Below are 72,089 nucleotides of genomic sequence, written 5' to 3' on the forward strand. Positions count from 1 at the left end.
ATTCTGACATCGCTGAGACCACCCATCCCCACCTCTGTTTGCCACAGCAGGAAACAGCAGGAGAGCCCCACCCCTGCGATGTCTCTCCAGGGCTACCCACTGAGACGAGTTGCTATCATGCTCACTGTGAAGGAGAGAAGCCTAAAGGAATCCCCTGTTATCACATGGCATATAGTGAAGGGGAAGTTTGGAGCTGAGAGGCAGTAAATTAACAACGGCACAGACAAATAGCTCAAAAAATAACACTTTGTGATTGTTTTTGTGCACAGGCCAATTAACACGTACAAACATACTTCCCAGTTTGGACACAATGCAACCTCCAGAGAACTATCTCCCAGAGTAAGCATCTCTCGAGCTTACCTCAAAGTGAACTCACCAATTGGAGGCAGATCTAAACTTACAGTCAAATCAAGTTTAGGAACATATTTCTTCCGAAATATATCCAGACAGATGCCTAGAATAACCAACTGTCCCAAATAACAACACGACCTTTCCAATAGTGTGATGATTACAATTATCACAGAGAATCAATCCATTCCCATTCACCCAATTCTGACACCTATGCCCACCCTCAAAGTGTCAAGGAGGCTTTTTTTTTTTTTCTCACTTCATTACCTAAAATTACACAGTATTTCAATAACTTGATTTTGGTCCTCACCAATGACACTCTCACATATATCAGACCAAACTACTTGCTACACTCACTGCAGTAAAAAAAGCCACCCTTCATCATTTTGAGCCATCGGTCAAACGACCCTTTGGCTATTAGGCATGTAGGAAGTGTATATACGCAGCTCCAACAACAAAAAGCATTACAATTCGTTAAGTCTTGGAAAACTCTCCAGGGAGTTTCTGTATATCTGAAATTATAAGGAAAAGAAACCAAACAGTTTTATTTCTAGAAATTCTGCTCATCTCCTGATCTTGGAAATAGGCTTTTCAGGAAGTCAGTTCAATCTTTCATGTACAGCTTTTGACTTTCTGGAAAATGACAATTCCTGACAATTGCAAGACTACTCCAAAACTTGAAGCATGGAAGAGGAAAATAAGAGGGGTCAATGTTTACTTTTTAAGATAACCCCGGTCTAGAGTTTGTATATCTATCCATCTTTTCCCAAAAGAAGTAAATAAAAAAGGAACCTCTCAGGTTACTTTGTGACTCTAGGCCTATGGGAGGACTCAGAAGACCAAAGTCATAAAACCTATTAAATATTCTTCTATGACATGACCCGAGGAAAGAACTCCAATAAAACCAATAAAATTTATGGAAATATTAGAGTGTAAAGTGAAATGTTTCTCCCTTAAGAATGAATAGCATTTTGAAAGAAAATAATTAGTTAATAAAAAGTAGGCTCTCATCTCGAATTTTCTGAGCTAATCCTGATTATGTCAAGCTCCTTCAAGTATCCCCTAAGCGCATTTCTAAACGTATTTGTTTTAAAACAATTTTCACTTAGATTAGCCAGGCATGGTTTGTGGAGGAAAAGTTGAATTTCTATTGAAAAGAGGTTTGATAAATTGCTTTTTACTGCCTAGGGAAGGTCTGGAAAAACCTTTTGAAAGTTAATAAATAAACCTGGTGAAAGTTAATAAATTATGTTCTCAATTTGTATATTTTCAACTGTTAATTTATTAAACACTTCTCAGAACCTCAATTTTCTTACAGCCCCCGGAACCCACCTTATGCAAATGCCTGCAACATGAAGCAATTAATGAAGCACTAAAAGCAAAGAACATATGTGTTGATCAGTTATGCCATATATACAGCTCAAATTCCAACCATGTAGCTGGAAAAAGGTATGCTATTTAGACGTCTAACCTACAGGTGTGTTACTGTCTACTATTCAAACTCTAGGTTCTTTTTAACAAACTGACCAAAAAACCCACCGCGCTTATTAGTTTCTAATTATCTGTCACGTGGTTTATGACCAGAACAAGTGAGTGTTCATTTCTTGAGAATCAGATAATGGTTATAACTGCACAGGTCTGCTGGAGGATTGGGCCATATCCACGTTTAAGAATTCAACAGTATTACTTAAATAAAATTTCCATTAAGTAACCACATACTATGTATCTGTAGGTAAACGTAATAGATGTTCAATATGACTTTTCCTGTTTCTCAGAGTTTCTGCAGAATAATCAGTGAAATATCATTTATGGAGGTCATGCTACAATTTCGAGGGTTTCAGGAAGTGGTTTTGAAACCCTTGGCTGCCACCGACTGTAAGTCTCCCACCTTCTAATAGCAGAGGAGAAGGGGCCATTGGCCATGCCTGAAACTAAGGAAGGCAGCTTCTGAGAACCACACAGACAACTGGAGTTTGGGGTACACGAAGCCTTGTGACTAACTCTCACCTGGAAAATTCTATAGTCAGGAAGATGAAAGCGAATGGCAGCTTGCCTGAAGATAGGAGGAGGAGGAGGGCCAGGGTGGGAATGGGAGTGAGCTGCACTTCCGCTGATGGCAAGTGGATGCGATTGTTTCTGATGGACCAGACGTGGGATTCCCACAAAGCACACCTGGAGGAGCAAGGTGTCCCCAAGGAGAATCTGGTGGGATGGATCTCTAGGGAGGAGTTTCAAGCAAAAGGGACATTATCTACAGCAGAGATCTACAAGTAGAACAACCTAGAAAAAGACTCACTCCACAAGAGAAAGTCAGCATTTGGACACCTGCCAGACTTGAGAGCACTTTAACAGCCAAGAGAAACTTGAAATCACTCCAGCTGTATACAACATTTTTCCTTCCTTTACTTGTCTCATCCCTTCTCTGTACACCCCAATCCCAGAAGAGCTAGAAGCAGTGAATGGGGGAAGAAGAAAAGTACAAGAAATAGTAATGAAAAAGACAGACTACACTCCTCAGCCCACTGCAGACCTTGGAACCTGAGTTAAGCCTGACCTGGAGTGGAGAAGAAGGTGGATTGCATGTGATCATGAAGTTTTAATATTATACAGGACTAGACTTTTCAACTCCTGAAAAAAAAAGAGATCGTTCTATTTATCAATACCTGAAAGTAACTGGGAAAGAGAGCCAAACAAAGACAGAAGACCAAAGGGGACAAAGTACCAGCTTTGTCAACAGCTTGATGAAAGCCATGAAGCACCTCAGAGGAATGGTCTAATGAAAGCTGGACAGAGGCCATAACTTACACTGGAATCCTGAAATAAAGTTTCTTACTTCCTCCCTACCTCTGCAATGAGTCTGTGGGCACATCACCCCTTGATCTGAGCGTGAGACCTTACTGCTGCAATCTAAGGAAAGTTCAACATAAAGCATGCACACCAGTGCAAGAACAAAAGAAAGAAGAGAGGCTGCAAGAAAGACTGTGTTTTTCCCTGGCGTCCAGCAGTGTATGGCATGTGTTGTCTGGTCCACGTCTGGGAAATAGCCGAACACAAGCTGCCATATGGACGAGGAGGATGCTGAGGATCTTTCTGTAGGAGAGGTAAAGATCCTGAGTTAAAGGGCAGGGAGCAAAAGAGCACTCAAGGGACTGGTGGAGGCCAGCGGTCGTGAGAAGCCAAGTCCTATTTCAGGCTCCTTGGGAGGTGGAAGGAGTGCCTACTCAGGAACACACTTCACCCTTTAATGTGGTGACACTTCACCACATTCCCTCAGTAGAACAACAGGGTCTTGTGAATGTCTGTGTCCGGCCAATCTGAGTGTATTCCTTCCTCCTGTAAGGGCAAGACTTGGAAAGAAGCAGAAGGTGGAAAAACATTTTCTCCTCTGAAGGGCAGAAAGAGCTCCTACAACCTGATTTGATGGCTTTTTGGAGAACTGCTTTAAGAACAGACGCAGCCCCTTTGAGAGGACTGTACTTTGACTAGAGTGATGATTTGTCTGAAGCCACCTGATTTACAGCTGTATTCCCTACTTCCCTTTTGCACTGAACACCTAATGTTAGCTAATGATGCGATTCCATTACCCGTTACAGCAGCCAAGTTCTGACAATCTAGACCACTTCATGTCTTACTCTGACCTACTCTAAGATGTCTCAAACAGTAAGACAGTTCCTCCCAAATACCTATTCCACAGTGAAAGCTCACAGAAGAAAATAAGTGTATCCCAATTTGTGGTGATACCAAACTAAATTGTATTAACACCTGTGTGAAATGTGCAATCTTAATTTCTCTGGACCAAAATGACACAAATCAAAGTGAAAGTCTTCAACTTTTCAGATTCTTCACATATATGTATCAGTGATAGTGACAATGAGAGCACAACTTTATTGAGTACTTATCATGAGCCAGGCACTGAGCTAAGCAGTTTATATGCTCTATATTCTACACATACTTTATTCATTCACAATAACCATAGAATCCATTCTTTTCTTATTTCCAGGAGATGAAACATTTTAGCAATTATAAATGACATATCAAAGAACATGCAGCTAACAAGAAGTAGAGAAAATATTCCAATCCAGGTCTGTAAGCTTTATACCAAAGTGCCTCTCATTAGACTGCAGGGTATCCTGAGTTTTGATTCTGAGATTACTAAGAAACCTTAAAGAAAACAGCTTTTATATTTCCAATATAAAAAGTTAAACATGCCTGTCCAAGCTGTTTTCTTACTGGCAATTTCTGCCTACATATGAAGAGTCATTTTGAGATATATTAGAGTGTGGAATAAAGGAAAATGACTGTGTAAATGGTCCTGTATCAGTCTTCAAGGAACCTTTGGTGAATAACACTATTTTTAAGCCAGTAGCTTAAAATATTGATTTTATTTATTATACAATATATGTGCTTCCATGTGGGCAATACAGTTTTATTTTGTTTTATATTTACGATAGCAATTTTACTTTAATTAGAAAAATGAAGGAAGGATTTTAGGAGGTGGTATTTTTGTGTGTATGCTGCCTTGCTCTATTTTGCAAACTTATATCAAATGGCAGCAGAATGCCTTTTCCATTTTGTAGTATATAGTTTTGCACTGCATAACACTGCTTCTGCCAATGATGAACTGCATATGTGATGGTGGTCCCATAGACTATAATGGAGCTTAAAAATTCCTATTGCTTTGTGATGTCGTAGCCATCATAACGTCACGGCACAACACGTCACATTACTCACTTGTTTGCGGTGATGCTGATGTAAACAAACCTACTGCACTACGAGTCATATAGAAGTATAGCACATACAATTATAGACAGTACATAATACTTTATAATGAGAATAAGTGACAATGTCACTGCTTTAGGTATTTATTATACTACACTTTTTACTGTTATTTTAGGGAGTATTCTTTCTACTTACAAAAAAATAAAAGGTTACTGTAAAACAGTATGCTACGTTATACCAGGAGCTGCCTCATACATCTTGTGCTTACTGCATCTCTTGATTGCATCATTTTCTCTTGTGCTTGACCTAATCTCATGTTGTTTTGTCCATCATGTACCCTAAGCATATAAAATCCACTGCTAATATTGCCAGTGAGAGGTAACATCAAGTGATTGAACTGGAAATGAAATTAAAAGTGATTGAGGACTTACAAAGGTGGAAAATCAATGATTGCTATTGCTCATCAGTCAGGCATGTCCCAATTCACCATGTCTTGAAGAACAAGAAAAAAGTGATGAAAGCTATTAAAGGATCTGCTTCATCGAAGGTGACAAGACTAACAAAATTCAAGAAGGGCTATATCATACATGGGAAACTTTTAATGACCTGCATTGAAGACCAGACAGAAGCATATCCCTCTCAGCACCATGACAATCATGACCAAAGCAAAAATTTTGTTTGTGACGTTGAAAGAAAAGGCTGGACCTGACTATGAGGTTGAATTTACTGCTAACTCTGGATAGTTTAAACAATTCAAGAATAACTATTTATTACATAATGTGAAAGTGAGTGGTGAGTCTGCTAGTACTGATAGGAAGGCAGCTGAAGAATTTTTGGAAACTCTTGTGGAGGAAAATTCCTTGCCAGCGCAAATATTCAACATAGGTGAAACCTCCCTAATCTAGAGATGCATGCCGGAAAGGACTTTCATCCATAAGGAGCCCAAGTCAATGCCAGGCTTCAAGGCTTTTAAAACAGGATAACAGTCTTTCTTGGAGACAATGTTGCAGGCTGCAAATCGGAACCCTTTGTGATCTGGCACAGTAGAACCCCAGGGCCTTCAAGTATATCAGTAAGCACACATTGCTAGTTTACTACAGGAGCAATAAGAAGTCATGGATGACCTAGCTCCTCTTTCAAGATGTCCTCCTGAATAGCTACGCCAGCAAAATGGAGAAGTACTGTTTGGAGAATAACATACCTTTCTTTCAAGATTTTGCTTATTGTTGATAATGTTCCCCCTGTTATTGGTTCTCTTCATTCCAATATCAAAGCAGTGTTTCTCACTCCAAACACTACCTCTTTGATACAACTAATGGATCAAGAGTTATAGCAGCTATTAAGACCCACTGCCTTTGCCAAGGTAGGACCTTTGCACAGGCCATGGGCACAACTGAGGAAGACAATGATGCAATTCTGGAAGGTTTACAACATTTATGACTGCATCAAGAAGCTTGCTTGGACTTGGGGAGATGTTACCAAGGAGTGTATGAATGGCACCTGGAAGAAGACACTCAAGATTCAGCCATGACTTCAAAGAATTTGCCAAAGATGAAGAGGCTGCAAAAATCAGCAAGGCTGTGGTTGAGATGGCAAACAACTTTAACCTGGGTGTGGATGAGGACGACACTGAGGAGCAACTAGAGGTGGTTCCTGAGGAAGTGACTAATGAGGAGTCGTTGGAACTGGAACAGGAATGCATAACTAAAGAACAGTCAAGAGAAAAGGAAACTGCAGGAGAAGAAAAAGAAGAAGAACTGCCAAGAAAATTCGCAGTGAAGTGTTTGGCAGAAGCTTTTGCAGACCTCAACAAGCTGCTTAAAAAGTTTGAAAACATGGACCCCAACAGTGACAGATTTTCATTAATAGAGAGGAATGTTGATGATGCATTATTTACTTACAAACCAAGCAAACAACCATGGACATATTTCTCAAAAGAGTGACACTTCCTCAAGCAGAGCCTCAGGCAGGTCCTTCAGGAGGTGTTCCAGAAGGAAGCATTGTTATCACGGGGGATGACAGGTCTACGCAGGATTTTGTGCCTGAAGACCTTCCAGAGGGACGAGATGTGGAGTTGGAAGACAGCGATATTGATGATCCTGACTCTATGTAGGCCTAGGCTAATGTGTATGTTTGTGTCTTAGTTTTTAACAAAAAAGTTTACAGTAAAAACAACATAAAAATTTTTTAAAATAGAAAAAAGTTTATAGAAAAAAGATATAACGAAAAAATTTTTTGTACAGCTGTACAATGTGTTTGTGTTTTAAGCTAAGTGTTATAAAGGTTCAAAAAGTTAGAAAAGTTTAAAAGTTTATAAAGTAAAAAGTTACAGTAAGCTAAGGTTAATTTATTATTGAAGAAAGAAGATTTTTTTAATAAATTTAGTGTAGCCTAAGTGTCCAGTGTTTATAAAGTCTACAGTAGTGCCCAGTAATGCCCTAGGGCTTCACGTTCACTCACTGACTTACCCAGAATAACTTCCAGTCCTGCAAGCTCTATTCACGGTAAGTGCCTTATATATGTGTACCATTTGTTACCTTTTATAATATTTTTACTGTACCTTTTCTATGTTTAGATACACAAATACTTACCATTGTGTTACAAGTGCCTACAGTATTTAGTACAGTAACATGCTGTACAGGTTTGCATCCTAGGAGCAAAAGACTATACCATGTAGCCTAGGTGTGTAGTAAGCTATGCTATCTAGGTTTGTGTAAGTACACTCTATGATGTTTGTACAATGATGAAAGCACTTAATGACACATTTCTCAGAATATATCCCCGTCATTAGGCATGTCTGTATATGTATATATCCTGTATTCCCATCAAGACTCTAAGAACAAGAACTTTGTACTTACCTTCCATGGAGGCTAACATGGAGAAATTTTAGAGTGTTAAATAAAGAATTTTTGATTGTTTTATCTCATTTGTAAGGATTCAGAACAGGAGTAATATGACCAACAAAAAGTAAAAGTATATTAGGAATGACTAGAAATGTTTCAGTTGGTACCTCTTATGGCTAAAGTGTCCATAGCTCAGCTCTCACTCTTGATTTCTTTAAAATCAGAGCGTTCTATAGATACGTACACCATAGTAATGGCACAAATAAGAAGTCGCATTCCAGGTTGTCATTTTTACTCCAATAAATGAGGGCCAAAGCCCTCTTGCTGCCAATGCTTTGTCTCAAACAGCTTTGGTATTACTGAGCATGTCCTAGGGTCATCATCTGAAGACCTATTTGGGCCACTGGCATCCCAGAGTGCAAGCCCTGGAGAGGGTCAGCATAACCAGAGGACCCCAAAGGATGGGATACCAAGGAGGGCTGGCCCATGAGTTCACATGCTCCTTCCCTACTCCCTCTCTTTCCTCTCATCCTCCATTCAGCTTCAGAGAAGACACTGAAACTCAGAGCTGCACTGTGCTCCACCAGACACAAACACCTCTGAGGACTTGTATCAGAACTGACGTAAGTCTCTCAGTAGCATAGCCTGGAGCTCAGAGTGGCTCTGGAGTCATCCTCAGATGACCTGCAACAATCCCTTCCTCCACTCCCAAGCCCTGAACAAGAATAGTACCCTCGAGGCAAAAATAGGGGAGGGTTTCCTTGGCAGGATATTCCCTGGGTCCCTACAATGCGTCTGTCCACTGATGCTACAGTAACATCAGCAGGATTGGGGGCTCTGCCTGGTTACTGATTCCCCAGGGGGTTTCCAAGATGACTTTCCTTCTACGTTGGGGAACACACTAGAAATTTTCTTCCTTGGCTTACTTATTAGGCAACTAAATGTGATTCAGTAAGTACAAGACCTGAAGCAGCACACCGGACTCCCATGCATTTTCCTGAGGCACTCTCCTGTGCATATCTAAGTGGATGGGATGAGCTGACATGTCACATTTGGTGATATCACTGTAGCTCAAGGCATCAGCCCATCCCACAGAGCCCTAGAACCTTCCTGTTGCTGTCGGACTGTTTGCCTCTTCCTGGCACATGAGTATGAAGCACACAATCACATATAAAGGCTGAGTCCTGGAGAGGTGAGAAAATGTCAAGTTACATTTCGAGGGTGTTTTTATCTATTTCAGGAAGACATATCCTCTGCTCATTAAACATCCAGCTACAATCAGCTCTGATGCAGAGTGGACCTTGATCCACCTCTCACAGATTTGCCTGAGAGTGTTAAACCCTCCTAATCTCAGGCTGGTTCACATTTGATGGCTAAGATGTTTAGCTGTGTATTCAGCAGCAATCACTGCTTCATTTGATCATTTACATAGAGGAATGCATCTTTTCTTTTCTCTTGACTCCTTTAATCTTTTCCTTATTAACAAAAAAGGCCTTAGGTCAGAAGGTGGGCAGGGATATGAAGCAAACTACTGATCTTTTTGGACAAAAGCTCTGTGCAAACAAGGCATTATTGCATCTGAGCCTTCTAATGTTTTGGTCTTTTGTTTGTTTGTTTGTTTTTTGAGGAAGATTAGCCCTGAGCGAACTACTGCCAGTCCTCCTCTTTTTTGCTGAGGAAGCCTGGCCCTGAGCTAACATGCATGCCCATCTTCCTCTACTTTATATGTGGGATGCCTACCACAGCATGGCGTGCCAAGCAGTGCCATATCTGCACCCGGGCACCCAACCAGCGAACCCCGGGCCACCCAGAAGGGGAACATGTGCACTTAATCAGTGCACCACTGGGCTGGCCCCACATCTGAGCCTTCTAAAATGGAGCTTCCTGCCCTTTACAAAACTTTCGCCTCCTTTAGGACTTTACAAATAACTGAAAACACCCATGTGTGTGTCTACTTAACTACTTTCTACATTTTTTAAAATATATTTAATAAGCAATATATGCTTATTTGTACAATGGTCATGTAATAGTGATTCTCTAAGATTGTTGTGCAGAATGAGTTAATAGATATAAAGCATTAGAACAACACTGGCACAAAGTTTGGGTTCTATAACATTAGCCATGATTTCTCAAAATGATCTGTCTAAAATGACATATTTTAAAAATCCAAAATTAAGTCAAACTGAATTTTTGCTCAAGTTATCCATCATCAGGATGCATCTACCTCAGCAGTAAGTTTCAAGTGTGTCACCATGAGGAAACCCTCTAATTTTGTCTTTGGTTTCCTAGTCAGTAAAAATGGAGATAATAGTGATGCTTGCCTCATAGGACTGTTGTCTAGCAAATGAAACAAAGAACGGAACCCTGTGTGGTGAGGGTCTGAGGCCCATCACCTAGCCTAAGGCAGGAAGAATAACACCTGGCAAGTGAGCTCAGGCAATGCGGACAGGGTTGCTCTGCGTGAGGCCACAGTATTAATAATAAGGTGAGCAAGGTCTAGATTGGGGTCTCCAAAAGGCAGTCATAGGAATGGCTAGGAAATCAAAGTCAATACAGGTCAGAGAGGAACAGAACACAAAAGTAAAAATAATTAATGTATTGGAGTGAACAGGAGAATTTTCCCAATTTTTTTTGTCCCCAAACCAAAGTCCCTCCAGCATACAATATCCCCTAATCTTCTCAATTACGTTAAACAAATGTGTGACAAGCTGAATCGTTGAAGGCTGTCTTAAGAAGAGTCAGGTGCTCTAGTAGAGGAAGAAACAAGATTGAAACAATAAGGTTTCCACAGGGGAGAGACAGAGAGGAGGGTTTGGCCACAGTGCAAGATGTCTATCCACAGTGCCCCATCGAATCCTCATCCACTCCTCCTTGGAAGGGAAACACATTCACGAACCAGTCCAAGGGCCCCACCAAAATTGAGCACTAGACACAGCAATTAGTCAAACTGGTCTAATATGTATTACCACAGAATTAGTTAAGTCCTGACAGAACACAGATGGGGCTGGCTGCTGACAGGCATTATTCGAATTCACAGGAGGCTGCTCTGGCCAGGAGAGCTTCTGGTAGACATCTTCTAGTCCAGCAGGTCTCAGTCCTACTCTCCACCTGAATCACCTGGGGATCTTGCTAAAATACAGATTACTGTTCAGTGGATCTGGGTGGGCCCAAGATGGTGTACTTCAACAAGCACCCAGGTGACGACGCTGTTGCTGCTCCGAGGATCGCGTTTTGTGGAGCAAGGGTCTAGTCTTCTGGGAAAGTCTCTCAGAGAGAAAAGGTTTTGACAGTGAGTGACCTCAATCTGAGAGCTTTAATAAGAGGTACAAGCTCATTTATTGCCTTGCTAGATCTCTTTGGAACTCTCGAAAGGTTGAACAGTTTCGCCCAGGTTCACTCTCTAGGGAGTGGGTAAATTATTCTCATTCTTTCAAGAAGTTGTTGGAAAATAAGATGTTAGGCTTCCCTGCAGTTTTTTTCCGAGTGCCTTGCCCACTAAAGACCCCAACAGCTCTTTAAGGCATGTCTTCCAGGCACGTTAGAGCTCTCCCTGTGGAATTCTGTCACTGTTTTTACAGGTCAGAAGTGTCAGATCCACCCCAGTGGTCAGATGGAACACCGGACTGGAGCCAGAATAAGTGGCTATGACACAATGGGTGTGATTAAACAGTCTCCAAGACTCATTCTGCTCTAAAGTGACATGAATCTAGGTTCTGGTTTCTCTCATCAAAGTATGGGGGAATTTGTGTTTAGTAACTGCTTGTTTTAATCAGAGTTAATGCAGGCTGCTCAGAACAAAAGGGGGCATGTCAATATAACATGCTCATAAGTAATGGAGGAGATGGTGCCCCATCCTGTGACATCTGATTATGATAAGTAATTTAATTCAGGCATTCAGTTAACCAAGGGGAAAACAACCTCTTGCAAAGTCAGCTTTAAAAAATTCTGCACAAGTAGTCATATGAATTCATCCATTTTCCATGGCGTAGACAAAGGTAACTTTTCCTCTGTGTCTTGAATGCTAGTGTATAATCATTTTGAACAAAAAGGTGTCTATCTAATCATCCAAACAGTTGATGTTCACCTCCTTCAAGTCCTTGCTTTCCTTTTTCTTTTTCCAGTAGCCTCCATTGTTTTCTAGTAGACTATATGCTTTAGATATTTCTCATATTTATAGTTTATTGCCTAACACTGTGCTAGAGTCGGCCTCCACCACACAAAGGCAAGGATCTTTCTTTCTTGTTGTTTACTGAATAACTTAGAATAGTGTTTGGTATACAGAAAGCATTCAAAAACACTTAAATCTTCTAAATCCAAACCCCTAATTCTAATCTCATGGGAAGAAAGTAAGATGGATAAGAATAGGAAAGGAGAGACACATTTGTTCATATAGGTTAAATTTTTACATTATGCATTACACCTGCTGGATGATTAAAAGGCTTCAGAATTTTGGAATAAGCTTTACTAGAAATAGTCATGTTAACTAATGTCAATTATTTAATTGGAAAGATATTTAGAATTCAAATAGAAGAAATAGCAATATTTGTAGTAAAGCAGTTTTATAACTGATTTAATGACAGAAGAGCAGAGGGAGATGAGGGCAAGCTTTTTATTTTTTTCCATATTAACTACAGACGTCTGCCTTATGTTTCATTTGTCAGTGTTTCTCCATCTCTAAAGACAACAGAATCTTGATAATCTTTCAAATACCAACAAAGCAAAGCCCAGGAGCATCAAGGGCTCTCACAGATCCACAAAGAGGCTATGGTGGAGAGAAAAGCGCAAGTGAGCTCTTAGCAGCAGACGAAGCTCATGTCACCTGCACCACGAGTGACCGCGCAGGGCCATCGATGTCTCTGTGGGTTTCTCCAGTCGACGAAGCCTAAGCACACGGCCTCCCTGTCCCAGGCTTGTTTCAATTTCCCACTACAAAGCCCTTCCTTCAATCTTCTTCCATGTACTATGCCTCAGGAAAGTTCTCTTTTGTACAGAATGTACCAGTTTAGGTAGCTGGACAAATGTTCTTTTTATTACTGCAGTCATCCCCCAGTAATCCATCTAATAATAACAACTATAATAAACATCTTGAATTTAAACACTGCCTTTAGAACTACTTTCTCATAAGTCAATTGCTATCTCTTTGATAGTTTTCCTTTCAATGCTTACATATAAAATGGAGAGACATAGAGGACAGACTTCTTGAACTATAAATATCACTTTACAGGATCATTTAGTCAAGTATGGTAATGCCCAGAACAAATTACTGCAGACTGTTTTGTGATTTATGGTTTATCTGCCAAATTGCTCATAAAATCCAGGCTCAATAAAAGCCAGAAGGCCTTTGAGAAGGGATCATCTGCTACCACCACAGGCCATTAAGATAAAGCAGGGCACACATTCTCCATGTGGCAGAATGGCAAAGGAAAGAGCATTGACTTCAGAGTCAGAAAGACTGACAGTGAAATTGAAATTCTGGCTCTGTGCTTATTAGCTGCATAAACTGGAGCAAGTTAGACTCCTCTGCAGGAAGTTAGAGTGCAGATTAAATCACTTAATAGAAACATACCGTAGTACTCAATAAACAGTAGTTGGCATTTTCACTATTCTCTAAATCTTGAAGATATCAGCTTTACAGCTTCTATGGTATGTTACTATTAAGAAAAAATAATCATTATCATGAATAAATATATATTATATTTATTGAGCATTTAATATGTGATATGTTGTTATATGAGTATAGAATACAAGATAGAATATATACTGATTATCTTATAGAAAAGGAGACTGAGCAAGCTACAACCTTTCAGTGTCCTGCCTAAAAGCCTCCAGAGGTTTCCCATGGCACTTGGAACGAAATCCAGACCACTTGCCCTGGCTCTCCAAGTCCTACAGGAGCTGGCTGTTTCCTCCCTCGTGACTCATCCCTACCACCGCACCCTCACCCTTCACCAGCGTCCCAACCCCAGGTTTCCCAAACTCAACAAGCTTGTTCTATGTAGGGTCCCTGCACTGAAGGCCCTCACCCCATACTCCTACCCCCATTTTTGCCTGGCTATCTTCTTGTCCTTCAGATCTTGGAACAAATGCCATTTCCAGAGAGTCCTTTCTCAAGCAGCCAATTGATAGTAGCCGCGTGTCATTTTCTGTGACATTACCTGATGTTATTCTTCTGCATAGTTCTTACTACTCTCTGATTATTGCTCATTTAGTTGTGAATCTTTTTGTTGCTTACACTCACAAATGTCAGCCCCAAGACCCTCAGGAAACTTGACAGCTGTGTTCACTTCTGCATCCCCGTTCTTAGAACACTTTCTGGCACATACTGGGTGCTCATAAATATTGCTGACTGACTAAATGAGTAAATGAGTGAGTAACCTCATCACTTTGATGTTCAGAAGACTTTCCTTGTGTCTAGACAAAATTTAAATTTAAAGTCACTTCCCTAGTTTGCTTGTCTATAGACACAGAGAACAAACAACACAATTCATGCATAAAATATCCTTTATTTGCTAAGACATAGTAAATTAGCTCACCCCTTAGACTTTCAATGCAAACATTGACAGTATTACCTCACATACGCATATCCACCTCATTCTCCTCTCCTGTGACTAAGCGCGTTGTAGTATGCTGATTTCTGTTACATCTTTTCCAGTCTTGGTTTATGCCAAGAGTCTTTTTTAATTCCCCAGCCCAAATCACAGCCATTGCCCCTCTGCCCCATTGAGACCTGCACCAGGAGGAATCCAGCACTGACAGTGACCAAGGCCTCATCTCAGACTCTTTGTACTGTTCCTGAACTTCCTTCCCAGTTCTGGGTCAGCAAGGTTCATGACCAGCTGGTAACTTCTCTGTAATGTTCCCTCCTGAGATAAGATTGTCTATGCTACTGGATTAAATGAGATAATGCATGCAAAGTACCTGTGGACTCTAAAAATTGTGCCTAATTGTGAATATATATCTGGGGAAGAGATGAATGTCAAGAAAAAGAAAAATATAAGACAGTTCTCTAAGTTCCAAACATGCAAACAGTTCTCTGGTAGATGGATTTTCCCTGCCTAGGGTGTTTTAATAAATAATTAACCTTATGGCTATTTGTTTATAACTCAGGGAGGAATGCTGTCAAATAGTAATAAATTATTCTTGTAATACAAGGAACAAAGCAGAACAAAGTTTATGTTTTTAAAAGGTTTATATTTCAGATTTTTCCCCAAAACAATCCAGATGACTTGAGAAGAGACTGTCTTAAGTACATCCGCACACACCATGAGAATTCAGAACTCACTGCTGAATGCAGCTAAGCTGCACAAGCCCTGGAAGCAAATGAGGTAGGGGAGTGGGCGGGATTGGGGTGGGGGAGAGGGCAGGATTGGGGTGGGGGAGAGGGCAGCATTGGGGTGGGGGAGAGGGCAGGATTGGGGCGATGACACGGACGGCGATGGGATTCTCTTCAACGGAGTTGCACAGTTGCCCAGAGTCAGAGGCTTTTGTTTTAATTATAAACATTATCAGTTCTGAATCAATCAAAATGATCAAGATGTAGAACTGTTTTCAACATACAAAACTGAGAGCATCCAAGAAACAAAACAATAGAAAACAAGTCTCTTGATTTGTTTCCATATGCTCTCATGAGAGAAATTAAAAGTAGGTCAACACAGAAATTAGGCAATTGACAAAAACCAGAGATAAACGAACATACACGTAATATCTCTGAAAAATCATCCAAATACTTTTTTTCAACTCAGTTCAGTTAATGCTTATTTAGTCCCTTCTGTATGCAATACCATACCTGCCTCTCCATTACGTACCTTGTGGTTCCCAAGACATCACCCAGTTTAAACTTTCACAAGTTTTTCTAAGCTTTCAATTTTGGCTTAATAATTTTCACTCATTGATTTTGGATCTGAACTTCAATATTTAGATAAATAACGAAAGTTGAAAGACAACTCAACCAACCTTGCTAAAAATAATGCTCTCTCTTAGACTTTTCCCTTTCTAAAGCTGTAATTTGCTTCTCTTGGTTGAAAAGTTCTATGATATTCCCACAAAAATCCTACCCCTACCGCTATTATAATATCTTCATGCACAATACTTTTAAAACTCACTCTAGGAGCTGGTCCAGTGGTGGAGCGATTGAATTCACACGTTCCACTTCAGCGGCCCAGGGTTTGCGATTCAGATCCCAGGCGTGGACCTACACACCACTCATCAAGCTGCACTGTGGCAGCATCCCACATACAAAATAGAGGAAGATTCACATAGATGTTAGCTCAGTGACAATCCTCCTCACCCAGAAAATAAATAAATAAAAATTTAAAATTAAAAAAATTTATTCTAACCTGTACAAAAAAGTAAAAGAACAACAATGAGGATCTAATATTCACATCGAAGACCACTTTACAAAAGCATTCTTCACAGGGTTCTATTAAACACAGCACTTCTTTCATACAGTTATCATATTATTTAATTTGCAAAAAGTGAATTTTTGCACTTTTCAGGAATGCATCTACTGTCCAAAGTGCAGTCCAAACCATAATCTGTGAAAATCACTACATTTCATGACAGATCAAATGAAGTATGCCACACAGATTTCTATTAAAAACACACACACACTTAGTTTGGAGGTGTTTTGCTTGTTTTTATGGAAATTGAAGAGTTCCTAGCTCCATTTACACATCACAAAATGCTCTGCAAACCATGAGAAGTGCCATCAAAGTAATGCTAATCCCCTAAGGAGACATATGGGGGGAAGAGAAAGAATTAAATGAGGGAAACAAGGAAAGGAATAAACTCCTGGGTAATGTCAGGATTCAGTGCTCCACAAATCTTATGTGTGTGCATGGTCAGGGCTTTCTGAGCAAAGATTGCTAGCAACCTAGGCTAAAAGATAACTAAATAGCAACCCTAATAATAGAGACCACCAGAGAGATAGAAAATCTTAGCTCTCGTTGAAGCCATTTATTTTCCTTCTAGGGTGTGAAATAGAGATCCTCACCTCCTCTCTCCAGAGAGGAGTTGTTTACATTCCGGACCAAAGGTCTCTCTCTACCTTCTGAAGGGAGGATGAGCACCAGCCATGCTACGTAAGCTCCAAGATTCATAATTGTGGGTTCCTCTCTGCATCAATCTGTGAAGAAGCGAGGCCTCGGGAACTGGCACTAAGATGCTCTGTGATGAATAATTTGTCTATTTTCTGATTGAGAAAACTTGAGTTCCCTGTCAAGATAAATAAATGTATATTAAAAATTAAAAAAAAAAAAAGGAGGGGCTGGCATGATGGTGTAGTGATTAAATTTGCATGCTCTGCTTCAGCATCCCGGGGTTCACAGGTTCAGATCCAGTGTGCGGACCTAGCACTGCTCATCAAGCCATGCTGTGGCAGCATCTCACATAAAACAGAGGAAGATTGGCGCAGATGTTAGCTCAGCAACAATCTTCCTCAAGCAAAAAGAGGAAGATTGGCAACAGATGTTAGCTCAGGGCCACTCTTCCTCACAAAAAAAAAGAAGAAGAAGAAGAAAGAAAAGAAAAGAATAACACATACTGAAAAAAAAAAAGATAAAAAGAGAATTTGTGGGTAAAAAAAAGGGAAATAAATTGGTGGTGGGGGAAGAGCTGTTTTATACAGGCCAGGATTTCTCAATCTGGGCACTATTGACACTTTGGACCAGATAATTCTCTGTTGTGGGAGGCCACCCTGTGCATTGTAAGATGTTGAGTGGCACCCCTGGCCTCTGCCCACTAGATGTCAATAGTACCTACTCTAGTCAAGACAACTAAAAATATCTCTGACATTGCCAAATGCCTCCTGGGGTGCAAAATTGCTCCTGGTTGAGAACCACTCATATAAACAGGTTGAATGTCACCAACTACGGCCTCAAATATGTCCTATTTAGTGGCCCCAGTGCAACTGGTTTTCTCCTTTTGCTTTTGCAGACATTATCTCAGTTCTAGTTTAGGTCATTAGTAAAGACACCATGTCCCAAAGCAATACTTTAGGGGATTATCCTGTTTAAAATGGTAGCTCTCCTGGAATAAGCATATGATTTACTCGAGAGAATAGCCCAATTAATTGGAACATAGTAGTCCAATGAAAAAACCCACAAATTTACGAAGGTGTTCACCATCTACAGAGTGTCAAGGTTAGAAGGAATCTAACTCGTCATCACCTCTGATCACACGTCTAATGCTTTAATACTCTCCACAATGTCCCTGGTTAGTGACCGTCCATCCAGTGCCTGAGTCTCTACCGATGGGAAGCTCCCTCCTCTTGAAGAGGCCCACTGATTTCTAGATAGTTTGAAATTGTAGAATTTTCTCCCTTAAATTGAAGAAAAACTAACTCCCTTTCACTTCCAACCATTGATCCAGTGGGTCTTTCAAACAAATCTAAATCCCTTCCTACGTGACAGAACATAATATATTTGTATTCAATATTATATTTCTCTAATATCTACCCTTTTCTGAATTAAATACTTAGAATTTCTTCCACTATCTTTTGTAGGGCAGGATTTTAAGTCCTTTCATCTTCCTGGTCATCCTCTGAAGTATTTACAGTTTGTTCATGTAGCTTTTATAATCTGGTTTCCAAAATTGAGTGGCATGCTCCAAGTGCGGTCTGAACATTATATTATAAGAGCAGACAGCAGAGGGACTATTGCCTCTTCATTCTAGGCATCACGTTTCTTTTAATGTAGCCTAAGATGACTGTTCAGCAATAAAGCAAACCGAGAGGGAACAGAGGGACTTCTTGAAGTCAGTTGTATAATTCTGATGAATAATAAAGAAAACAAAGATTCTGTTATGCTTCTGTCTTCTCTAACAAAGAAAATTATTTCCAGAAAGAAAATTTTAAAAGAGAAAATGTCTTCATCTCTTTTGTTGGACAAACGATATCGTTAACTAATCTTGAACTTGCGCTCACTGTCAACTAGAAAATTTTCCCTTCACATGAGATGCTGCCGAATCCCCTCCTATCTTTATTCGTGAAGTTAGTATTTGGAACCAAGTTTAGCATCTTACATTTAATTTCATACCAGTGAGTCTCTGTAATAATATTTTCTAGATTTTTATTTAAGATTAACATTGAACAAACAAGTCTACAGTTACGAACTCAGCATTTTCAAGCTTTTAGAAAAATGTCACAGTTTTCCTGTCCCTCTCCTCGAGCACCTCCTACTGTTGTTTACATTTTTGTACATGGTCTACCTCATTGATGGCCACTTTCTGCAATATTTTTTCTACTAAGATGAATGAACCACTTCAACAGGAAGTGATCTTGCCATCAATGGACTTGTTCAAACATAGCCTAGATATCAGTTATTAAGACTTCTTTTTCAGAAAATAATTCATCTTGGCAGAAAAGACAGAAGCTCAGTATGTACTGTCTTTATCATTAATCAAGATTATACCATCGACGTCAAGCAGCCTATCTGTTCTTCCTCTGTTTGTTCTATTGCCAACATGAGAAATTAAAGTCTCTTTTGATGTTCTTCCCATTTTTTCTGAGTCTGAGTTTCTGAATTCCAGTCAAGGTCGTGTTTGACTCAAGACGTTTTGGGAGATGTGAATATGGATGAACCCTGAACTTGGGATACTCTGAGCTCAAAATAAAGAAGTTGTCCAAGAAACTAAACAGGATGTAGGCTTCTGGGTTGCACAGATATACTGAAAAACTGACTTTGTCTTCACTTACTATAATATATAAACTTAAAGTTTTGCACTACTTTACCAGAAATTCTTTAGAAGCCCTAAGGCAAGAAATAAGAATTAAGAGCTTTATCAATAGGAAAAATTTAAATATCCTGAAATCTTTGAATTCCTCAAAAAGATTATGGCTTTCTCTCCCCACTCCCATCCTCACACATGCCCACAAATATCAGACATCTATTACAAAAATGCATCATGACTCTGATATGCAGTTGCCATGTACTTTCTGTTTATCTCTTTCCCATACTTTTAAAAGGCAACCTAACACCCATCAATAGTATGAGAGTTTTCTTGAACAACCCTATCATTCCTATAATGTCTTTCTTTAAGTTAACTTCTTAACACTCTATCTCCCCAGTAAACTGTAAATTTATTGCAGACAGCAATGACATCTGATCTTCCATACATACCCCCAAGCAACTAAAAAAAAACAGGTAAATTTGCTGAACTAAGCCCTGCACCAAAAGCTATACCTAGAATACATGTTTGAAAGATAAAGTTATTTTATGCACCACTATTTTTGCTTTGTAGTAATAACCTGTTTGTCAACTTTTGTAAACAGTGTTTTTTCTGATTCATTGCTGTTCCATTTGCTGTCCCTGATAGCCTTTTAATTAGGTTGTTTGTTTGTCAAACGTCAGTTTACTATGCTTGTTCTCCTTCATGGATTCCAAAGTAATCAGGGCAGGTGTTGTATAAATTGTATAGGATGACACGCTGTCATGATCAATTGCTAATTAATTTCAGATTCTTTCTGCTTCTGTGATGTGGGTGCACTCTCTCGAATGAAAAACAATAAACAATCATTATACATTTTGTGTTTGTTAAAGCACTACATAATTAACAGGAGAGATGGGATTAATTTCTGAGCAAGTGTTTTCATCCAAGTGTTAGGAAAGACTCTGTTGTCTGGAAACAATTGTTGATTTTATTTTTTATTCTGAGAAGCCAGTGATTGTTTCTAAGCAACATATGAATATATGGGGACAAAAAAATCTACCTTGGACAGAACTCCCACGTACTATTAAAGGTGAAACATTTTAAAGGGGAGTCAATAAACTTAAAGGGCCCTTCACATTTTTAATAACAAAAATATCACCCAACAACTATTGAGTTCTTTCTACGGACCAAGTACTTAGCATGTATTATACCATTTAACCTTTATAACAACCAAATGCTGTTGGTACTACCGTGATACAGAGGAGGAATCGGTTGTTCCACGTAGATCACTTTAATGTACAAGGCTTTGAGATGAGTTCTGCAAAATCACACAGCATCAGCTAAGCAGTAGGCTTTATTATGGAAAGAGAAAAATGCAAAAGGCCAGAGCCAGCACACAGAGAGCATGGGTTTCCAGCTTGCTACCTCATTGTGAGGCAGGCAAGGCAGGTACTCTGCTGAACTCTTGAGGTGATTCCATATTCTTTTACCTTTAACAGTGTAAGGCATAGGAGTTGTGTCAGGAGGAAATAATCAAACTGTGTTCTGGGTGCAATCTGGTTTTGAGTGTCAGCAATTTACAGAAGTTGTCTGGAAGGCCATCTCACAGGCCCTAGAAACCTTGAAGCCCACAAGACATCCCAGCCTCTCCTATCCTAGAAATAGACACAGCCCCAAGAGTAGCTGCTCCCACTGATAGAAAGGGAGACCTGGGTGTCAGCACTCTTTAGCCAGGTGACCCAGAGTGAACAGCCCATGGTTACAGTTGGGTTATTTTGTTGATTGAACCACAGAAATTGTCTTAGAGAGACTAAGTTACTTACTCAGGATCAGGAGACAGTTGAATGATGTCAGTGGAATGTCAAGAGAAATAGTCAACCTAGAATTGTGAACCTGCAATACTATTTTTTGAAATAAGATAGTCAAAAACTGAGAGTTTGCTATCAATGGATATACAAAGACCTACCAAGATGCACTCCAGGTAGAAGTAAATGAAAGCAAAAAGAACTATGAGATGCAAGAGAAAATGATGAGCAAAATAATTGGCAAATGTAGGTAATTTTCAATAAACACTGTCTGAATTAAGAAACAATATCTAATTTGTGGGATTAAAAAAAGACTAAACAAATAATAGACAATCATATCACATAAATCAGGAGAGGATGATTAGAGTCTATACAATCTATGGTCCATGTTTCTTTAGGACAGGGATTTTGATATAATATTTAGACTCAGATACATATGATAATATTTCAAGAATAACTATTTAGAATGAGAAACATATATAATTATGAAACAGAAGAAAGACAGTGGATTAAGAAAACAAAGAGAGCCTATTTAAAGGTTAAAAAGACAAGAAAGAAAAAAAGAGAAACATAAGTGGAATAAAATGGAAAGCACTAAGTAAGATGACAGAAACATGTACAAATATGTGAGTACCCAAAATAATTGGGGAAAAAAAACACCTTGACAAGTAAAATACAGAGAATTTCAAACATTTTTTTTAATCTTCATTTTTTTCACATGTACATCATATTTCGAATTCTGCATACAATACATCATGTTCACCACCCGAACACTAATTATAGTGCATCCCCTCACATGTGAGTCTAATCATCCCTTTTGTCCTCCCTCCTTCCCCCTTCCCCAATGGTAACCACCAGTCCAATCTCCAATGCTATGTGTTTGGGGTTTTTTTGGTCATTTTTGTCTTCTACTTATGGGTGAGATCATATGGTATTTGACTTTTTCCCTCTGACTTATTTCACTCAGCATAATACCCTCAAGGTCCATCCATGTTGTCACAAATGGCCAGATTCCGTCATTTCTTATGGCTGAGTAGTAGTCCATCGTGTATAAATACCACATCTTCTTTATCCATTCGTCCCTTGATGGGCACCTAGGTTGTTGATAGTCAAACATTTTTTAATTTAGTTATATGCCGTGTACAAAAGGCACACTATCTTAGTCAGTTCAGGCTGCTATAACAGAGTAACAGAATACCACAGACTGGGTGGTTTAAACAATAGACATTTATAGCTCACAGTTCTGGAGACCAAGTCTAAGGTCAAGGCGCTGTCAGATTTGGCTCCTGGTGAAGACTTCTTCCTGGCTTGCCAATGGCTACCTTCTCACAGCATCCTCACGTGGCAGGGAGAGACAGCCCTAGTCTCCCTCTTCTTATGAGGAGACTAATCCCACAAGAACACAGAGCTGATGTCAACTAAGCTGTATACACACAAACAAGAAGGAAATCAAGGACTGGTGAAGAATTTTGAGTAGTAGAGTGACATATCAGATCTCTGTTTTAGAAAAATTATTGTGACAATAAAGCGGAGGGTGAACTAGAGGAGCAAGTTCCACAGAAAAGGCAGTAACAACAGCAATACAAAGAAAGGGAACCACTGAAGGGACAGAGAGTCAACTCAGGCTAGTCACTGTCTGGGGTAGATTTGTGAATTCTCACTTGGATGACGGGTTCCAAGATTGTCCCAGAAAAGGGAGTACAGGAAAAAAAGAACATACTTGGGGAGAAGTTTCCCATAAAAGACCCACTGAGGTATCTGGAGGGGTCATCACAGGAGCCTTTCCCTTTTACCTATTCTTCAAGGCTCATTCCAGATGCTATTTCTGGGAAACAAATTTTGCCTCTCTGTGTTGTCTGCATTATTTGTCTATTGTTGCTATGAAGTTTGTGATTTATTTAGTCATTTTAATCTACATCCTTGGGAGTCTGGGATGAATTGAATCATTTTTACTTTTCATGGAGCTAAAGTAGACATAAGACCATAAATTGCTTAAAAAAACTGAAGAAATGAATGATTTAATGCATGAATACTTGTTCTTCAATCCACATTTACCAGGACTGAAAACGTTAATAAGGCCAGGTAGATTCCCTGCTGAGAAAGATGCTGAAAGAATCTCTCTCTTAGGCTTAATTCAAAGGGAAAAGGAAACCTAACTGTTTTAAGCATTGAGTTCTCTCTCTCCCCTGCCCCCTCCTTCCCAGGATACAACATTGAAGTTACACCGTAAAAGAGAAAGAGTGCTTTTAATAACAAGAGTTAACATTTATTGAGCACTTTCCATGTACCGACACAATACTAAGTAGATTATATACATTATTTCATTTCAGTCATTCATTTGTTCAACAAGCATTAGTTGAATGAATGGTCTAGACAATCTTCTAAGGATCAGGGTCATAAGAGTGAACAAAACAGACGTGTTTTCTGCCCTTATGGACATGAGGGTTGTAAGGAATAGAGACAGTGAACAAGGTAACCAGTAATAAATAAGCAAAATTCAGATTGTGCAATGTAATAAAGGAGATAAACTGGGAGATATAACAGAAGAACTTAGAGGCAGCACACATACAGTAGGTTGAAAGGCCCCTTTGAGAAGATGACATTTAGGTTAAAATCTGGATGAAAAGGACCCAGTCATATGAAGGTTTAGAAAAGTAATTGCCTTAGGTAAAGGGAAGAACAAGTAAAAATATCTTAAGGCAAGAAGTAGTCTGGAGCCAGCTCTGATGGCCTAGTCGTTCAAGTTCGGTGCTCTCACTGCTTCAGCAGCCCAGGTTTGTTTCCTGGTGGCGGCACCACATCTCCTCTCTTTCAGTTGCCGTGCTGTGGTGGCAGCTCACATAGAAGAACTAGAAAGACTTACAATGAGGATATACAACCAGCTACTGGGGCTTTGGAGAGCAAAAAAAAAAGAAGAAGATTGGAAACAGATGTTAACTCAGGGCGAATCTTTACCTGCAAAAAAAGAAAAAAATGAAATGCTCTGGTTTGTCTGAGAAAAGAAGGGAGATGAAAAAGGCTGGAGCATCCTTAACCGGGAGGAAATAGGAAGACATGGATTAGGAAAGGTAAGGAAGGCCAGGCCGTGGAGGGCCTGTAGACCATAGTAAGGATGTTTTTGTTATTGAACTTGCAATAGGAAACCACCGAAATGTTTTTAAACAAGAAGAGCATGATTGGAAATAGAGGCTCTGGCTGCAGGGTAGAAAATAGATTTGGAGGATGGTTCAAGAATGGACATAGAGGGGCCGGCCCTGTGGCAGAGTGGTTATGTTCGTGCACTCCTCTTTGGCGGCCCAGGGTTCCACCGGTTCGGATACTGGGCACCTACATGGCACTGCTCATCAGGCCATGCTGCGTTGGCATCCCACGTGCCACAACTAGAAGGACCCACAACTAAAATATACAACTATGTACCAGGGGGCTTTGGGGAGAAAAAGAAGGAAAATAAGAAAAAGAAAAAGAAAATTGACAACAGGTTAGCTCAGGTGCCAATCTTTAAAAAAAAGAAAAAAAGAATGGACATAGAGGTATCAGGTGCAAGACTCTCTCCCTAGTGGTGTGGAAAGAGATGAAGAAAAGTGGATCAATGATTGAAGATATAATTTGGAGGTAGAACATGCAAATCTCGCTGGTCATTTAGGTGTGGGTAATGAAAAGCAAATAGGAATCAAGAGTAAAACCTAGGATTTTGGCTTGATGGTCTCATTTGCTAATAGAGAATAGAGGGAAAGAACTGTGGGAGGGGATCAAGACTACTGTTTTGAGTAAGTAATGCAAGACATGCATCTAATTTTGAACAGGAAAAGGGACGTATACATCCAAGTGTATATATCAAGTCAAAAGTTGGATTTATTAATCTGAAGTTAAGGCAGGAGATAAACATTTGAAACACATTGGAAAATAGAAGTTACTTAGAGAATGGTTTATATTAACAAAGGATGACATATTGGAGAAAAGAGGAGAAAGAGGAGTGAGGAGAAAGGAAGGGAGAGATGAGGAAGGGAAGGTGGAGGGAGAAGAAAACAGAAGAGTGCCCAATTTGGCTCAGGACACACTAACATTAGAATTTGGACAGAAACAGAAAGGCAAGGGCTTCATCAATGGAAAATCAGGAGAATAGCTTGCATTCAAAGTTAAGGGAAGGATGTGTTTCAAGAAGGATGTAACATACCAAATGCTGTTGTACAGTTGAGTAACATAAGAATAAGGAAATATCCAAAATAAATTTTCACAATAGCCCTAAGGTAATTATTACTACTATCACTACTTTACAACTGAGAAACTAGAGACTTAGAAAGATATCACTTAGAAAGTAATTTCCGGAAACAGGATTCTAATTGAGGCTATTTGACAAAGAAAAGGAAGCTTATCATAAGGAGGTAGAAATCCAAAGAGCAAATAGAAGGTATAATTTGGGAGAGAGAGCACTCTAAAGAAGTAATAAGAAATAGAGTTCAGAATACCAACTTATGATCCAGGAGAGTGAAACATTGCTTTATTTCAAATTGAATAATCCTTTCGTTCACCAGATACTCTCTGAGCATGCACTCTGAGCCATACACTGTTCTAGGCTCAGGACACACAGTGGTTACCGAGACTCTGCCCTCAAGGTGCTCACATTCTAGTGAGGGAAGCTAACAATAAGCAAGCAAACAAAGCAATAATATTATAGTTTCGGGCAGTAACTAACATTAGGAAAAAAATAAATCAGAGAAGTGGGAAAGGCATGATGGAGCAGCAAGGGCTGTTTTCAGTGGGGTGGTCAGGAAAAGCCTTTGGAAGAGGGAAGTGCTGAAGCAGAAACTTGAGTGAAGAGAAGGAGTGAGCTGTCTACAGATCTGAAAGCAGGTCCATCAGCAAGTGGAAAGGGTCAGTTGGTCTGTTTGGCAGAAGATCCACAAGGTCAGAGTAGCTGGAGAAGAGTGAGTCAGAAGGAGTGGAAAGAAGTTTGGGCTACGGAAAGGAACTGGATCAAATGCAGCCTAATAGGCCATGGCAAGGAGTTTTCATTATATTCTAACTGCAATCTCTTGGAGGAATTTTGAGCAGGGAAGGAATTCGGCCTGATATTTATTTTCAAAGTTCATTCTATATGCTAACAATGAACTAGCAGAAAAGAAATCAGGAATACAATCCCATTTACAATCACAACAAAAAGAATAAAAAACCTAGGAATAAACTTAACCAAAGAGGTGAAAGACCTGTACACTGAAAACTATAAGTCATTATTGAAAGAAATTGAGGAAGACATAAAGAAATGGAAAAATATTCCAGGTTCATGGGTCAGAAGAATAAACATAGTCAAAATGTCCATACTACCTAAAGCAATCTACAGATTCAATGCAATCCCAATCAGAATCCCAATGACATTCTTCACCGAAATAGAAAAAATAATACAAAAATTTATATTGAACAACAAAACACCCCAAATATCCAAAGCAACCCTGAGAAAAAAGAACAAAGCTGGAGGCATCACAATCCCCGACTTCAAAACATACTACAGAGCTATAGTAATGAAACAGCATGGTACTGGAACGAAAACAGACAAACAGATCAATGGATCAGAATTGAAAGCTCAGAAATAAAACCACACATCTGTGGACAGTTAATCTATGACAAAGGAACCAAGAACATATGGTGTTGGGAAAACTGTATAGCTACATGCAAAATAAGGAAAGTAGATCATCATCTTGCGCCATACACAAAAATTAACTCCAAATGGATTAAAGATTTGAATGTAAGAACTGAAACCATAAAAATACTAGAAGAAAATATAGGCAGTACACTCTTTGACACTGGTCTTAGCCACATATTTTCACATACCGTGTCTACTCTGGTAGGGAAAACAAAAGGAAAAGTTAACAAATGGGACTACGTCAGACAAAAAGCTTCTACAAATCAAAGGAAAGCATCAACAAAATGGAAAGACAACCCACCAACTGGGAGAAAATATTTTCAAATCATTTATCAGACAAGGGGTTGATATCCAAAGTGTATAAAGAACTCACAACTCAACAAGAAGACGCCAAACAACTCAATCAAAAAGTGGGCAGAAGATACTAACAGACATTTTTCAAAGGAAGATATACAGACGGCCAATAGGCACATGAAAAGATAGTCAACATCACTAATCATTAGGGAAATGTAAATCAAAACTACAATGAGATATCACCTTACACCAGTCAGAATGGCTATAATTACCAAGACCAAAAACAACAAATGTTGAAGAGGTTGTAGAAAAAGGGAACCCTCATACACTGGTGGGAATGCAGACTGGTGCAGTCACTATGGAAAACAGTATGGAGATTCAGCAAAAAACTAAAAATAGAACTACCATATGACCCAGCTATCCCACTACTGGGATCTACCCAAACAACTTGAAGTCAACAATCCAAAGTAACATATGCACCCCTATGTTCATTGCAGCACTATTCACAATAGCTAATTCACGGAAGCAACACAAGTGCCCATCACCAATGATTGGATAAAGAAGATGTGGTATATATATATACAATAGAATACTACTCAGCCAAAGTAAAAGACAAAATCATCCCATTTGCAACAGCATGGATGGACCCTGAGGGTATTATGCTAAGCGAAATAAGCCAGACTGAGAAAGACAAACACCAGATGATTTGACTTATATGCAGAATACAACAAATACATGGACAAAGAAAACAGTTGAGTGGTTACCAGGGGAAGAAAGGTGGAGTGTGGACACAGGGAGTGAAGCGGAGCACTTGTGTGGTGACAGACAAAAAATACTGTACAACTGAAATTTCACAACGATGTAAGCTATTTTGACTCTTAATTAACAAAATAAAAATTAAAAATTTTTAAAAAGTAAATTTACTAAGAAAAATTTTTTAAAAAGCAGTTCATTGAATCCGCTGTTTGGGAAATAGATTCTGGGAACAAAAATGGATGCAAGGAGACCAGGCTTTGGAAGCTGTCCGAGTGAGAGATTTGATATTGATTTTTAGATATAACCCAAAACTCTAAATTCTCACAGGTCCTAGCTATGCTGAGGGTCAAAATGTTCCTGACATGATAGGCATGTGCTAATTAAGAAGAGAAGTTAGATTAAAATGAGGTAAACCTGCCCCCAGCGAGGCAAGCATTTGAACCATAATTAACTGCCATGGTTTTATGGGTATTTATCCAGATCCAACCCTTGAGCTTTATTAGCTCACTTTAAATTTTCATAAAATCTAATAGGGTGTTTTATTATATTCTTGGAGAAACTTTAACTGGAAAATATTTTGCAAGTTATAAGCATCATTTTTGTGGATACTAAGATATAGCATCATTTGCATGTATTAAGGAAAAAGAGAACTATTGTGAACCATATAAATCTTTTTATATAACAATTGGATTTCAGCATTGAAAGAGAAAATCAGTATTAAAACATATGGAATAAGCAAACATATGTTGCCGAATAACCCAATAAAAACCAAATGTATTTCTAAAACTAGTATCTCATTAGTTTCTTTTTATTAGTTTTCTAGGGAAGCATGTTAGTCTTTAAGAACAGTAGGAAAACCAGCTAGATAAAAATAAGCTTCCTTATGGAAAATTAGAAAATGCTTGTGTGTCTGTGGCGAGGATGAAGAGCTGTTAAAACTCCAACTAACTTAACTGAAACTAATCTTATCTTACCTGAAATTCTATTTCATCCTTATGGATTCTGAATTAGATTTTAGTAAAGAGGATTATTTCTAAATAGCACTATAATGATATATATCTTATTGATACAGCAATATTCTTCAAGTTTGTACAATTGTTCTCTGTCATAAGCTGATTGAAAATAGTTTCAAAAGAGTCAAATGAGTTTAAGGGAATGCCATAGATTATTTTCAGCATCTTTTCTATGGAGGATAGGTTCAGAGACGGAGATAAACCACATCCTTGTAGCTTCACTCTGAGTGAATCGGGAGAATAGAAGTTGTTGAGAAAAGCCTGAGGAAACGTCATCTGCCCATTTGCTGGGGAGTGTAGACTCCAGGCCTCTAGTTAAGTAAAAACTGAATATAGTTCAAGGGCACGGGGCATATTCCATTAAGCATTTTCCAAGACATTACAATTATTTTGTATCAGCTGGGGAATTTGGATTTGAATTTAGTCTCCCCTCAAAATATACTAGGTTGCCTTACATTTCACCTGCTGCTTTGACAGATCTTCCTACGCAGTCGTGGTGCAGACTTGAGATCAATAATTTAGACCAGGAGGAGTAGCCACTCTGAGTAGGAGTAAGTGGGATTCAAGGCATTTTCAAGCAAATTAATTTTAATATTTCTGAATATAGTGAAGGCCTGAAACTAAGCTCTTTTAGAATTTCTCGTGTAACTTCACTTAATCAATAAAATATTTGTATTACATCACACAATAAAAAGAATGTACTTTAAAAATGCTCAAAGCCAGAGAAAATTGTTTGTATGTCTAAAGCAATTTAAATATACCCTTAACAATCTTTTTCTACAGTATTGATTTAGAAAATTGGCATTTTGTTCATTTGCAGTGCAAGAGGCAATATAATAAAAACAATAGACACCTGCCTTGGGAGTCCCATGGGTCTCCACAAAGTGTGTGATCCTCAGAAAGTTACTTAACGCTCTGAGTCTCAGCGTTTACATTTGAAAAGAGAGGAATAATAATGCCTAATTCATTATATTTTTGTGAAATTTAAACGAAATAAGGTTAAACAGAGCATAATTTTTGGTGTTATGGTAGAAAGTAAACATGAGTTCCTCTTCTACTCAATCGCTGAAATAACATAAATCCGCAAGAAGTATAACCTGAATTAACGAAACATTGTCTAGTGTGAAATGTTATTCATGAAAATTGAGTTCATGTTTGCATAAAAGTGATGAAATTATGTCATGTCTGTGCTGTAAACAGATGATATAAATATGCTGAGATTACAGACTATGGGAAGGCAGGAAACAAAATTAACAAAAACGAAATCTAAGATAGACAAAAAAAGGAAAACTGGAGGTGAGATGAATTCCAGATAGCAGACCTGGTTCCACGGTAATCACCTGGACGCTTGAAGAAAGAGAAGAGGATGCACCACACACAGCAGAGGAACAACATGTTAAAACATAAAGAATTGTTATAGAGCAATACAAAAAACATGAAATACACAGACATAGCTCAGGAAATTGTAGAATCTTGAATAGATACTACGCAGCCTCGTTACAACTTTGGTAAGAAAAGACTATATCTACTTAAACCTAGATTAAGAAGATAGGGATGGGGAAAGGAGAGTAGGGATTTAAGAAAGTGGATCTCTTCCAAGAAAGAGCACTCCTGAGTTACAGCTGTCATTTAAATACCCATACTAGATCAATATAGTAGGCTATTTACTTAAAACTTAAATTTGGATTTTTCATTCATAAAATATATTGAGAAGCAATATAACTCTTGGGTTAAGATTACGAGCTTTGAGTTCATGCACTGCTGGGATGAAGGTCTATTCTACTTTCTGATAGTCGATGACTTAGGGAAGTTACTTAATTCTTCTAAACCTCAGTTTTCTGCCATAAAAGGACCATCATACTTGAAAAATTGTGTTAGATGAGGTTTGGATTAAAGTCAGATTGCATACAAAGTACTTAGCCAAGGGAGCAAGAGACATCAGTGATTGCTAGGACAGTTTCATGGTATTTATTATTACTTAACTCCCAAAATGTCTTAATAGAACTTTTACTGAAAATTCTTTTAATTCACAATTCCATCCACAATTCTTAAAGCCCACCACGAGTCAGAAGCTATGTGCTCAGCTCAGATAGTGGAGTCACTACTTTTGTTTGTGGCATCAGCTCTATCTGTTGGTGTACTAGACCCTAAGGCAAAGATGTTACCATGACCCTTGCGCTTAGAGCCCCAAATCCAGAAGAGTAGACACTTAATTATAATAAAATATAAACAGTGCCATTAAAGAATGATGTGAAAATGACATTAAAAGAACAAAGCAAGAAAGGAATAACTACCTTGATGGTGAATAAAACCTTCAAAGATTGAAGCCAAGGCTTGAACTAAAATATTCACTAGAACAGACTTTTGCATTCCTCCCTGTGACTGAAAATAAAATGTTCTCACTTTTCAAAAAAAAAAATGTTAAGATGAGATAATTGGTTTCTTTTAGAAGTGTAAAGAAAATGGCAATGACATTTTGAATTGTATGTCATGCCCATGAATAAGGAAACATCAGACATTTAGGGATTGTAAGCATCCCTAAATAAATTTCCATTCCAATTACCAAAATATATATAAATGTAGAAGTCAGCAAAAAGGAATAACATGCCCAGGTTTGACAAGCATCTGAAGCACTATTGTTGCAATAGGATCTTATATAAAATTTCATCTATATCATTCAGCAAGCTCTACTTCAATTATCTAGACAGAAAGGGCTGCTGGGGAGGGAAGCAGAGAGATATTTCAGGGTTTTATTCTATTCCTGCAATTACTTTACCATAGATAGGGCTTTAGTTTCCAGCAGGGGTGGTAGAAAGAGAAGCGATAACTGTTAGCATTAAAGGCATGAGTGAAGGATAGCTTTTAACAAAGAAAACTTTCAAGTCACAGGGAATTGATTCAAGTATCTTATTAAACCAAATGTCCTTTGCAAGCTTAGAGAACTTGGGCTCAATCCTGGTAGGTAGAGATATCACAGAGTTCTGAAGTGGGGAGTAGAATCTAGCAGCTAGACAGGGAAAAAGGAGAGTGAAAAGATGGAAATTTACCTCTGGTTTAAAGCAGGACTTCAGGTGGAAGCCGTGTGGAAGTAACTGGCTGTGGACGCAAGAAAGGAGCTCAGCCCATAGAGAGAATCAGTTGGACAGGGCTGGCAAATTTCTCAGGCTCAAACATGTGAAACGTTGTTTAGAGTAAGGAATCAGGCCTCCCACTCATGAGACTTTCCAATTTTATTTGCAAACATTATGTAGTGAGGATATTGCTGACCACTGTTCCAGTTCAGGGTCCTCCCTATGGAGCTTCTCACTTCTGATCTTGCTAGTTCTCCACCTTTCTTTGTGCTTATGGATATCCTGGGGTGTCACAGGTAGCTGGGTGATGAATGGAGAGTGGGAGAGATAAACATGCTTGTTGGGATCGTAGAAAAGGTAAATGCGGGCCAGAGCATATTCTCTATGAGAAGCATAAAAACAAAAAGGAAGTCAAGGCTGGGGAGGTAGACTGGGGCATGGTTAGAAATAGCCTAGTAAGTCACCCCCAAATTTAGACTTTAATTGTTCTGTAGGCAATGAGGACCTACTGGAAGTGCTTCTGCAAGGGAGTGATATGTTCCAGCCAGGCATTTTTAAAAGCATGAGTACGGAGGGTGTTGTGGAAAAAACAGCATTTGAGACAGAGAGGCCGGTTAGGAGACTATCATAATGAAGAAAAAAATAACAGTGTTGAACCAAGATAGGGCAGCTCTAAGGAGAGAGAAAGAAAGGGAGAGAAAAGTTTGGGAGAGAGAGCTTTAAATGTGAGAGAGAGGGACACGGACAAAGTGACAATGACTAATGCTTTTAATCTAGGCAAATAGGAAATTAGTAATGCCATCCATACAGGATGAGGGAAGTATGTTAGAAAAAAAAAAGGTAGCGAATTTGGTTTGAGGCATGCTGAGTATGGAGTAGCAATATAACCATTAACGTAAAACAAAAACAGTAAAACATACTTTTTAATGGCATTTTTTATTCCCGTTAAGTAGATAACTAAATGAAATCCTAACATTTTGAGCCAAAAACTAGGTAGTGATTTCTCACTTTACCAAAGAATTCTTTACTCTGATTCCACTAGATTCATTCAAATCATGACTTTGCCCAATACACCAAATCATGATTTTTTTAAATATTTAGATCTAGAGATAAATAAGAAGGGATTACTTTGTGATAGGATAATGTAAATGCAAACAAAAATTCTCTAGAGTAGAGAGAAAGTGAGAAGATAATGAGGGAAACAGAAGGAAAGGAAAAGACAAAAGCAAGGAGAAAGGCAGAGGAAGTCACAAGGGGAAGAGAAGGACATGAATCTAAAGGCAAGAGTAGCCAGCACAGGAAGAGCAAGAGATGAAGCATCTGAGCTTTGTAGAAGGGTGGAGATTTGGACTTAAGGACAGAAAAGAAATCTTCTGATGTGAAGGATCAGGCAGAGCATGTCTTTCTCAAAGTCCAATACTCAGTTTGTCCAGTGTGCTCTTGGGGGTTACAGGAGGTATTTTTTCCCTTTAAGAAGGAACTTTGAAATAGCCTTGTAATCTATAAAGCCCCAAATTCTGCTTCTTATTAGCACCGTGACATTAGGCAAAGTAGTTTGACCTCAGCCTCAATGTCTGTATGTGTGAAATACAGACAACATCTAAATGCTTGATGTTAAAATCAAATGAGATAATGTAGTATGGTACCTGGTACATAGAAAGCATTCAATAAATGGTCGTTATTATTATGAACAAGAAAAAACTCATGTGGGTTCCAAATAATTTAATTTTCTGCCATTAGGTATTAATTAATTGCCCTTTCCAAGTCTCGTTTATCAAATGAAAGTTCACCCTGGGAAGGGTAAACTATTCCAGTCACTAACACTACAGTGTAGAGTCCTTAAACCAATGCCGTCTTCCAAGCAGCAGGAGAGATTTGAGGTAGCATGGTTACAAAATAGCATATGGAATACTAAAAAAAAAAAAAAAAGCTATAGGAGAAATGGAGAAAACGCCATTTTAGAATTTGGCATGTCCTCTCCCAGCATCAAATGTAGGAGGAAGAATTAATATGATCCTGGCTTTCTCTTAATAAAGTCATTGTGTGTAAGAGACACAAGATTTCAAAGAGAGTGTTAAAACGATGAAACATTTTATAATATAGAGAAAAAAGCATACATAATATAGAATATAATACATAAAAAACATTATATAATACAGAGTAAAAAGATAAGATATGATTATAAATTTAGCAAAAGCACCAAAGAGAGAGTAAAAGACATGAATTTGAAATTAAGTTTGACATGGTTTCCAGAGTTCTCACCAGCATTGGAGGTGAGTTAGGGAGAAAAATCTACAGAAACTGAAGAGAAAGGCTAGGTCTATACACCATGGGACAAAGAAGAAGACTCAAGATTAAAGAGAGGATAGACTTTAATGAAGAGACATCCGATCTCTGGTAAAGAGGAGTACGTATTGGCTTTCCCATCTAGTGCTACACTGCCTTGTTTACATTTCTTATTCAGCAAATGTCTCTCAATATTGATCCAGGAGAGTCTGTAAATTATTTTTGATAAATGCTACCAAATTAATAATTCCTCCTCAGATCCCACCATAGTGAAAATGAATAGCATATTTCTTTTTAAAAATTCAACCTTTTTTAAGAGAAGGTAATTTTAAAGAAGAAAGAAAATAAGTATTATAAAAATAAAATGTTATCATAAGTTTATCATACAAGACATGCCTAATTCTCATTTTAAAGGTGAATAATTCATGAATTTATGGAATAAGGAAATCAAGAAAATGATACCATGTACAGTCATGCACCACATAACAATGCTTCAGTCATTGACGGACCACATGTACAACAGTGGACCCGTAAGATTTGTACGATATAGCCTAGGTGTGTAGTAGGCTATACCTTCTAGGTTTGTGTAAGTACATTCTACGATGTTTGCACAATGAAAAATTGCCTCACTACACATTTCTCAGAATGTATCCCCATCCTTAAGTGATACAAGACTAAGTCCTTCCTACTGTTACAGTGGCAAACTTTTCTTTACAAATAAATAAATCTCAAATACAATTTTAAGTTATATTTTCTCAAATACATACATGGTGGTACACTGATTGCACTGATGGCCCCAATTCTTTCTCTCTCATGGTGAGTGGGGTGTTATGTTCCAGCCCTTGACTCTGAGCTTGGTCACGTGACTTGCTTTGGCTAATGGACTATTAGCAGACATGATACCAGGCAGAGGCTTGGAAAACCCTTGAGCACTTCCCCTTGCTTGCCCTAGCTTCTCCATTTTCGCACCTCTGTTATCATAACCATGAGAACATATCTGGGCTACTCTTTCAGAAAATGAAACATGTGGGGAAGAGCTGCATCTTCCTTCACCCTATCTGAAAGCACTCCCAGCCCCAGTCCTGCAATTAATCCAGAGCTGACTGCAGATGCATGAGTAAGTGCAGCCAAGATCAGCAGAACTTGTCAGTGTTTAGAGTTGGGTGTAATAATAAGTGCATGTTGCTTTAAGCCATTGGTTTTGATGTGGTTTGTCACATGCCAATAGTTCCTTGATTCACAAACACATTCACACACACACACACATTTGGTTACCTCAACAGAATGATAATCTCATACTTCTAGTTTCCACCTTAGCACCATATACCCTAAACATATTTAATAGTTCTTTAAATTTTGATTGATAGACAAATCATAGAGTAACTATGTTAATCATATTTTTTAATGTATTCAAGTGATCTGGCAGTGATTTTTTTGTCTCAGGACTCTTTTTCACTTTAAAATATTATTGAGGACCCCAACAAGCTATTGTTTATGTAAATTATATCTATTGATATCTATGGTATAAGAAATTGAAACTGACAAATTTTTAAAGTACAAGAATAATAAGCACACATTCCGTTAGCCATCATCAGAGAGGTGATGTTATCACAAGCCCTGTGGCCTCTGGGAAGCTCCACTGTATACTCTTGAGAGAATGAGAGTGGAAAAGACAGATGCGTTAATATTTGCAAAGGGCTTACAAACAGTACCTGACAAATAGCAAGTGCTATATGATGTTAGATAAATAAAAATATGTAACATAGCTATCCTGTATTTGTTTTCTGAATATCACTACCATATAGTCTTTAAAATTATCGTGTGAGATGATAACATGCCTGCAAGAAAGATGTGTAGTAGTTTTAAATAGGAAGTATTACTATAACCACACTTTGCATGGTGAAGGACTCTTTCCAACATCAATTCAATAAGGATGTTACTTTTCTCACCAAAAAGCAAATCAGTTGGGGCTGGCCCTGTGGCCAAGTGGTTAAGTTCCCGCGCTCCGCTGCAGGCGGCCCAGAGTTTCGTTAGTTCGAATCCTTGGCGCGGACATGGCACTGCCCATCAGACCACGCTGAGGCAGCGTCCCACATGCCACAACTAGAAGAACCCACAACGAAGAATACACAACTATGTACCGGGGGGCTTTGGGGAGAAAAAGGAAAAAATAAAATCTTAAAAAATAATAATAATAATAAAAAAATAAAAAAACAAAAAAAACAAAAAAGCAAATCAGTTAAAAACTCTTGCATTTTAGAGGTAAAATACAAAGGTAGCTGAGCAAAAAACACACAGACACTGCTCAGAGCCACAGCATGACACAAATAAAAGAATAAGCTTTCAGTTACAATAATTGATTAGTAGCCTACATTTTGCAGATTTTGTGGAGGACTACAAAGCCTGTTTGTTTCCACTCAGTATCCATTATTCCACTCTCCCTTAGTTATAAAACCCTGGTTTAATCAAGAATACAATCCTATTCACATCTCAACAAAAAGAATAAACTATCTAGGAATAAACTTAACAAAGGAGGTAAAAGAACAGTACACTAAAAACTATAAGACCCCATTGAAAGAAACTGAGGAAGATGTAAAGAAATGGAAAGATATTCTGTGCTCATGGATTGGAAGAATTAAAATAGTTAAAATAGCTATTTTACCTAAAACAATCTACAGATTCAATGTAATCCCCATCAGAATCCCAATGACATTTTTCATGGAAATAGAATAAACAATCCAAAAATTTATATGGAACAATAAAAGATCCCAAATAGCCAAAGCAATCCCGAGAAAAAAAATAAAGCTGGAGGTATCACACTCCCTGATTTCAAAGTATACTACAGAGCTATAGTAGGCAAAACAGCATGGCACTGGCACAAAAACATAAACAGATCAATGAAACAGAACTGACAGCCCAGAAATAAACCCACACATCTGTGCACAGCTAATTTTTGACAAAGGAGCCAAGAACATACAATGGAGAAAGGAAAGTCTCTTCAATAAATGGTGCTGGGAAAACTGGACAGCCACACGAAAAGAATAAAAGTAGACCATTATTTTACACCATACACAAAAATTAACTCAAAATGGATTAAAGACTTGAATGTAAGACCTGAAACTGTAAAACTCCTAGACGAAAATATAGGCAGTACACTCTTTGACATCGGTCTTAGCTGTATCTTTTTGAATATCATGTCTCCTTAGGCAAGATAAACAAAAGAAAAAATAATCAAATGGAACTATTCAAACCGAAAAGCTTCTGCACGGCAAAGGAAACCATCAACGAAACAAAAAGACAACCTACCAATTGGAAGAAGAGATTCATAAATGATATAATTGATAAGACGTTAATATCCAAAATATATAAAGAATTCATACAACTCAACAACAACAACAAAACAACCTGATCCAAAAAAGGGCAGAGAATCTGAACAGACATTTTCCCAGAGAAGATATACAGATGGCCAATGGGCATGTGAAAAGATGTTCAACATCACTAATTATTAGGGAAATGCAAGTCAAAAACTACAATGAGCTATCACCTTACACCCATCAGAATGGCTATTACTAAAAAGACAAGAAACAACAAGTGTTGGAGAGAATGCGAGAAAAAGGAACCCTCATACACTGCTGGTGGGAGTGCAAACTGGTGCAGCCATTATGAAAAATAGTATGGAGATTTCTCAAAAAGTTAAAAATAGAACTACCATAGATCCAGCTATACCACTTCTGAGTATTTACCCAAAAAACTTGAAAACACTAATTCGCAAAAATTTATGCACTCCTATGCTCATCACAGCATTATTCACAATAACTAAGACTGAGAAGCAACCTAAGTGCCCAACAACAGATGAATGGATAAAGAAGACGTGGTATGTATACACAACAGAATACTACTCAGTCATAAATAAAGATGAAATCCTACCATTTTTGACAACATGGATGGGCCTTGAGGGTATTATGCTAAGCAAAATAAGTCACAGAGAAAGAAAATTACCATATGATTTCACTCATAGGTGGAAGATAAACAAACAAACACGTAGATATGGAGAAGAGACTGGTGGTCATCAGAGGAGAAGGGAGCTGGGGGAGGGCAAAAGGGGTAAAAGGGCACATGTGTATGGTGACAGATGGAAACTAGACTTCTGTTGATGAACACAATGCAGTCTATACAGAAATGGAAATATAATGATGTACACCTGAAATTTATATAATGTTATAAACCAATGCGGCCTCAATTAAAAAAAAAAAAAAACCCTGGTTTAACTTAGAGTGGCAATGTTCTCTTTTTTAATTGTCTGCTGCTTGAGATGTGGAGGTAAGGGCTAGAACTCCAAAAGCCATCTCAGACTGTGAAGTGACCTGAAGCACAGAAGCCAGAAGCTGAGGATGATGAGTACGACATGGAAGTTCATATCTCTGATGAAAACAAAGAGTTGTCAGATAATGGTGAATTGCCTTCCTCCAGATTTTTACATGAGAAGGAAAGAATCTTCTATCTTGCTTAAGTCACTATTTTGGGGTATTCTCTTGGTCGCGTAGGTGCAGCCAACTTCATCTTAAATGACATATGTGATAATGAACTTTTTAAATTGAATATTAAAAAATCTTTAATTTTAAAAGAAAAAGAAAAACCAAATATTTGACTAAAAGTTTTCAATAATTTCAGTTCAGATGAATTGGGAATTAGCAGAACTTCATTGTATATCATCTGGAGTGAAGTGTACAGAACGATGCTTTACATTAACATAGATTATATGTATTTGTCATTTCATGGTTCATTTTCCATTAGTCTAAACTAATTTTTTTTGTCTTCATAAAGCTTGAGTATTTATGGAGATAATTTTTTCTGTGATGTTTACAATAGAATTTGAAGCAAATAAAATTACCTCTTATCTACTGTCTATTCTGAGTGGTAGGTATAGAATTGCTTGTGAATTGTGTGTGAGTTTGCTATCTTTAACAAGTTTTGCTCAAAATTTAAAAATTTAAGACCCTCCCTAAATTTTCAGAAGCATAGAAATGCTGCATGTTTGGACACTTGAAGGAAAGTAATACTTGATGAGAATCAAACAGCTGGACTCAACTCTGAGAATGCTACTGTATCAAGGATGTCACATCTTTAACAACTCTAACCTATACTGATAAAAAAAATCCTCTCTCTGATCAAGCCTGAAAAATTACAAAATTATACAACAGGAGGGGAACTAGACATTCCTAGGATAGCGTGACTTTAAAAAAGTATTTTATTGAACATTTTCCCTATCACTAAACATTCATGTAGTTTTTAGTGTTGCTTTTCAATTTCATTATAGATTACAGAGAAGTGATGGTTAATTTTACGTGGCAACTCGACTGGGCTAAGAGATGCCCAAATAGTTGGTAAAACATTGCATATTTCTGGTGTGTCTGTGAGGGTGTTTCTGGAAGCAATTAGCATTTTAATGAGTAGACTGAGTCATAAAATGGCCTTACCAGTGTGGTGTGCATCATCCAATCTGTTGAGGGCCTGTAAAGAACAAGAAGGAAAGGAAGGATGAACTTGCTCTTTGCTTTGGCTGGGACATCCATCTTCTCCTGCCTCAGACCTTGGCTCCCCTACTTCTCAGGCCTTTGGACTTGGACTGAATTATGTCACCAACATTCTTAGTTCTCTGACTTGCAGATGGCAGATGGTGGGACTTCTCCTCCTCCATAATCACATGAGCCAATGCCTATATTAAATCTCCTCATAGACACATACGGTCATGTGTCACTTAATGACGAGGATATGTTCCAAGAAAGGTGTTGTTAGGCAATTTCCTTGTTGTATGAACATCACAGAGTGCGCTTACACAAACCCAGATGGTATAGGCTACCACACACCTAAGCAATGTGGTACTAATCTTATGGGACCTCTGCCATATATGCAAGCCATTGTTGACCAAAATGTCATTTTGCAGCATATGACTCTGTGTGTGTGTGTGTGTGTGCACACACATGCACATATCCTATTGGTTCTATTTCTCCAGAGAACCGTGACTAACACAACAGCAATAAACATATCTATTTATATTTTTCTTCCACTTTGTTATCTCTAAGGCAGTTTGTCAAAGTTGTCAGATGTTTTTGTTGTTGTTGTTTTTGCAGAGAAAGATTTGCCCTGAGCTAACATCTACGCCAATTCTCCTCTAGTTTATATGTGAAATGTCTCCACAGCATGGCCAATGAGTGGAGTAGGTCTGCTCCCAGGATCCAAACCCGCGAACCTGGGCCACCAAAGCGGAGCATGCAGAGCTTCAACCACTCTGCCATGAGGCCAGCCCCACAAACAAAGCTTTTAAAGTGAGAAAACAATGATTGAAATAGAAAAAGATACCCCTAAAATATTATTTTTACTTTTATTTTTCCAATGAATTCTCTCCATAATATATGGAGGTCGAGAAGACTATTTGAAGAAAAAAATACAGTCTAATGCTGACAAAAAACTTCAACCTAATGAGTAGCTGTTAATATGTACAGAGACACAAAGAAGCTATATATTTTTTTCTTCAATCTATCTTAAATTTCCTCATCCTTTAATTTCTTTATCTGAAAGCTGCAAGCAGTGATACAAGCTAACTCTTTCTTGCCCCAGCTGAAGGGTACTTGATGGAAATACAGAGAATGTTTGAACTCTGGTCACAGACATTTGCACTGAGCAGAAATCTTAACCAATTTTCTGAGAAGAGCCTTTACAGAAAGTAGTATAAAGAGAAATATTATATTTAGTAGGCTTTAAGTAAATTAACTCCACAAGAAGTCCTCCAAAATTATTAAATCATTAAACTTCAAAACCTCTAGGATTTAAGATAATCCATGATTGCTCATCTGAAACGTTATGAAAAGTTTTTCTTTGAAGAGACGTGGGTAAAAAGATGCTCAGATTATAACTGATGGTATTACTGAGCAAAGAGCAAGGCCATGCCCTGCAAACAAAGAAAGGCACAAAATGTTCGCAGAGAAACTGTATGATTTCCAGTGTTTGGAAGGACAGTATCTCATGATGCTAATACTTCTAAGTATTGAGGAAATCCTCACCATTTGTTTTTTATCCAGTCTCCATAAACTTCCATGCTTGCTTATATATTAATGTATAAGGACAAGGAAGGAAATGGCTATGAAACTTGTCAAGATATCAAGGGAGCTACAGCTAATGTCACAATGATGAATAATAATGACATATGAAGCTGCTGTTTTGCCTGTTTCAAAGATGAGTAAACTAAGGCTTGCAGGCATGAGGTAATCCAGCCTTCACCACACTTCAATTAATCTGAATCTAAGTCTCTGGGAATCCAAATATTGCCCTCTCTATTGTGCCACACCCTTTGCCTTCAAGGAGCAACAGTATCCCTAGGGAAAAGAAAGCTCTATATACAAACATAATGTGATGAACAGCATAACATAGTGCAAATCGAATAAGATATGGGCACAGATGAGGAGGGGAATAACAATCTCCTGGGGTGGAGGGAGGGAGTCTAGAAAGTCTTAATAGTGGAGACAGCATCCGAGGAGTATCTTGAAGGACAAATTGTGAGAAGTAGAAATGGGAGATATTCTAAGTCAGTACAACAGTAGGAATAATCAGAAGTAAAAAATAATAAATATGTCCATAGCACACTCCTTATGCCAATCACTGTCCTAAGCGCTTTAGATATATTAACTCATTCATTTACCTCTCACCATAACCCTATGAGATAGACACTATAACTATCCCCATTATAAAGAAGAAGAAACTGAGGCACAGAGGAGTTAAGTAACTTGCCTAAAGTCACACACTGGGAATAAGCAGAGCCAGGATTTGAACCTTGGGTATCTAGCTCCGAATTCTGGACTCTTCACTTCTCCCAGCAGAAAAACATAAGATTTCCTTAGGATCAAAAAATACTCAGGGGTAGAGGCAGCCTGGTGGCTCAGTGGCTAAGTTCATGTGCTACTCTTCGGCAGCCTGGGGTTCACCAGTTCTCATCCCAGCCGTGGATCTCCACACCGCTTATGAAGCCATGCTGTGGCAGCCGTCCCACATATAAAATAGAGGAAGATGGGCACAAATGTTAGCTGAGGGCCAATCTTCCTCGGCTAAAAGACGAGGATTGGGAGCAGATATTGGCTCAGGGCTAATCATTCCCCCCAAAAAATAAATAGTCAGGAGTTGGTGAAGTGTAGAATGAATGAAAGGATGAAAATATTGAAAAGGTAGATGAGGGCAAGAGGATGGGAACCTTGAATGTCATTCTAAGGAGCTCAGTTTTCATTCTGTAAGTAGCGCACAAAGTTCATTGAAAGAAAGTTACCATATTCAGGATTGTGTTTAAGAAAAATTTGTCAGATGGCTCTACAGGAAAAATAGACTGCAAGCAGAATAATAGAGGCACAAGTCTCAGAAAAATCACTGGAAAGTTTCTTTGATAGCTCAATGAAAAACTGAGGCTTGAGCCAACCTCAGTTGGAAGGAAAAAATGGTATAAAACACGAGGCATCACACTCAAGACTCCTCAGTGAAGGTGCATCTCCTTCTGGGACCTGGAAAAGTGCTCAACAGAAGGAAATCATCACATCAGCATTTTCCACAGCATCTTACTTTTATAGCTGTAGATTCAATTCTGGATCTATTGTTATTTCATTGGAGGTTTTCAGAAAGAATCTAAAACAAAATAACCTCCGCTAACTAAATCAGAAAAGACCTAACTCTAGTAGTATAGCTGGTTTTTCTCCTGAGCAAAAAGCATGGAAATAATAAGATGACTTAACAATTAATTGTTCTAATAATTGAATAAAATAATACAGAAAGTGTTTAGCATAGGGCCTGGCACATAACAGACACGTAAAAATTGGTACCTGCCACATTATCGCTATTATTATTAGAACGTCATCCATGTCCTACTTCTTCAGCCCTAACTCCTCCAAGGAGTGCTCTGTCTCTCACCTGTCACCGTGGAAGAGGGGGTCACTGAAGGAGTTTTAAAGTCACTCTGACACAATGCAGCACTTCCTCTTCCTTACATGCTTCAGGGGTCCGTGTTTCTTCTTCTACTAGAGAGCAGGGCAATCCCTCACCCAGATGATCCAGAATACGATGGGTACTCAATAAATGCAAAGCCCTCTCCCAAACGGATGAGCAAAGGTGTGTCCCTTCTTTCACTCACCTGCCTGGTAAGAAGGTAGAAGAAAAAGGGAAAGAAACAAAAGAGGAGTCTGAAAAAACTATTTTATTTCAAAAAGAGAATAATTATTATAATGTGTATGCAGCTATACTTATCTGCATAAGAAAATAATGCAAACTGAGGCAGTGTTCTTTGTGGAAGAAAGTCTGTGAAATAACAGAAAATCTACATATTATTCTCTGCCCTCGTTCCTGGCACAGAGCTCCTGAAACCCTCGTAATTTCCTGAGTGATAAGAACACTAGGAACATCTTTTGTTCTAAACTTGGTCTTTGACCCCAGTTCCTGAGACAGAGCTCCTAAATCCCTCAGAATTTCCTGGATGATCATAGTGTCTTTTGTTGTAATGAGGCCGATCTTGGTGGGCACCTGGATAGCTTCAGGATGGGGGCTGGTCACCCTAAAACTAAGCCAGGATTAGAAGCTTGGAACTTTCAGCCCCACTCCCTATCCTCTGGGAAGGGGAAAGGAGCTAGAGACTGAGTTAATAATCAATCATGCCTAAGCGGTGAAGCTTCCATAAAAAATCCCAAAAGTGTAGAGCTTGGCGAGCTTCTGAGTTGGTGAACACAACCACAGGCCAGGAGGGAGGTGCACCCTCACTCCACAGGGACAGAAGCTCCCACACTCAAGATGCTACCAGACTTTGCCCCATGTACCTCATCATCTGACTTGTTCATCTGTATCCTTTATTATATCCTTTATAATAAACTGGTACACTTAAGTGTTTCTTTGAGTTCTATGAGCCAACCCAGCAAATAATCAAACCCTAGGAGAGGGTCATGGGAACCCTGATTTATAGCCTATTGGTCAGGAGCACAGGTGACAACCCGGACTTGCAATTGGCATCTGAAGTGAGGCGCAGTCTTGTGGGACTGAGCCCTTAACTTGTCAGGTCTGCACTAACTCTAGTTAGTGTTAGAATTGCATTGAATTGTAGGACACTCAGCTAGTGTCAGAGAATAGCTTGGTGTGGAAAACCGGCACAGTCACAGAAGTGTTCTGTGTTAGTAGAGAAGTAACACAGGACTGTTTTTCCTTTACAAAGTACAGAAGAGGTTTTATTTAAATGAGGCCTCATCTGAAAAGGAAAATCTGTCTATATATGCATTGGTCTGTGATTCATCACAAAAAAAAGTGGGGACATTCTCACTATGCTCTCGTGAAAATCAGATGTAATTCATTATCTTCAAAGAATTCTATGCCTGGGCCTTTACTGAGGTTTGCAGAAAGTACAGTAAGTGCAATACACACAGTTATTGGAGACGGGATTGAAAGAACTTCATTTCAATAAAGACAGTTTGTTTTATATAATATTTTATAGATAACAACAACTAACAGGAATACCTTGTGTCACACAAACTATATTTCTCAGAATGCTTTCACACTATGAAAAGTCTACCCAAGAATTACATTCCACCTGAGAATCTAGTCATATTTGGTTATCAAGGAGGGTATCCTCCTCAAATTCAACAGTACTGGAAAACGTTTAGCCTCAACTGTCGAGTTGATTAATTATTAAGGAAAAAATCTAAATTTGAAGGAAGAAAATAGAGCGGTATAATTTTTCAGTATCATAATTGCTTCTTGCGTTGTGTACTGCATCCCTTATTGCCAGCTTCTATTTGGATTACATTTCCCTAGTTACAATTTTCTCCATAACTGACCAAGGTGTTTATCTGAGTCTCTCTTCCTTAAATTTTGTTATGATTCATTAGTGACTGTACAACCCTGCTTTAAGATCTAAAGATAATTATTTAAAATTTTAATTTAATCTAACTCATAAGTATGAATTTAACATTACAGGCAATAAATAATGGTATAGGCAATAACACAAGACAACGAGAAAAGTCAAATTAACATTGTACTAAGACGAAACTATTCAATTCTACATCCAAAGACGTTAGGTAATTCTCCCCAGCTTTGCAGAGCCAAGGGTTTTGTTAGGCCTTGGAAGCAAACTTGTGCCAATTAGACTATAAAATTAAGACTTCCTCTGCATAAATTCTAAAGATATAAATACATGTTATCTTGAAGGTTAAATTGTCACAGAGCTTCTGTTTTCATAGTTCAGCCCTCTTCTCTAAAATTTAGCAGTATTTAGTGGACTTTAAAATATCTGACAAAATTGCATAGATCTTGACAGGAACTAATGCAAAAACTCTAGTGACAAGCAAAACTTATAACCACCAAACTTTAAGGCTGAAAGAGCCAATAAATCAAAAAGCACTTACTAAGGTCTTGCTCTGCCTACAATGCTAGGTGGAAACAAGTTTTAATACACAGTACCTAATACTTAAGTAAGTTGAAATCCAGTGGGGTGGTTGGTGATATATGCTCTGAATTTAATATTAAAATTTACCTAAAAATATAAAATAGTTCAAGTCATATGGTTTAAGAAATTAGCAGAGGAAGGGTAAGCAGTAAGGGTTCAGGAGGAATATTGGCAAAAAGAGGGATTTAGACAGCATCTTGAGAACAGATAGTGGGTCTTTTCCTCTCTGTAACAGAGTGCTTGCCATACAGCATTTGTTTTTTAAATGTTTGTGAAACTAAATTCAGTTGCTAGTCGGAGGGAAAGACATTTCACTTAAGCAAAGTGTCATGCACAATGGTTGGAGGAGTAGGGAAAAGAAGAATTATGTGTAAAGAGTGCTAACTCAGGGAGACAGTTGGCAATTTGGCGGATTGAGAGGTAAGTTTGGAAACATCAGCTTCTGATTATTTCTTCCTCCTTTGATGTTCTGGGCTGCCCACACCTAAGTTTTCTGATATTTCTTTCCTGAGTGTTTAGTCTACCCTAGTCCCTGAGCCAGTCCTGACTAAGGCAAGAAGTACATCAATCCCAGCCTTTTCACCTGATGTGGCTTAAGTCATCCTCAAAACAAGACACCAAATCCAGTGACTTTTCATGACCACTAGAATCCTGCACTACTACCATTCTGTCTCTACCAGTCAGATTCTGGACCTGGACTTCAGATGAAACCAAGCACCTGATCTGTCCTTCACCTCTTTGGGAGCACCTCTTGCCTCTTCTTATTTCTGATCAGCTACCTTCTCCACCATTTCTTCAGTAGACTTGAACCTGATATTGTTTTCAAAGTACTAGTATGAACCAGTTCTCATCCCTCACCCCATGTTCTCTGGTATTGACCACTAGATTCCCTGCACAGAGGTGCTACCTGGTTGAACCTTCCACCACTGGCTCCAGCATTGCAACTGAGATGGGAGGGCATCCACTGAGGCTGCCTGGCTACCCCATCTCCATAGCAACCCCTTAGCGCCAGCTCTGTCTCCCACCTCTCTCCTGTCTTGCTGAGAATCTTAAACCAGGTCTCAACTCTCTCCAGTCCCTGACATCTGTAATATGCTACTACAAGCAAACATTTACATTTTGTCCCCAGGTAGGGAGGCTTGGTGGGCAAACTACATTAGAACTAGGTTTCAGGAAGTCTTGAATCCTATGTTAAAGAAATTTAAATATGTCCAATAATCAAAGGAGAGTCTTTGCATAATTTTGAGTGGAGACATGGCACAGAGAATTAAGATTTTAGCATGATTAATCTGGAAACTAACTATAGCAAAAAAAAAAAAAAAAGAATACCATCTGCAATTGGTATACACAGTAGTTGAGCAAGATGAGTCCACTTTGCTTCCTGTGACATACGCCATTGCAAAGACGACCGTCTTCTTATGCATTTAATCAAAAGTTTTTAAATGATTAAAATTAGCTGTGACAAGTTGCTAAATTATTATGGAGAAATTTCAAATGAAATATTATTTTGGTTGAAATAGAAAATAGCTACATATAGAGAGGTTAATCACTACTGGAAGAAGTGATTGCTTTGGAAGAATTTGAGAATAAAGCTTTAATATTTTCTGAAATAAAATAGAATATTTTTAGGATAGATCAATTGGGCATTTTCACCAGGAAGTTTGCCACATTAAGTATAGTCGTCCTCGGTATCCTGAGAGATTAGTTCCAACCCCGCCCCTACCAAAATTGCAGATGATCAAGTCCCTTATATAAAAAAGGTGCAGTATTTACATATAAGCTTCACACAACCACCCATATACTTTAAATCATTTCTAGATTATCTATAATACCTAATACAACGTAAATGTTATGTATATAGTTGTTATACTGTATTGTTTAGGGAATAATGACAAGAAAAAAAGTCAGTACGTGTTCAGCACAGACACAACCATCATAGGCCTTTTGATCTGCAGTTGGTTGAATCAGCGATGCGGAACCCACAGATGCGGAGGACCGACTGTAATATAAATCTACAGCACAGCCTTGGAATGGATGCACTATATTCTACCTCAAGTTGTCATACTGTACTGTACACTTCCAAATTTATTAAGAAGGTGGATTTTGTGTTCTGTGTTTTTTATCACAACAAAAAAAATCAAGTTGTCTCTTATGTTTGGGATGAACTATGTTAATGTTTTCCTCCCTGACTAGGAAAAACCTAACCTCTGTCAGAAAATGTTTTGCCTAATCACATTATGTAACTGTTTTCTTCTGAAATGGCTTTACTTTGATTTTCAAATGAACAAATATTTTCAGTGTATACATAGTATGTCTCAACATTATGACCAAAAATCTAAGACATTATAAGTTTTCTGTTTAAATAATCTAATCTTCAAATGACATATATTTTTAGATTATTTTAACTGTGTATCAGTGTTTGTCTTGTTAAAAAACATACTTTTAAGTATAACCATAGAAACTTCCAATAATTTAAAAAGCAATGGAGCCAGAGAGAGAAAAACCTAATATGTCTGATCTTAAACAGCTGACTTTGCTAACTGGTTTATTATTTCAATTCTCCAATTAAAATTGATCCATGTTAGCTATGCTGCCTATTATTAGTAGAAGTGAAAAATGCCTTCATATTTTCCCTAGATTTATTTAGTCTAGGATTTGAGTACATAAATCCCTTTTTCAGTTCACCAAGCAAGTTACAAATAGACTCCACATAATTACATACCTGAGAAAATGCGGTATGATTTATGTTAAGGTAGAGTTTAAAGAATCCATGCTAAACATAACAAGGGATTTTTACCAAAACCCCATGTCCTCATTATTTGGGATTTCTAATTATTTGCTTTATTACTTAAATCAAATCATTAAATGCAGGGTTATTTGTCTGATCCTCTTTCCCTAAATGGAAGGTCAGGGGATCACCTTCCCCGTATGGTCCTACTGAGCTGGACTGGTGGGGAAATGCCTCTCTCTCTTGCAGCTGTGGATTACCGAAACCAAGGGGAAACAAAAGCCATGAGTCTGGACAGGAATACCTAGAAAGGCAAATGACAAAACCACTTGCTCTAGGAACCAGAAAGGCAATTACAATCATCATTCGGGTTCACCTGGTTCATTCATTGCTCCTAACCTGTGCTTAAAGTGCCAGGATCCATCTCTGTATGCCAAGTTCCTAATGTTGTGCTTCAAATACACCAGACGCTCAACACATGATTAATCACTTAAATGTAACTTATGTATTTATAAAAAGCCAAAGAAATGGATTCCAAAAGCTTACAATTTAGTATTTATAGATAGATATAGATTATAGATATAGATACATATATGTATATATATATGCATTTACATAATTTAAAATACATAGACTCATATCTGTGATGTGAAGCTTGCGTTAGTCATCAGTCCCTCCTCAATAGGGAGCAAAGATCTTAACCAGGAGTTTTTGAGGTACAGATCAACCCAACTCTGATCTGGATCCTTTTCTTTTGTCATTGTGTTTTATGATCTTCTGATCTCTTGTTCTATATCCATACCATTTTGGTCTACACTGTTCCAGTATATTCCTAGCACCAAGGCTGATGCTTCTGTGGCTATGCCACTGTCTATTTCTGTCCCTTTTTGCTACTGCAAAAGCCTATGAGATGAAGAAAATTCCAGCAGTGCAAATCTCCTCCAAATAAAATCACGATAGCCTCTCTGCCTCTCCAACTGACTTCCCTATGACTACTGTCTTATTCTTCATATTCTAGTAATAGCAAATTGTAATTTCCTGCATATCTTGTGCTAATTTCCCATCTCCATGCTTTTGTACAGCACTTGCTTGCTAAACAACTCTATCAATCATTATTCAGCTGACCCACTCCTAATTATCCTTCAACTATAACACCAAAAGCCCTTCTTATGGAGAACTGTTATTTTCATTTTAAACTCAGAAATGGGCATCAGGTCTTCACTATTTTTCCTGCACAATCCTGCTATTGTCTTATATATATAGATATATATATATAAGCATCAAGGCAGAGATTGATATAATGGTATATGGATATGCAGAAAAATAAGTTGAAATATACTGATATACATCACTCTCTCTACTCTTTCTAAAATTCATCTTTAGAATTACTATCTTTTAGCTTGTATGTTTATAGCTATACATCCATAGAATACTGCAATGTTCTATAACTGGGATTTTAGGTCTGAAAATTATTCCTTAAGCTGACTTCTTGATGGTTAGAACCATTGATGAAATTTCCAAGTGTTAACAAATTACTTTCATGAGAAATGAGGTCTGACCTTTGAGTTTATCATTCTCTATCTTGACAGACAGCAGATCACATCATTTTTTATCTCACTGAAATCTCCATTGATATGTTTTTCTTTACCTTTGCTTTGGATGGAATGCCTAGAATATAGTAAGTGCTAAATAATTGTTGATTTAATTAACTTAATAGAACTAAGATTTTTTTAACGCTTCCTGTATTATCAGTTTGTCATTGAGGACCTAGTTTATATAAGCTTCGATTTTGGAGTGAGATCAGAATTCCATTGCAGGCTCTACAACTTACTAGCTATGTGTTCTTGGGCTAATTTCTTTCTTTTCTTCTCCTGTCAAATGAGGATAATATATTAAGGTTATTGAAGATTGTATTAGATAAAATAAAAAAAGCATTTAAAACGATGCCCAGTAGATTTGTGAATGAATGAATCCCCCCGAAAGCTCTGTGATCTCTACAAGGGTGGTGTACAAAGGCAAGGAGACTGAGGGTCAGAGAAGTTGAGCAAGTTGCAGAGAAAATAAGCAGCAGAACTGGGATCCAAATCCAGTTGACTGTGCCTGCAATCGAAAGGAAGTTTCCACCGTCACTGCAAGAAACATTAGCAGCATTTTCCACTCCAGTGTTTCCTTAAAGGTTATATGCTGGTGAACTCTAGTTCATTTGTCAGATTCTGTCTCCCCCAAAATCTCTTTAGATTAGTTAGCGTCATTTTTTTACCATTTCACACCCTGCCCAACATCTTTATAATTGGATGGTCTGATAAATGATCTTGCATGAGCCAGCACGCTAACATCTTTGACCTTCCTCTGTCATCTTCTGTGCAGAATTCCTCCTAAGTGCCTGGTATACTGTTTGATGTGCTCTCTTTTAAAGCAGATATGTGTTGATGCAGAGATCCACAGTGTCTAAGCTACTACCTGACTATAAATTAGCACTTTTAGAATCTATTCTTTCATCATTTTATCCATGTCCTCTTAAGCACCACATTATTATCTAATTGTTTTTGCTATCTGTCTTTTTAGCTTGATTGTGAGGTTCTCATAGATGGGAACAATTTCCTCATCTTTCTATGTATAGCATCTAGCATGGTGCTTGACATATAGTTGACGCTCATTAAGTATCTAAGTCAACACCACTATAACAGTCTCTAATAGATATGGTTTTATTATTCTTTATTAAGAACCCTAGAGAGCAATAACTATCTATATTTTTATGATCCTGCCAATTTTGTAACCTCTTCCCTAGAAATTTTGTTTTTCCATATCGTTAGGGAAACATGAAGAATTCCCAAGCAGTTGTTGCAGAAATTGCTTGGAGTTTAAGCCACATTTCCTTTACCAGGGAAAGGAATAAGCACAGATTCCTTGTATTTATCTAAAGTCTCAGTCCTTATAAAACACATCACTTTGTCAAGAATGCCTCCTTTGGAGCTCTCAGTCTTGAGGAGTCGAGGAAAGGATGGGTTGGTGGTGAGCAGGGTATATGTACTGAAGAAGAGAAAGACACAAACCTTCAGTTACATGATAAATAATTTCTGGGACGTAATGTACAACATGGTGACTATAGATAACAACACTGTATTGTATATTTGAAAGTTACCAAGAGATTAGGTGGAATAAGTTCTCATCATGAGAAAAAAAATTTTAACTATGTGACATGATGGATGTGAACTAAACACACTGTGGTAATCACTTCCATAGATATGTATATATGTATGATATATATATACATCAATGTCAAATGATGTCAAAATGATCCAGCTGTTGTAGGACTCAGTACACATAATATGTATATATATATATATATATGCACAAAAATATACATGATATATATGTCAAATCATTATGTTATGCACCTTAAACCAAAATAATATTGTATGTCAATTATATTTTAATAAAACTGGGGGAGAAAAAAGAGGAGGAGAGATACAAAGGACTCCCAGCAGTCTTTTGGAACTATGGTGATGGGCTGTAGAAAGAACCTTCAAGACTCTTCTTGAACATCTTTTCTGATGTTCCCTGGGCAGTTCTGACACCTTTATTACACTAAAGTCCATATCTTCTGTCACTTCCCTTTACTGCCCAAAGAATAACTTCCTTAAACGTATCGTAGCTTGTTACTTAACATCTTTTTTTAAAAGGAAAAAAGAAAAAAATTTAAGAGTGAATGTAAACATTTTACCAAAAGAAGGTATATACTATACATAAGTAATTTATGAAAGGAACCTTCCCTTTTATTATGCTAGGCTTTACTACACTCAACAAATACTGCCTAGGAAAATTGTTCCTCTGAGTCCTGCACAGGAAAATATACTAAATAAGCTATAAACTCTAAAGGCTAAGCAAATATAAAGCTGAATATCCTAATTAAATAAAACTCAGAACTAAATTAATGACACCTATTTTTTTCTGGTAATTGAGAATTAATAATAAAAGACAGAGATTTCCTATATGAATGTCAAAAGGATCCAGCTGTTGTAGGACTCAGTATATATAAATGTCTCCCCCAATAGCTTCAAACTATACAGATTAAAGATTCCTTTGAGTCTCCTGGATTATAGCTCCTAGAAACACAGGGAACCATCTGTCTTGATCACCACTATGCCTGGCAGTGGGCATTCATGTGACTGCACTGACCAAAAGCAAACAGCCCATACACACTTTAATCCTTTAGGAAAAACTCAACTTAATCATATTACTTTGCTAATACATGATATTACTGGGAAAATGAGTATGAGGTGAGGTTTTTTGTTCGTTTTAGACTATCTCTTCAGTGTGGATTCTTTTACATGTGGCAGAACAAGGTTCTGTGCCCTTTCACACATTTGTCCTGCCCCATCCTCCCCCAGCCCCGTGGAACAATCAACCTACTTTTTCTGTCCCCTTCATCACTCCAGTCTCTCCCCATCCTTGCTCCTAGAGGCTGGAAGGTCTTCACATATACAAATGCATGAAAACCATCCTATGAGAGAGATCAACATTAGAAAGAGAATAGTCAGTTTATTTTATAGATGTTCCACTCCAAAGAATTTAAAGATTTGGAGTACCAGTATGTTCTTAGGGACAAATGATCTTTGGCGCCAGGGGGATAGAATTTAGTTGAGAAGAGGCAAAGAAAAGGCAGAAAGGTAAGAGACAGACAAGAGGGCTTCCAATGCCCACAAGAAGTAAAACTGGCTCTAAGAGGTGGCCCTGAGGGGACACACAAGAATTGTTTGCACTACTCTGGACTCTGCATGTATTTCTAAGTAGCTGCATACAAGATTAGGCCCAACCTGGGAATGTACTGAGTTGGTAAATTTTTCCAGCTATGGCCAGCATATATTATCAGCACAATTTCACTCGGGTAACTCTATGGATCAGGGTGTTACTTGAGCATAGCAGCTAATAAAAGGAAAAGAAGTCAAGATTTGAACTTAGAGTCTGTCTTAATTCCAAGTCTATTATTTTCTCCATATATCTTGCTGAAAGTTTTATTTAGGAGGTTAGAGAAGGGCACAAGCAGAGAAAAGAAGGGCCAAAAGGAGGGGGGTAAAATGAGTAAGAGTTAAATTGAGCCACTCCCAAAAGAGCATATCTGGGTAGAGTTCAAAGTTGGAGTTGTTTGAGATGGGTGAGGGGAAATTGGTAGAAAGCCAAAGATCAGATTGAAACCCAGCAGTCTAAGAGAAGGAGATAGTACAAAGTTGAAAAGACCATAAAGGCAAAGTTTTCTTTTGAATTTTCCCTGATGTTGGTACTGTTCCTTACTCCCCTTTCCATGTCCAATAGCTCTCCCGTGTAACTACCGTAATTCAGTCCAGCTCCTCTCAGATCCCTCACTTGATTCTGCCTAAAGAAAGGTTTCCAGCAAGATAGTTGTAACTTCCTCCCAATGGCAGTGTTGATTTCATACAGATGTGAGTGAGGGAAATCCTTCAGGGTAGTAAAGAACTCAGTAATTAAGCTGCTGCTAATACAAATACCCCTCCATGTGAGGCATTGCTCCTCTGCAAAGGCATACATTATTTTAGACTTTCAGAGAGTCTGTTCCAGAAAGCAAGTTTGATCTGTCCTATTTCAGTTGTATTTGTTTACTGTCTTCCAACTTAAGAGGTTTTACAGAGTCTTGGGCAATCAATAAGCAATAAAATATCTAGCAATAATGGTGAACATGACAAGGCAAACAAAGAGATGTGCACATAATCTGAAAAGAAGCTACTCCCCAAAAGAGAGAGTTTTGTATGTTTTTTACTGCTAGAAAAGAAGTTTAAAGCTCAGAAGAGGAGGGATTCAGTATCAACTAAGAGACCATCAGATACCGCATTGTAGAGATCCTTCTCTCATCTTTAATTGGATCTCCCGAAGTCTGCACAATCTAGTATCAGTGATTTATTTAGAAATATTTATTAAATATCTGCAGTATAATGTCAACATACTGAGGGATTCGGCAAATAAAATAACTAAGATAAAGAAAGGTAATGATGAGCAGAGGTCAAGGGATAACTCAAAATCGCCATTAAATATAGCCACAGTCAAATGGTTTATACACAAGTTATGAGATGGACTCACTTCTTCATGGATGATAGTCCATTAAGCAGCCATTAATTACAGATTCCCACCAATTACCAGCCTCTTATTACTAATTGGCCAGTTCCTGCCAAATATATATATGAATGCCACCACTTTGTACAGATGTAACAGACCTGTGTTACATGAGAAAAGATTCTTCGTGTAAATCCATTTGTTTAGGATGAGTAACTTCACAGAAAAAAGAAAGAAGAAAATATATGTGTATCAAACTCGATTTCCTCAATAGTAAAGATACTAAAATAAAAACAAATGTGATTTTTGACCACCTAAAGGAAAGAATTTTATCTTCTCAATCATCATTCTTCATAGTTACTGTAATCTTAGTTATATTTTCCTCTGCATATAATGTTTGTTCTTCATTAAATATAAAACTAACAATAGTGTTTTTTGTGATAAGAATCATAACCTTAAATAATTAAGAATATCAGTGGAGTTTTTGTTAGATAATGTCATCATAAACCAAACAGATATTTCTTCCTTTAAATCACCACATGCCAATGGTTCTTGCAAAATAAACACTTTCTATTAGCCTCTACTAGACGATATCAAATACTGTCATGTGAATGGTCTAAATAAAATCTAGCCTTGGGACCCATTAGTAGTTGAAATTGTGTGAGTGGATGAGATCCCAGAGAGGTTGTGCAGAACAAGAAAAGACAAGGGTGAAACACACTGGATCCAACAGAAATTTGAGTCACTGGCACAATTTTTAACTGATCTGATAGCCCAAGCGACATAAGCAAAATTGCTTCTACTGTATCCATTTTGGGGGGATGAGTAATTCACTAAACTAAAATTTCCAAGATCTCCTGTAGACAGAGTGTGATCATTTTGACCTCTTCTAGCAGGACGTAAAGTAAAGCAATGAATTGGAAATAGAAATATCTGTAAAAGAATTTCTAAAATGCAGCTCAGACACTTTGCAATACAGCAAAGTACATCCATGCCTACTTTTGTTTCCTCTTTAAATACAAAACTCATGGTTCTGCCATTAACTCTCCCCCTTTCCTGGCATTGACACTTTCTGCTTGTCATTCATTACTTTTCAGTCCTTAAACAGACTAAACCCAATGACTAAAGCCACGAGGGGATGGAGGTGGGGGGGATTAATCCACAAAAGAAAAGTTTAACAATGTGTTATTTCCAAAAAGAAATGCTAAGTCTTCCTTATGTATAAAGCAAGGGTGTCTTCTGTTCATTCTATTTGGAGACAAACACAAAGTGACTCTAGAAATTTCTGGGAGTTATTTTCTTTTCCACCTCTTTTTTTCTAGAGAGAACTCTCTGGTCATACACATGTCCAGGCACACATCAGTTTGCACATTGGCAAAGCAAAAAGCACAGTCCTAAACCCCCAATAAAAGAAAGTGCTGTTCTTGTCACTTTCTTGTACCATGTAATTTTTCTTTAACCTATACAATAGGCATCCATAACTAAGATCTGCTGTCTTAATTTACACACACCTCCATGAAGTCTTGTCCTGTGTAATTTGAACAACATATGAGAATATGAGAGTTACCAGGAAAGAAATCAGCCAGTTTTATCTAGGGAAAAGATAGAGGATAAACGATTGGACCAAATGGCCTCTACAAGCCTTCTCCAGCTCTGTGCTGCTGGAATTCAGCACAAGCACTGGGCACAGAGCCTCCGACTCGAAGTAATACAAGAAGAGCATTCCAAGGGGAGACGTCCCTTAGCCCAGCTACATTGACTGACTCACGCACTGCTGATGACCCTTTTGGATCTATCTTCCAGGATCCAATTATAGATGGTTCACTAGGTGAGAAGATTCTTTAGGAGTGGGGCACAGTAATAGCTCAGCAACACAAGTCAGGTAACAAACCTCATGCATAGCCTGTTTGAAGATCTCAACAATTATGACAAATGTTGAATGATGCAAATTTCTTTCAGAAGTGACTTAAAGTACCGTACCTTAAAACTTCAGGAACCGCAAGATAACTTTCCACAATGTCATTTCCCCCAGCATAAGCATCGCAGTGTTTATAACCCACCTCAAGGGAAAATAAATCAATCCTTGTAGGTTTCTACTTTATTCAAATATGCTGATACTTCCTTACAGAAAATGATCAAAGAGAAGCTGTTAAAGCTCCCATACAGACCATGATAAATATCTTCCAAGACATTTTACGGTCTCCACATCCAAGTGTGAATAGCTTTTATAATATGTAACTTCCTCCTTTGAAGATAGTAAATTATAACTGAACAATTTAAGTGGCTCAGTTCCTTAATGATTCCATAAAAAGATTAGAGTAATATATAAGCCTTTTAAAATAAATTCTGCGACCAAATAATTTCTACCCTACATTACATTTTATCATTGCTGTGGTAACATTAACCATGAACTTAGGTATATCGTCAGTATCTACAAAAATCAACAAAGCTGTGATGATGAACATGTTGCTTGCCCTTGTCAAATAATTTATTTAGAGACAGTGAGTTAGCTGTCCCGTTTAGAGAGAGCACACTCTCAAGAAGAAACTCTCTGCAGGATTCATTGAATAAAGTAATGGGCTTTGTTTGTCATCCTATTTCCCACGAATTTTCATCTCAATGGGTTAACATATTAACAGTTACTACTTTGGGGACATCTACTCTGCCATGCCCCTCAGTGAATTTCAAATGTTCATTGCTGGGTGCAAAAATACTTGTGAGAGCTTGTTAAAAATGAAGATTCCGGGGGTGGCCCTGCACTGCAGTGGTTAAACCTCCATGCGCTCCGCTTTGGCAGCCTGGTTCATGGGTTCCGATCCTGGGCGTGGACCTACACCACTCATCAGCCATGCTATGGTGGCATCCCACATACAAAATAGAGGAAGATTGGCACAGATGTTAACTCAGGGCTAATCTTCCTCACAAAAAAAATGAAGATTCCAAGGCCTGACTCTTCCTGAATCTAAGTTGGTAGATGAGGCTAGGCCAGGAAGGACCCCAAAAGTCCCTAGATAATTCTAATGCAGCACGCTTTCAGAAATCCTGACAACTGTGATTAAAAACTCGTGTCAAGTGGTTTTAGAAGCAGAAGGTTGCTTCCAATCTTAAGCAGACAGAGGTCAAATAAAACATGGATAGTACCAGTATATTAAGAGAGTCAGTTTTTCAAAATCTTGGCTCCTTTGACCTGCAGGCAGGGACTCAAGCCCAAAGACTCAGACTTGGGATGAGATTCAGTTTTTCCAAGAAGCTCTTAGGAAATCTCTGGCTTCTCTGTTCCCAACAATGGGTGAACTCGACATGAAGCCCCTTTTGTCTGTAGAGAGGAGCTGAGCAGGGAGGCAGGGAGCCCCTGATGGCATCTGATACTTTCCACTCTGTGGGTCAATGACCTCAAGTGCTGCAGCAGCACTTCCAAGAGACTGAAAGGCGAGTGAGAAAGGCAGACTTGGCTCACTATGCACTATTGACCTGGAGACTGGGGGCTCTGGAACAAAGGCCAGAAGGCCTGGCAGCTTCCACAGAAACACAGCAGCAGCAGTCCGAGCCACAGACCAAAGAGATTTGACACTCCATGGCCGATATGGAGTGAACAAAAGCTGCCTAGAGTCAACCCAGAGCTCTGCCCTTCTAATTAATCAAACTAAACATCAGCTCACAAGTGGGGACCAACCTCATGATCTGTGCATGAAGACAAAGTTGTTTGCTCCCAGATCCTACTCCACTCTTTGGGAGAAGGGGAGGAGGTGGACAACGTCTCTATTTAAATCATATTGTCTAAGGCATTATGTGACTCATTAATGAAACCCTACAGCGAGATCTTCCACTGTCATCACTAATGCTATTAAGGCTCTTCAATGTGCTTGTTAAGAGCAATTGAAAAATAAAACTAGCAACCAATGTTTTGAAACTACTGAAGTGAAAAATAAATAAAACAAAGTGGAAAACACTTACCGAAAGAGTTTGCAAATCTATTCACCCGGTTACATGATTCACAAGCTAAGCCTCTGTTGCATTAAAAATCAATCTTTCTGAATTTCTGCAGTAAAATGTGCATCAATGGCTTGCTTTGTCTTCAGTGACCTGTTGTGGCCAAGCACTTTCTTCAACCATATCCAGCTTCCTTCAACAGCTAAAGCCAGCACCACCACCCATCTTACTGTTCTTTTCAGTTCTTTCGTCCATGTGTTCTTTTCAGAAAAGTGTCCGCTTCTATGAAGGTTGAAAAGCATCTCGTTGGGCTAACAGATGGAGGAGAGCTCTTTTTACCCCTTTGGATCACCTAGTCTCCCCTGTAAGCCACCAAGCGTGGTGGTGCTGCAAGCCTCACCTCTTGGATCTGTAATTTAACAGAGAGCTAGTAAAAAAAAAAAAAAAACAGAAAGCTCTCAACAGGGATTTGTAGGCTTTTAAGCACTGAAATTGTTATACTCATTGGCAAGTTTAATAGTTTAGTGTTCCAAATGCATCTCTTCAGTGTCAGTCCAGCCCTCCAACAGGAGAAAGAACAAACAGGAGAAAGGAGAAAATATGGAGAGACGTATCCTTTTGAAATAAACTTTAGTGGCGACCAACTTACTTAACAAACAGCTGCTGAGGATGTACCATGTTTCAGATGCCATGGGGGCACTGGGTTTACAATGATGGTGTGGGGGAATGCATGGTCTCTGTCATTCTGTGACCAGCAAGCACAAAACAAATAAATACATTGTTATGAATGGTGATAAGCCCTCTGATGATAAAAAGGGTATAATGTTATAAGACTGGGTGAAGCATGGCCTCTCCATGGAGAGGTCATTTAGGTTAAGACCAGGTGAGGAATAAACATAGAGAGTGCAGAAAGACTATCCCAAGCCAAGTGACAGCATGTGGGACAGCCCCAGGTGGGAAAGAGCGTGACACACGTAGGGAATTGAAATAAAGGGCCAGCATGGCTGGAACATGATGTGCAAGTAGGGGAGAGGTAGGGGCTGAGGCAGGTGAGCTGGAAAAGGGCCCGACTGCTTAGGGCTGATAAGACTTTGAATTTTATCTGAGCCACAACGGGAGCCACTGCAAGATTTTAGTAAGAGGAATGGCATAACCTGAGCTGAATTTTTAAAAGGCCACATGGCTGACTGTGTGGAGGAAGCAAAAATAGAAGCAAGGAGAGAAATAGTGGAGGCAAGTAAATATGGCAAATAAGGCAGTGCAATTGAAATGGCAAGAGAGAGAGCAAGAGGTAAATAGATAGACAGACAGGCAGGCAGACAGATAGATGGAGAAATGTAATTAAAACCAAAATCTTCTCTCAACACAGAAAACCTTCCCACAAAGGTAGTAGAGAAAGAAAACTCTTTTACTATTGAATAAGCATTAAACCAGAATGTGATGCACATCCCTGGCAATCTGCTAAGAGATTGCAAAGACAGAAAGAAATCTCACCCTTTTATATAGCTGAGCAGACACAGCCCATTCCATACATGTGCTCAAGATAAACAATGACTAGTCTTCAAGTCAGAGGCCTTGATGACACCATTTATTACACATAGTTCATCCTAGATTCACGGGCAACTGAGGTGGTCTTCTGTGTTTGCTAATTGGCTTCATCTAAAGGAAAAATAAACTTCTCCAATCGTTAGGAGAGAGAGAGTTTTGCAACTAGCAGCAAGGCACTGCCAAGTTAGACTACCACTTTCCCACAGCGCCTGGGAGATCCGGGCGCTACCTCCCTTGAGGTTTATGTTTAGAGAGATGGCTCCCACGTCGTTGAGAAAGACATTCCTGGGTCATAAAGCTGTGAAGAGACTATTTAGCTTTTAAAAAGATTTATATACATTTCAAAGAGACAGAGAAAGAACCGATAACGTTTTCGAAAGCAAGTGCTCCAAGAAAAACGAGGAGGAAGTTGGTCTCTTCTCTTATTTTCAATAGAGAGAATTAAACCTCTTATTTTCAATTTTATTTGCCCTTACGCTATATAGATAGATTTGAGATGAACGTATATTGGATTAGACGTGAGGACTGAAGGAGGAGGAGAAGTAGGATGATAACCAGGAGTTTGAAAATTATGCCAGTTATACTGAAAAGAAAAAGACTCTGTTCTAAAAGACGTGAAATAGACGTCTGCAGTTTGAAGTGGCTGTTCCATGTGAGTGTGACACAAATTAAGTATATGCAGCATCTCCAGGGAGCTAATTTCACAAAGTTGTCCCCCACAGCATTCAACACCAAAACACAGAAGTGCTCAGCTCAGCAATACATGCAGGCAGCCAGTCTGAACAGCAGAACAGTCACGGATTTGCAGAGGTTTGGGCACATCCAAGGGCCTATCGCTAAAGCAGGCAAAGGACTTGTTCCAGTTAATACGCAATTTTCTCCCAGCAAAAACCCCACTCCTCTGCACTCTGCTTGGCGATGCTGGGCTGGGACTCCGCGACTCCCCTGCTCCCTTGGCAGTAGGTTTCTGTTAGGGCACTGGAGGAGGCTGGAGGGCTGGAGGAGAACAGACATGCTGCTCCTTGCTTTGCTTCCTGTTCCTCTCAAATTGCCTCAGAATGGCCCTTCACTCTAGCAGGGGCACTTAATTCCAATCTCCAGCTTTTTTCCCGCATTTCCAACAGTCTCACTGTGCCCCTTGCAAGGCACCAGCAACAGCAGTACAGTGACCCCTAGATTCTGACAACGAACTCCCTCCCTTTGTTTCCCTATGCTGAGGGGTGTAGCTGCTGGCCTCAGTCATTATCTGTATTTCCTCAGTCTCCTCTCTTTGCCTTTTTAGTTCTCCAACACTCAACCAACTTCCTACCTTAACTTCTGTCTGTCAAAATCTCTAGTATGGGTTTTGTTTCCCTGACTGACACAGCACATGAGCGGAGAATCCTGTCAATCATAGAAGTGATGAAGTGTCCTTTCATTCTGTCTTTAACAGTTTGGCTGTGATCATCTCATCTTGGAAAAATAAGAGAACAAAATAGTGAACAACTACAACAAAATTTGTTTTAAAATAAGAGTAATTTCCTAAATAGTAAAATGTGAGTTGATTTCCACTGTTGCCTTATTTTTTATTTTTTAAAATAAATTTAGAAGCCATGTTCCAATGAAAATCAAAAGTTTGCTTTTGTGTCATCAGACTTGGAGGAGGTGAGCCACGTAATTTCCAGCTCTCAAAGACAGGGTCCTGTGGAAAAGCATTAACAGAAGTTCGAGCTTTGAGCCAGTGGTGTTGATGTGCTGTTATCACCTATCCATATGAAGCTTTGAGTACTGACTGTTTCTTGGCTTCCCCTAGAACAATCCACTGAGACGGAAGCTCAGAAACAGACATGCCAAGGTTCAGCAGGAGTTGCTGCCGTCCACTGCATCTCCAGCCACAATTATTGAGAATCCCCAATGAAAATCCAACCAGATGAATGCACAAAGAAGACGAGGTCTATATACCTAATGGAATGTTATTCAGCCGTGAGGAAGAAGGAAATCCTGCCATTTGCAACAACATGCATGGACCATGAGGGCATTATGCTAAGTGAAATAAGCCAGACAGAGAAAGACAAATATTGCATGCTATCACTATGTGGAATCTGCAAAAAAAAAAAAAAAAAAGTCAAATTCATAGAAAGAGAGAGTACAAAAGTGGTTGCCAGGGGTTGAGGGGTGGGGAAGTAGGGGGAGGTTGGTAAAAGGGTACAAACTTTCAGTTATAAAATGAATAAGGTCTGAGGATCTAATGTACAACATGGTGACCATAGTTGATAACACTATTGTATACCTGAAATTTACTAAGAGAGTAAAACTTAAATGTTCTCACCAGAAAAAAGACAACTATGTGAGGTGATGCAAGTGTTAATTAACTAGATGGGGGGATCCTTTCACAGTGTATACACATATCAAATCACCACAGTGTACACTTTAAATATCTTACAATTTTATTTGTCAACTATACCTTGAAAGCTGAACAATGAGAAAGAAAGAAAAGAAAGAAAGAAGAAAATTCCCAAGGTGATCTTGGGGAATACCTGAGAGAGGAAAGGCAGACATGGGTGGATGGGAGTAGTTTAGGATAATATGCTCCTCTACGAGAGACAGTTTTACCTCTCCTTGAGCTCAGCCTCGGTTCTCATAATAGTAATTATTGCAATGACATGGGTTATCATTTAGTACCTGCTTATTATATGCTAACCCGTACATGGATTAGCTCACTCAATCCTTCTTACAGTATATTGGGGCAGGAACCCATTTCTCCCATGAGGAATGTGAAGCATTCACACCTTCACACTTGCTCCCGGTGGAGGTTAAATAGGTGGGCTGCGGCAGGATTACAAGTCAAGTCCACTGCTTATAGACCTATCTGAGGCCTTTAGGCTTCATGGCTTCAGCAGATAGGCTTCCTCCTCCCTGGGGATTTCTGTAGATCCTGCTCTCCACGTGCCCCCTGGAGTCAGGGCCTCTGTTTTCCTGTCTCCCCCGGAAGAAGGAAGCCTGTATGGAGAGTCTCCCCTAGGCCTAGTACTACAACTGGCACATAGCAGACTCTTGATAAATACTTGATGTATGAGTTAATTATACATTTTTTAAATGTTGCTTCCATAGTTACTTATCTCAGCATTATAAGCATTTTATTATTCCCCCATATTATATAACTATGGCTAATTCAAACTTTAAAAGAATAATTTAGGACTATACGATGCTCTAGTTTTCTACCCAGGAAGGAGAAATGTACTACAGGAAGCTAAACAAGACTTAAAAATTATGGGGCCAGCCCAGTGGCATAGTGGTTAAGTGCTCTACTATGGCAGCCTGGAATTCACCGGTTCAGATCCCAGGCATGGACCTAGTGCTGCTTATCAAGCCATGCTGTGGCAGGCATCCCACATATAAAGCAGAAGAAGATGGGCATGGATGCTAGCTCAGGGCTCATCTTTTTCCAAAAAAAAAGACAAAAATTATGTAAGGGGCTGACCCAGTATTGTAGCAGTTAAGTTTGTCCCACTCTGCTTCAGTGGCCTGAGTTTGCGGGTTCAGATCCCGGGTGTGGGCATGCACCACTCGTCAAGTCATGCTGTGGCAGGGTCCCACATACAAAATAGAGGAAATATTGGCACACGTGTTAGCTCAGGACCAATCTTCCTCACCCCCCCAAAAAAAAATTATGTTTAAGATATCATCTGGCATGTTTCATCTAGAGAAATCTCATTACTTTAGTTTTCTCCCAGCTACTTCTGCAGTGAAGATAGTGTAAGAGTATACAATTACCACTGTTCAAAATGTAGAGAATGTAAGATACAGAGAGGCCACTTTCCAAACTGCTCAGAGTTGATTAGCAACTGAACAGAGAGAGAGGGAAAGGCAGTGTGGAGTGGTAGCCACAGCCTAGAGTTTGGAGGCTGACTGCCTCGGTTGAAATCCTGGCTCTCTTCCTCCTACTACCTGTGTGACCTCAGTTTCTAAACCTTCTGTGCCTCGGATTCTCCTGCTCTCAATAAGAGTATCTATCTCCTACAACTGCTGATTAAACGAGTCAACATACGTAATCAGTTAGAACACGGTGTCCAGCACAGACCCAGTGCTTATTGTTATTTTTACCTAGAAGAGGTAACAAATAGTTCATTAGTATCTGATGAAAGTATCATTATGGTACTTTGTGGCTATCGTAGAAAAAGATATGCTTTGGAATTTAACCAACATTTGAGTAATCTAGCAGTTATGTGACCTCAGGATGGTTTCTTAAGCTCTCAGTGCCTCTGTTTCTTCATCTATAAAATGTACATGATAATCCTTACCTTAAAGCAAAATTGGGAGTCCTAGAAACAAAGTATAAAAACAGCAAGCCTAGTTTTTAGGAGGTGCTGAATAAGCAGCAGCTATCATTAGCAAAGGTGAACTTTGCTACCTGAGAAGAACATGGGGGTCCTTGAAAGTCAGGTTCGGCGACTGGACACAGTGGCAGGGCCCGGGCTGAAGCTCAGGTCTGAGCTGAGGCTGTGGATTGGGAAGGGCAGCCCGCACACAGTGGAAGGAAGGCCGTGGAAAGGGAGCGTGTGGATGAGAAGGGCAGAAACCCTCAGACCAGTCCCCGTCCCCTCCTCCACAAAGTACTAAGAGCAAACAAGAGCTGAAGACGAGAATCCTGCAAGGCAGCCTGACAGGGAGACATAGGAGGAAAACCAGGGACAGCAGGGCCCCCGAAGTGGAGAGAAGGAAGTGGTTTAGGAGGACGGACAGAGAGGCCAGTGCTGCAGAGGTTGGGAAGGACACGCCCTGGCAGCATCCACTGAGTTTTGCAGCATGTAGGTCACAGTGACCTCGCTAGGGACAGGGAAGTCAATCTCTCCTTTCCATGCCTCAACTGATAGTGGACCAGCAACCCCTAGGAATGTCAATCTCTGTGTGGGGGGGATGCCTAGGTACCCGCATGGGGGTTAGCAAGGAGGCCCAACCAAGTCATCCTTCCCAACTTACTGTGGTGCTGCCAGCCACAGGGGGAGAAGGAGAGAGGGCAGTTGCTGCCTTACCCTACCCTGAAGACACCACGTCCTCGTGTCCAGCTAGAAAGGCAGGGGAACTCTAGAGGAGGAGGGTGACAGCATATGCCACACTTCTCTCCACAGAGCACCCTGGTCGCTGCCTAGGGCAGAGAGTGACAGCAGTCCCTGGGCAGGGATGGGGAGCCAGGTGATGAGACACCCTCCCAGGGTGGCGAGAAGACTGTGGGAGGCAATTCCTCCAAGAGCGGAAGCTCCAAGTCCATAAAGCATAATGCGTTGTCTGATGTACTGTCTCATCAGACTTCACTAACAAAGCACACATTCAAAGGTAAAATTATGAAGAATTTCAAGATAGCCACAGCAGATTATCATTCCCAAATGCAAGGAGCCCTGTGAGACCTACCTTGGTTTCCTGCCCATGATGCCAGCCCTGCTTCCAGTTGAGAAGTGGCTGCAGAAGGGCACACAGTCACTCAAGAGAGAGCAAGAAGTACAAAGATAGTATATGACTCATTTAAGAAAGTTTGCTGGGAGGGAGAGTTCAGATAGAGCAGTAGCTGGAGGAAGCAGAGTAAAAAGAATCTTTAAAATTTTGTTTTGTGGCTACTGTTGTTGTTTTAATACAGGAAATATTTGAGTAAATTTAAATGCTTCTATAAAGAAAGCCCTCATGAGGAAGAAGCTGAAGAGAGAGAAAAAAGTAATAAAAATGGGAAATATTCCTAAGGAGACAGGAGGGGAAGGGACCCAGAGCCCAGGTCCGGGATTGGCTTCAGTCACAGCTTCAGGGGTCATCAGGGTAAAGTGGAAACAGAGAGGGCCTTAAAAGCCAAGGAGAGGGAGAGGGGACAGGGAAAGACCCAGCAACATCTGCCTCTGACTGACGAGGACACGCAAAAACGACCACACTGAAGCACCAGCAGTCAAAGCGAGTTAAAGAAAAACACCAAAGGAGAAGTTGATGCTTGAACAACTATCCAACATACTGGCTCAGACCAAAGTCCCATGTGAATTTAACCTGATTTAATGTGTCAATAAAGAAACATTATGACCATGGCAGTAGATTTTATATCTGTTGATATTGCCTTTCTCAATGTTCTATTCATAAAAACAGTTCCAATCTTTAATAATTTTCCCTGCAACCTACTCTACTGTTTGCCAACTTTTGAAATGCAATTTTTATTTTAACAAGGCAAACACTTTATTCTGTAGCCTAATCTTAAGTTGAACACAGTTCACTGCTTTGTTTAGAAACAGCAAATCATACTGGAGACTGGGTACACAGGGAAATCAAATAGCTTCTAAATGATCGCGGTTTCCTTTAAAGGTTACACTTGTCTTAATGGAATAACTGGGGCTTCTAATACAATAGGCCAATTCCCAAATTCCTTTGCTCTGCTCCAATAAATATCACACTCTGACAGTGACAGCTCTCTTCTGATACTAGATATCCAATTGCAGGAAAGACTCATCGATGCTGCTACTTAGGAGCCCCAGAGAGAAAGAATACCTCAGTGCTTATCACTCTTCTCTCCAAGAGCATCTCTCCTCCCTCCCTCCCTGCCTTCTGCCTCTTCCTTCCTCTCCTGCTCTCTGCCCTGTCTGTCTTGTTTTCTGTCCCCAGCACTTTCTTTTTCTCTGACACTGAAGGTTCAATATGGTCTAGCAAGCCCAAAATTTATCACTATTTTGAGCTGCTCCTTATTTTGTCATCTGAGATTGCTTAAATTTAAAACAAATTTTTTAAAGGAATAGAAATAAAGGTAATTATTTGTATAAGCAATAATTGCTTAGAAGTAATAATAGCAAAGTATTTGTAAAAGCTAGTTTTGTTATGTCAAGCAGTGAAAATATAACAGATTTTTGTGTTTGGCAATATGTCCCCATTTTAGTTTAGACCCCCTTTCCTTCTATATGCATGCTACACTAATATGTCAAAGTTTTAGACAATTTTTTGAATCACCTCACAATGGTTAATCTCTGAGAAAATCAAGGTGCTCTTCATTTCCAGTCCTAAAGTGGGTATCTATGACCTACACATAAAAACAAAATCCATTCAGAGTCCCTCTCCTCTTCCTACAATTTAGTTAACTATTTAGAGGCAAAAAACCTTAAAGAATATGTTGATGCTAGGACTTTCAGTCCTGAAAAATTCTCATGTGCATATATATACAATATTCTGCACACATATTCAGCTAGTTCTTTTGCAGGTAATGATCTGATTTGTACAAGTAGGGAAGACAAAAGTGTGGATAAGCATAAAGATCAATATCTTTTTAAGTCCTAAAAGTGATACCCATTGAACTCTTATCTATACTTCTGCCTGCCCCACTAATACAAACAGAAAACCTGAAAAATTAACTATCTGAAAATGTGTGCACAATGTTGCATATATGTGTGTATTCATATACACAATATTGTATGTGTACACATGTACATGCAATATAATATATTTATGTGTATTAAGGTATATACACACACATACATTACACATATATGTATATATGTGAGTGTGTGTGTATTTATATATATACAGAATAGAAGAGGGATATAGTTCTATTCTATATAATTATTAATAAATATAATAAATAATAAAGCTATAAAACCAAGTGCATTTAAAGGGGAAATTGAATTAAGTACCACTATTATATTTGAATCTCCTTTATGCCTATGGCATGTTAACAGTGTGGGAGATATGTATGCACTTGAACCAGCTTGCAATTTATGCCAAAATTCATACTTTTGTTTTTGCAAAGTCCGTATAAAGCCTGAATTCTCCACGCATATTTCACGTATGAGAGCAGAAGAGAAGAAATTACCAACTTTCAAATCTTCTGTGCATTCATTGATTTCTTCCCAAAGGCCCAGTTTACTGTCATCTGGTCTCAGCATCAGGGATGGACATGAAGAAACACAGCTGGAGCAAAACAAGGACCAAACTTTAGCCAACAAGATCCCTCTCTGCACAATCTAGACAACACAGAACGCAAAGCAGACAGAAAGGTCTTGAATCAGCACTGGGAAGAGAAAGTAAAATAAAGCAGCAAAGTGGCCTAAAATAGCCTCATAACAAAAGCCGGAAATCTTAAGACTTTCCCCCCTTATTCTTTCCCTCGTTTTCCCAGTTCTGCCCTAGAAAAAGCTAAATAAATTTAACATTATACATTGCTTTCCTCTTAAACCATTGTCTTTGAAGCTAGGTGAATTCAAATTGACGTCAATTATCTATCCAAGACTGACTCATTCAAAGGAGGGAAAAGCTGTGTGCAAATGCTGAAATTGTGCTTGTGTTTAAGTTGCACACTCAAGTTATTGCTGTGTTTCTAATAGCTACTGAAAAATCTATTATCTTTATTATAGCTGTTAGTATGTGAAAATATATTTACACCCCACAAATATGTTAGGAGTTTCACAAGTTTTAAATTACAGGGAGTAATATCAAATTATCCATTTACTAATTAGCATTTAAAAAGTTATTTGTATTTGCTTGCAACTGACAAATATTATCCTTTAATTATTACACATGTAACAAGAAAAACAAATTAAATATGGCTAAACTTCTATATGCATAGTCGTCTCTATATTTAACTTAGAATCTGACTCCAACATAGGCTTACAAAAGTATTCATAGATCCATTGATTGTCATTGGAGGTTATAGCCTAATATAGATAGGCAAATATATGCCAGAAAAATAAAAAATACACCAGAAAACAAAAAGAGCTGTGAAGAAAATCAACATGAAGTGATATGAGAACAACTAGGTGGCTATGTTCGCTGTGTGGGAAGCCAAACTTAATCTACCCTCACTGAAGAATGTTGAAGGGTACGACTAATCAAATGCCAAGATACACGTCAGAGGCAACCAGAGAAGCCACTCCTGAAGAATGACGAAAAACAGGGCATCAGGATGAGCTCAATGTAACCACTAACACAAACTGAACATCTACCAACTGTTTACTAAAGGTAGGATAACGTGTAACAACTGTAGCTTCAATTCCATGTAAAAGGAACTGAAAATCCACCACGGCTTTGTAGCTGCTTGCTGGCTATCTGTATGTATCCAGAGTATTTGCTTTATACCACAATAAAATCAGCTAATTCTATATAATTAGAATTGCCATGTTCCTTTGGGTCTTGATTTCTTTCTCCCCCACCCCCACCGCAGCCCAAGAGGAGGTGAGGGAAGGCCTCTCTGAAGAGGCGACATTTAATACGATATCTGAAAATCATGCAGACGATAAGCAAAGATCAGGAGAAGTTAATTCCAGAGAGAGGGAGAACAACCAGTTGAAAACAGTTACTTCGAAAAATAGTGACAGTTTATCTTTGACTTTCAAATGCAACTTTTTAATTGTGTATTTAGCGTTGAAGGAAAATACTCGGTGCTGATGGAAGGAAGGCATTCTTTTTTCCATTTTTCCTAGCAGTCTATGCAACCTATTCATAGGGAAAACTCCACTTCTTAACTCTGGGTTTTAGAGCAAAACAAATTGTCATACTACGCAATGATTTCCCTCTTTGGTTCTGAGTGAGTTAACTTTTTCCAAGACCCCACTTATAATAAAATGAAATATATGTAACAAAAGCTCAGAGATAGAATTTAAACAGGATTGGATAATTTGGGGACATTTTGCTCCTGATAACTTCAGGCCAATCTTTTCATCTTCATGCACTTCGTTCCTGCCATTTATAATTTCTCTCTGCTGTCTGGAAAAGCACCTCCACCAAAAGTGTCCTAGCAAGATCCCTTACGTCTTTCTTTTTTAATTTTTTCCTCAAATTGGTAAACAATGTAATCTCTTGAAAATTAACATGAATTGGGTGATTTCTAATAAAACAAATGAGTATATTCTGATCTGTTCTGAGGGCTCACAGTCCACATTAATACCAAAACATTTCTCTGGCTGGAAAATATGATGTGGCCCACATATCTTACGTAAAGATGGAATCTGAAAAAGCTGACTTCCAATTCTCTAGGTGATTCAGCTATATGCCTTTGAGTCATCCATATAATGTGGAACATTTTGTCTATGAAGTCCTTAGTTTAAAGGGGAGTTATGTACCTATTTGAAAATCATGGCCAGCTTGTACAAAATCTTCCATACTCTGTTACATTAAATCAAAATTATTCACATACTGATTTTTAATATTTGTATCTAGGATTCTGGCTATTATCTATAGAGTAATCCAATTTGGAACACATCTACTTTGGCCATTTTGGGGAGAACACTTGATTAGTTTACAGTTCTAGCAACTCTACTCTTAAATACATTTCATGGGTTTATGTAGAAGTAGTCACAACAACATGAAAATCATAAAAAGAAATTGAAGTATTACTTTATAAACTATATCGAATGTGAGAAAAAAATCTCCCACTCTTTTCAGTATAGTGGACATAAACCTTTTTAGAAGTATTCCAAATTTTAAAAATAATTTAAAAAAAGAAAGCTAGAGTTCAGGTTTCAATTGATGCACTCTATACATAGCTGTATTATAGAATTTATGTTATAACTATATCCATATGCTAGTTACCATTAAACTGTAAGCTTTTAAAAATCAGGAGCCAATTTTATTTATCCTCATATCTTCATGGCATAGCACAATGCCTTGCCCATAGTACATGTTCAATAAATGTGTATTGAATAAATAAGTGAATCAACAAGCAGTCCCTGTATGTAAAGTCTCCCAGGATGTGTTTCCACATCCTAGAACAATCCAACAATAAGCAAGAAAAAGTTTTCTGAGAATCAGGACTCTTCTCTAAACTGTGTCCTTTACTATGGGTAATATGCACAGACATGAATATCAATAGTTTTCAAACAAACCTGATCATCAAAATCATCTTGTGGGCTCTAAAAAGTTTTTTTAATATCATGAGATTTAGATTCAATGGATCTGATATGGGGTCCCAGAACTGGCATTATCAAGTTTAATAACCACAGCTCGTGTGATAGGATTGCAGGGCCACTGAGAGGACCTCTTAGCATGAATAGCTCCTCCTCACAGCTCCTTCATTTCCAGATAATCTACCATTAGAGGCAGCATTCTCTTTGAAATGCAGGGGTTTAACTCTAAATCAGTAAAAACTTAATATATGATGGAGATATAAATACATATATATATTCTAGAGTTTTGTTCTATAATGCAATTAAGTTACTTGGAAAGAGTTTGATCCTCTTGAGACTTGCCTTTTAAGTTTCTTGAGGTGGATGCAGAGCAGTATTTAGTCCAGGATTAATTTTTCCTCACTACTTAAAGGAAAGTTCTTCTGAATATTCCACCCTATGTCCCAGGAATTGCAAGGCTTTCCACTCTGGCTGGTGGGAACACAAACTCTTCCCAGCTTCTTGTGATCTCTGCATATCATCTCTTCTGGGTAATTCTTTCTCCAGCCTGAGACAGTTTCCTTACATGCTGAAGACTGGCTGGCTGCCATCTGTGGATCACTGAAGCTCTCTCTCTTCAACACTCTCCACTCTGCAGTATTTGGACCTGAGAACACTCGTTACCCTGGGCCTCCCTTGACTTCCAGCTTTGTCCTCTCAACTCAGAAAGATGGTTGGGCGCCACTTGCTTCCCCCTCCTGCACAGCAGCCTGGAAACACTATCCAGACAGGACGTATGATGATTGTAGGGTTCATTCGCCACATTTGCTTCCCTTCTTTCAGGGACCACTGACCTTCCTTGTCTTTTGGCCAGTGTTTCAAAAGCTGTCGTTTTATATATTTCATTTAGCTTTTTAGTTCTTTCAGTTCTTTTAGTTCTTTAAATTGGCCCTTGTTACTTCATCTTGGCTAGATATAGAAGTTTGTGATTTTTTTAATATTCTACTTTGGCAAAGTGGCGGGGGATCATATTAAAAGCTTCCACTTGGCCTTACCTAAGATGATGGCTTTGACTCCCTCTCACCAGGCAGAGTCAGTGTAAGGTTTTCTTCAACTGCCAAATATATCA

At 38.7% G+C, this 72,089-nt stretch overlaps 1 long non-coding RNA gene across 1 annotated transcript; it reads right to left on the reverse strand.

Annotated features, from left to right (window-relative positions):
* Positions 1–22,035: 22,035 nt before the first annotated feature.
* LOC138916045 (uncharacterized) lies at positions 22,036–39,963 on the reverse strand. Its single transcript, XR_011422678.1, has 2 exons — positions 39,897–39,963; positions 22,036–22,784 (listed from the first exon to the last, which is right to left on the reverse strand). It is a non-coding gene; the product is annotated as an uncharacterized lncRNA (long non-coding RNA).
* Between the last annotated feature and the right edge of the window lie 32,126 nt (positions 39,964–72,089).

The sequence above is a fragment of the Equus caballus genome, chromosome 10 (genome assembly GCF_041296265.1).
Source record: "Equus caballus isolate H_3958 breed thoroughbred chromosome 10, TB-T2T, whole genome shotgun sequence".
Lineage (NCBI taxonomy): Eukaryota > Metazoa > Chordata > Mammalia > Perissodactyla > Equidae > Equus > Equus caballus.